This window comes from Amblyraja radiata, chromosome 7, assembly GCF_010909765.2.
Source record: "Amblyraja radiata isolate CabotCenter1 chromosome 7, sAmbRad1.1.pri, whole genome shotgun sequence".
Lineage (NCBI taxonomy): Eukaryota > Metazoa > Chordata > Chondrichthyes > Rajiformes > Rajidae > Amblyraja > Amblyraja radiata.
This window is the reverse complement of record NC_045962.1, coordinates 52,811,595-52,883,683: the sequence shown is the minus strand read 5'-3', so window position 1 is coordinate 52,883,683 and position 72,089 is coordinate 52,811,595.

The window sequence follows — 72,089 nt, the reverse complement described above, 5'->3', positions numbered from 1 at the left end:
TCCTCCCGGGATTTCGGCCCATGAATGATGCCAGAACAAAGTAGGGAAATACAGAAGCTCCCCAGATCCCTGACCCTCCAGGAGAATATGCCTTGAGGATACCAAAGCAAAATAATGCAGATACTGATAATAAAAATTAAAAAAGAGAATCTTGGAAATACTCAGCACGTCAGGAATCATCTATAAGAAGAAAAGGAGAGCATTTCAGGGTGACAATATTACATTAGAATTGGAAAATGGTTGATGTGAAATGAGGTTTAATTGCAGAGGAAAGTGTGGAGGAGTAGAGCAACTTTTTTTTTTAAGTCTGTGATGGCGGAGAGTGGGAGACTCTCAATGACATGAGTGGCCGTGGTGTCAACTAATAAATGATAAACAAAATAACTTGAGAATGGATGGGTTTTGTGGCAAATTCATAACAGATGAACGTAAAGTATCCTCATGAGGCAAAGGGCAGCATTTCCTGCTAAAAAGTATATTTTGCACAGACTCAGACTGTTTTCTTTCCCCTTTGTTAGCTTGCACGCTGTTACTTGTATGACAAAGATGAAATTGTATCCATGTTATATGCTGAAATGGCCATCTGCCCAGTGATTTCTAATCAAACCCAGCCCTGCAAGGAAGCCACATCACACACATATATCTGCAGGATTAAAAGATCAATTCACTCTTTGTATTGCGGCTTCCTCCCCATTATTAAAAACGTATGGTGCAGAACCTCTATTAATAAGACTGTTAAGTAAAGAATAACGAGTGAAGAATTTAGCTAAACTTTACAATCCCGTCCTAATGAGGGTGTCCATGTTGGTTGCATTCCTCTCTATAAGTAACTTAAATACACTTGGAGTCAATGTACTCCAGCAATGTAAAGCAGTCTGACAATTCACCATGGAATTGGGTGTGGCATAAAACATGGCACTGGTTGGATTTGAACTTGGTTTATGCTATTAGTTTACTTAATTTAACTATCATTCAGTGATCTGAATAATTAAATAAAACCCTCACATATTTATTGCAAATAGAAGTTTGGGCATGCTTTAGACACTGGTCTTAAGATTGTTTGTTGTTGCTAATCATGTGGTAATGTAAATTGAATGCTGTAAAATGCCTTATGGTCTCAATGGGCTAATTAATTTGTTCTGCTGCTGCAGTGATCCAACAGCACGTTTACCTCCAATGACCCCCCCCCCCCCCCCCCCCCCCAACATGGGTTGAGAGAATACCCGTCTGCTGTTGGGCCTTGCATGGTCTTCTCTCATGTAGACAGAGGGGTTTCATGAGAAGCAGGTCAAAGAAGCCTCATCCACTGCACACAAGAAACATCTGACTTAGTTGAAACTTTCATACTCTTTAAATCTTTCATTATTCTATCATTTGCCCATTTCCCTAACTTGTCTGCATATATCTTCTTTCCTCAGCCTTCCATTATAGACACCCCTTATTGTAATTAATCTCTTATTTTTATCCTGTACTTCTTGTATTTCTGACACTGATGTTTCACATTTTATTTCTACTGCTTTTATGTCAATTCTTTTCTTTTGCATTGAAACAGACATAACTGGAGATGTAAACAGCTGATGTGGGAAAGGTGGGTTCTTTCTGGGAATACTGGTTTTATTACTGTGGCTGCAGGTTCAACCTGAACTAGTGTACCAGTGAAAGGGGTATGTATGGATGTGGCAATGATTTTAAATTAGTAAGATAATGTAAGAGATCTACGGGACTGAGCCCAAACGTAGATAAAATAGAAAAGTAGAGCGTAGAACCACACTAAATAACGGATTAAAAGGCGAGGTAAATAAAACAGTTTCAGAATAATAATGAAGTGTTATAATAAGGACAATAGACAATAGGTGCAGGAGGAGGCCATTCGGCCCTTCGAGCCAGCACCGCCATTTAATGTGATCATGGCTGATCATCCCCAATCAGTACCCCGTTCCTGCCTTCTCCCCATATCCCCTGACTTCGCTATTTTTAAGAGCCCTATCTAGCTCTCTCTTGAAAGCATCCAAAGAACCTGCCTCCACCGCCCTCTGAGGCAGAGAATTCCACAGACTCACAACTCTATGTGAGAAAAAGTGTTTCCTCGTCTCCGTTCTAAATGGCTTACTGCTTATTCTTAAACTGTGGCCCCTAGTTCTGGACTCCTCCAACATCGGGAACATGTTTCCTGCCTCTAGCGTGTCCAAACCCTTAACAATCTTATATGTTTCAATGAGATGCCCTCTCATCCTTCTAAACTCCAGAGTGTACAAGCTCAGCCGCTCCATTCTCTCAGCATATGACAGTCCCGCCATCCCGGGAATCAACCTTGTAAACCTACGCTGCACTCCCACAATAGCAAGAATGTCCTGCCTCACATTAGGGGACCAAAACTGCACACAATACGCCTGGTGTGGTCTCACTAGGGCTCTGTACAGCTGCAGAAGGACCTATTTGTTCCTATATTCAACTCCTCTTGTTATAAAGGCCAACATGCCATTCGCTATCTTCACTGCCTGCTGTACCTGCATGCTTACTTTCATAGGCTGATGAACAAGGACCCCCAGATCCCGTTGTACTTCCCCTTTTCCCAACTTGACACCATTTAGATAGTAATCTGCCTTCCCGTTTTTGTTACCAAAGTGGATAGCCTCACATTTATCCGCATTAAACTTCATCTGCCAGGCATCTGCCCACTCCCCCAACCAGTCCAAGTCACCCTGCATTCTCATAGCATCTTCCTCACAGTTCACACTGACACGCAGCTTTGTGTCATCTGCAAATTTGCTAATGTTACATTGAATCCCTTCATCTAAATCATTGATGCATATTGTAAAAAGCTGCGGTCCCAGCACCGAACCTTGCGGTACCCCACTAGTCACTGCCTACCATTCTGAAAGGGACCCGTTAATCCCTACTCTTTGTTTCCTGTCTGCCAACCAATTTTCTATCCATGTCAGCACTCTACCCCCAATACCATGTGCCCTAATTTTGCCCACTAATCTCCTATGTGGGACCTTATCAAATGCTTTCTGAAAGTCCAGGTACACTACATTCACTGGATCTCCCTTGTCCATTTTCCTAGTTACATCTTCAAAAAATTCCAGAAGATTCCAGGAGAAAGGACAACCCATTAAAAATGAGATGACAGTTTTGCAAACAGCATACAAACGAAACTAAGAAACTAGGCCAATAACAGATTCTGAGGAAGCAGATGTAATCAGGATAACTGAGATAGGATTAGAGAAAAACCAGGACTGTGATTTTTCAGGGCACAATACTTGCTTTTAGGAGAGAAATGAAATGGAAAGTGAGGTGAAATGATGGATGCGGTGTCACTGACAGTTTTCGTTTACAGATGTCCATCCCCAGTTATCCTTGATGAGATTGTGCAGTGGAGCATTCAAAATGAACTGCAGGTGCTCGTTTATACTGAAGATAGACAGATAGTGCTGGAACAACTCAGCGGGTCAGGCAGCTTCTCTGGAGAAAAGGAACAGGTGATGTTTCGGGTCGGGACCCTTCTTCAGATGATAGTTGCAGGCCTTTCTGTTAAACTGCTGCAATTATGTAGTGAAGCTATGCCCTCCGTGCTATTGAGTAAGGAGTTCCAGGTTTTTTATTCAGTTATAATGAAATGAAGCCAATTTGGTAACATGGAACTTAAAGTTTTAGTGGTCCCAAACCCTTGCGTGTTTTAATGTAGCAAGTACTGCAAATGCAGAGAATGTTTCTGATTGCACAAATCACATCCCACTGGTCAAATGACCTCTTGGAGCATAGTTATCCGATGTCAGAAGATCCCTGGCACCAAGCTGCTGACATCCAAATTAAGTCTGTTCCAGACAACAGAGAAACAAAGTGAAATTATTTATTATAAACACACTAACAAGTCTGAGAACAGGACATTCTACATGTATTTACTAAACTTTGCGATATATCAGTAAGAAACTATCAACAATCCTTAACATAATTCTGATGAGCCAATTTCACAATCTGATATTTGATACTCTGGGAGAACATTCAGTACACTGCAAATGAAGTCTGCTCCATTCGATATCTACACCCTCTTTCTGTACTTGATGAATTTTCTTTTCAAAAATTTACTCTCTTCTTTAAAAATTGAATTCTGGTTCGACCACTTAATCTGTTGTGGCGTTCCAAAATCCTACCAACTATCTGTGAGAAAAATATCCTCTTCATTCTCTATTTGCAACATTGAAGTATTTGGTCACAATGCAAACCCTCCACAACGTTTTGATCCACCACTCAGATCTGCTGTAAACAAAGCTCCCAGGATGAATTCATTCCCAGATCATTTAAAAAATCAATTTCCATCAATCTCCAGGATCAAAGATAGACACAAAATTCTAGAGTAACTCAGCAGGACAGACAGCATCTCTGGAGAGAAGGAATGGGTGACGTTTCGGGTTGAGTTCTTTCCTACACAACCTCCTGGATTAACTGATCATGCTTTTATGCAATACAGATATGTCTTCTGGAAAATATTATTTCATCGTTTTCTGCTTTTGGATTCATCAGTAATCCAGTTTCCAAATATTTATCACTTTGGAAACTTGGTTTGCTGAACCATCCTTTAAAGTCAACTGTGTCAGGTGCCCATGGTTGTTAGATATGAATTTGTGTGCCAATGCTTACTTGATGTTCTCATTAATCCTCATGTTCTTTGAGTTGACCAACATCATAGAGTCATAGAGTGATACAGTGTGGAAACAGGCCCTTTGGCCCAACTCGCCCACACCGGTCAACAATATCCCAGCTACCCTATTCCCACTTGCCTGCGCTTGGTCCATAACCCTCCAAACATGTCCTATCCATGTACCTGTCCAACTGTTACTTAAACGATGGGATAGTCCCAGCCTCAACTACCTCCTCTAGCAGCTTGTTCCATTCACACACCACCCTTTGCGTGAAAAAGTTACCCCTCGGATTCCTATTAAATCTTTTCCCCTTCACCTTAAAGCTATGTCCTCTGGTCCTCAAACCTATGTCCTCTGGTCAACATTAGTAATAGAAGTTGAAATGTTTTCTGTGTTTTGGCCACCAATTCCATGAAAATCCTTTAGATTCTGTTGTTTATAGTTCTATGGTTTCTATCAAAGATGTTGTGGGGAATCAGGAAACCTGCACAAAAATGCCATGCTAGTGTATTATAGCTTCAAGTGTACCATAGTTAGGTATGGAATACATAATGTCTAGAGTGAATCATACCCTTCTCTGTGACTCAAAATACCATATCCCAGTACATAAGGTTGATAATGTTCATATACTGCATGAGTCATTTTGTCTGATTTTTGATGGTGCATTATAGAACACAGAACATAGAACAGTACAGCATAGGAACAGGCCCGCAAACTTGAGAAGCTTGACGGAGGAGTCTGTGTAGGTGCAGTCGTTGGTGTAAAGAGAGTAAAGGAGAGGGGAGAGTACACAGCCTTGCGGTGCTCCTATGCTGAGGGTCTGCGGGTCTGAGGTGCTTTGCCAGCCTCACATGCTGCTTCCTGTCTGTCTGGAAACATAGAAATTAGGTGCAGGAGTAGGCCATTCGGCCCTTCGAGCCTGCACCGCCATTCAATATGATCATGGCTGATCATCCAACTCAGTATCCCGTACCTGCCTTCTCTCCATACCCTCTGATCCCTTTAGCCACAAGGGCCACATCTAACTCCCTCTTAAATATAGCCAATGAACTGGCCTCAACTACCCTCTGTGGCAGAGAGTTCCAGAGATTCACCACTCTCTGTGTGAAAAAAGTTTTTCTCATCTCGGTTTTAAAGGATGTCCCCCTTATCCTTAAGCTGTGACCCCTTGTCCTGGACTTCCCCAACATCGGGAACAATCTTCCTGCATCTAGCCTGTCCAACCCCTTAAGAATTTTGTAAGTTTCTATAAGATCCCCTCTCAATCTCCTAAATTCTAGAGAGTATAAACCAAGTCTATCCACTCTTTCTTCATAAGACAGTCCTGACATCCCAGGAATCAGTCTGGTGAACCTTCTCTGCACTCCCTCTATGGCAATAATGTCCTTCCTCAGATTTGGAGACCAAAACTGTACGCAATACTCCAGGTGTGGTCTCACCAAGACCCTGTACAACTGCAGTAGAACCTCCCTGCTCCTATACTCAAATCCTTTTGATATGAAAGCTAACATACCATTCGCTTTCTTCACTGCCTGCTGCACCTGCATGCCTACCTTCAATGACTGGTGTACCATGACACCCAGGTCTCGCTGCATCTCCCCTTTTCCTAATCGGCCACCATTTAGATAATAGTCTGCTTTCCTGTTTTTGCCACCAAAATGGATAACCTCACATTTATCCACATTATACTGCATCTGCCAAACATTTGCCCACTCACCCAGCCTATCCAAGTCACCTTGCAGTCTCCTAGCATCCTCCTCACAGCTAACACTGCCCCCCAGCTTAGTGTCATCCGCAAACCTGGAGATATTGCCTTCAATTCCCTCATCCAGATCATTAATATATATTGTAAATAGCTGGGGTCCCAGCACTGAGCCTTGCAGTACCCCAATAGTCACTGCCCGCCATTGTGAAAAGGACCCGTTTACTCCTACTCTTTGCTTCCTGTTTGCCAGCCAGTTCTCTATCCACATCAATACTGAACACCCAATGCCGTGTGCTTTAAGTTTGTATACTAATCTCTTATGTGGGACCTTGTCGAAAGCCTTCTGGAAGTCCAGATACACCACATCCACTGGTTCTCCCCTATCCACGCTACTAGTTACATCCTCGAAAAAGTTGTAGATAAAGTCGGAAGTTGGTGATCCACTGACAGAGGGGTTCAGGCACAGTCAACTGGGAGAGTTTGGACTGTAGTAGCTCTGGCACAATGGTGTTGAAAGCAGAGCTAAAATCCACAAACAAAATCCTTGCATAGGTCCCCTGGCGGTCTTGGTGCTGGAGGATGAAGTGTGGGCCTAGGTTGCCTGTGTCATCCACTGATCTATTGGCCTGATATGCAAAGTGCAGGGGGTCCAGCAGGGGGTTTGTGATATTTTTCAGGTGGGCCAGCAGGTCTTTCAAGGGTCTTCATGAATACAGAGGTCAGTGCAACAGGCCTGTAGTCTTTTTGGGTACGAGAACAATAGTGGAGACTTTGAAGCATGCAGGAACAGTGCAGGGTTGCAGGGACTGATTGAAAATGTCTGTATAGACTGGTGCCAGTACAAAGGGTAGAGGGCGAAACATTGTCCAGTCCTGGAGATTTCCGGCTATTCTGTCTCCTGAATAGCTTTTCCACCTCCTCAATTGCTATTGTAAGTGATGAAGAAGTGGCCAGACTGATGTTGGGCAGCAAGGAGAGGTGGGTAGTGGACAAGGGCCCAGTCTTTGCAGACTGGAGTCAGGCTGTAAGTAGGTGTGAAGTGGTGATTGGGGAGGAGGGAGGGAGGGGGTACCGGGGTTATGTAGCTGTCTATCGAACCTGCGGTAGAACTCGTTCAGGTGACGATTGTCCAAGGAGCGGGGAGTTTTCCTCTTGTAGCTGGTGAGCTCTTGCAAGCCCTTCCACACTGAAGAAGAACTTGCTCCTCAACCTCTCAGAGTACCTTTCCTTGGTAGCTCTGATTCCTCTTCTCAGCTTGTGCTTGGCCTGCCAATAGAGGTCTGCATCTCTACTCTGGTAGGCCTCATCTTTAGACTGGCAGAGCTGTCTGAGTTCTGTTGTAAACCAAAGTTTGTCGTTGTTGAACCTGATCCAGGTCCTAGTGGGAGTGCAACTGTCCTCCAAAAAGCTGACAACCTTCCTGTAATGGGGTAACCAGAACTGCACACAATATACCAAATGTGGCCTATCTAAAGTCCTGTACAGCTGTATCATTACATCCTGACTCTTATACTCAATACTTCAACCATTGAAGGGAAGCGTACCATATGCCTTCTTTACCAATCTATCTGTTGCCTCTTTTAGGGAGTTATGGTCTTGAAGGATATAAAGAACAATTTTGTATGTGAATAGTTATGATCTGGGTATAAAGCAACTGTGTGCACATTTCATTTACAACATCTACTCAAGTAGACAGGTAGTCAATATCTTCATTCTATATGTAGAAACAAGGCAGTCTAAAAAAGGGTCTTGACCCAAAACGTCACCTATCCATTTTTTCCAGAGATGCTGCCTGACATGCTGAGTTACTCCACCACTTTGTGTCCTTCATTCCAAATCCCACTTAGGTTTCAGAAAATGTAAGGTCAACCTTTTGGATTTGTGTTCAAACTTTGCTTTTAACAGCTTCACCTGATTGTGAGGGAGGTTGGCTGGTCCTATCAGATGGGCTCTTGTTAGAAGAGTAATTTTGAATCCTTTTTTCAGGATCTGGACATCTCTTTCCATCCACCTCACATCTCATGCTCACACCCCTGTTCCAACACAGCTTTGTGTCAACTGGAAACAAGGAGATATTACGTTTCGATTATCATTACACAATACACAATACAATTTATTTGTCACTTGAACCTCATAGAGGCTCAAATGAAATGTTGTTTCTGCAGTCATACACACAAGAAAAAAAGACCCAAGACACAACACAATTTACACAGACATCCATCACAGCGCATCTCCTCCTCGCTGTGATGGAAGGCAAATATTATTATATATAATATAAGACCATTATTATTGTACCTTGTGAATAGCTAGGATTCAAACCACTGCCTCACATGGAAAAACTCCCATTTATTCCTATCCTCTGTTGCCTGTTTGTTATTCAAATTCCCTATCCATGCCTGCATATCATTCCCAATCCCATATCCCTTAATGTCAGGGTGCAACAGTGGCACAGTGGTACAGTGGTGCTCCAGAGATCCAGGTTCGATCCTGACTACGGGTGCTGTCTGTACGCAGTTTGTACTTTCTCCCCTTGACCTGTGTGGGTTTTCTCCGGGTGTTCCGGTTTCCTCCCACACTCCAAAGACGTACAGGTTTGTAGGTAAATTGGCTTTGGTAAAAATTGTAAATTGTCCCTAGTGTGTAGGATATTGTGAGTGTTCATCGGTCGATGCGGACTCAGTGTGCCGATGGGCCTGTTTCCGCACTGTATCTCTACACTAAACTAAACTAAATGGATTGCACGGTGGAACAAAACTAATGGAGTTGCTGCCTCACAGCTCCAGCAAAATGAATTCAACCTGACTTCCAATGCTGCCCATATGGAGTTTATATGTTTCCCGTGACCACGTGGGCTTCCTCTGGGTGCTCTGGTTTCTACCCACATATTGGCAAATTACAGCCAATGTATAATGCACAGGTCAATGAATTTAAGAAGCACCTTAAAAGACGAAAGATATGCTGGAAGGAAATTCCAGAGTTTAGGGCCTTGACAACTGAAAGTATGATCCAAGATGCTGTAGCTAAGGGTGGCAATATGCAATATTAGAACTGGGCTTAGATTAAATTGTCTTGGGTGTACCATCTACAATTTGCTTCTGTGTATTTAGTTTCATAAAGATATTTATAAAAGCAAGAGCCTCTCTTCAAGCTAACTATTATCAGTGGACAGTAACTGGCTACACTTTATTTGGTGCAATGCTCTAGTTTTTAGTGTTACTTAGAAGGGCTCCTTGATGTGATCTCGGCATATGATAAATAGCTCCAGTCAGGTACTCAGGAGATGTGTACTGAATTAGAAAGATTAAACGAGAACTTACCGTTTGAAGTTTGATCTTTATTTTATGAGAAGTTGAAGTGAGGGAATACAGATTCAGATTCAGATTCAACTTTAATTGTCATTGTCAGTGTACATTACAGAGACAACGAAATGCAGTTAGCATCTTCCTGGAAGAGCGACATAGAATATGATTTCAATAAATAAATCTATTTACATGCATACAGTCATAGTGTTTTTCCTGTGGGAGGAGTGTCCGGGGGGGGGTGATTGGCAGTCACCAAGGTACATTGTTGAGTAGTGTGACAGCCGCAGGGAAGAAGCTGTTCCTGGACCTGCTGGTCCGGCAACGGAGAGACCTGTAGCACCTCCCGGATGGTAGGAGGGTAAACAGTCCATGGTTGGGGTGAGAGCAGTCCTTGGCGATGCTGAGCGCCCTTCGCAGACAACGCTTGCTTTGGACAGACTCAATGGAGGGGAGCGAGGAACCGGTGATGCGTTGGGCAATTTTCACCACTGCAGTGCTTTCCTGTCGGAGACAGAGCAGTTGCCATACCATACTGTGATACAGTTGGTAAGGATGCTCTCGATGGTACAGCGGTAGAAGTTCACCAGAACCTGAGGAGACAGATGGACCTTCTTCAGTCTCCTCAGGAAGAAGAGACGCTGGTGAGCCTTCTTGACCAGAGTTGAGGTATTGTGGGTCCAAGAGAGGTCATCGGAGATGTTGACCCCCAGGAACCTGAAGCTGGAAACACGTTCCACCTCCGTCCCGTTGATGTGGATGGGGGTGTGCGTGCCGCCCCTAGACTTCCTGAAGTCGACAATGAGCTCTTTGGTCTTCTTGGAGTTAAGGGCCAGGTTGTTGTCATATGTGAAGAGCCTGCCAGTCCGCATGCGCGTCAAACTTTAGAGCAGCTGTATGAAACCACAGAATATTTGCTGACCTAAGCTATAGAAAGATTAACGAGTTTAGAACTACCAAATGGTCTTTATGAGAAGTAGGGTTGGGAGTGGAGGGCACGTATTCCCTCACTTCAACTAAAATAAAGATCAAACTTCAAACGGTAAATTCTCGTTTAATCGTTCTATTTTATTTCGAAGTCACGTGAGTGACTACGTGAAGACTTCAAGCTGTGGTTTCATGCAGTAACCCAATCTGTGTGTGAAACACTTAAACAGATAAACCATTAATGGTGGAAAAAACATGGGTTATTAATACCATGATGCTAACTTGCGTACATGGCCATTGTTCTTAACCGGACCATAGTCCCAAAAGACTTTTGAGTTAGACAAAAACTCATGCAACACTGTGCAGAATTCTATCTACAAATATCCAGACATATTCAACCAAATTTTATAATTTATTAACACGCACTATGTAATCCTCTTGCTGTATGATGAAAGGGAAGATATCCATTCTATTGGCTGCAATGAGCCATCAGCAATATCTTGAGACTATTGAATAACAATAAAGAAACTATCTTTCATCTCATAGGTACTAGCAAGCTCAGTGCACTTGTATACCTAATGACCCCCCACTCTGGTGGGTATGCTGTCAACTTCAAATGTACGCAATCACACCCATTTTGCTTATGAGATCATTCCCATAACAAGCTACCCTAATGTCAGTTATGACCCAGACCGAAACAGAGATTGAGTAAAGACTGTGTTCTTTGTGCTGAGATCAGTTGCTGAAAGCATAATCATCTTAAAAATACTGCTCCCATTAGGAATATAGTAGAAGAATATTTGCATACTAATTTACTGATATACATCGCAGACTACAATGAGTGTAGGCTAAAAATCCGTCCGGCAATAATGAAACCGTGCTCCTATGGTGCTTCCATGGCGGCCTCCAGAAATCGGCCGCCTGCTCCCGTACGGAGCTCCAATGGCGGCAGCCGCAAGAGCGGCCGCCTCCATCAGCTACTCCGGGACTGCTGTCGCAGCGGCCTGCTGAAAATAAACTTTACTTACCTGCCAGAGCAGTTGCGAACTGCTCTGACCCGCCGCAATGCGTCTCGCGTATTGACGCGCATGCGGACTGGCGGGCTCTTCACGTAGTCACTCATGTGACTTCAAAATAAAATCAACCATCACTGCTAACAAAGAAAATCAGTGTCTACTTGACAAGGGAATAGATGAGAAATCTTTAACTATTGACTTAAAAGAATAGCTAACAATTATCACGGTACCATAAAAAGAAAACACCATAAATTATAAATAACCAGTCAAAAATAAATCAACTGGAAGGAAGGATTTTAAGGTGATCAAGTTTCAGTAAAGATAGATTTTTCAAGGTCTGTGACGTTTGATTTTGATAAAAGAATCCAATGCTTTTACGATAATTAATTGTCATGTTATTGCTGCTTTTATAATAATAATAATAATACATTTTATTTATGGGCGCCTTTCAAGAGTCTCAAGGACACCTTACAAAATTTTAACAGGTAGAGGAAAAACATGTAAGGGGAATGAAATAAATAGTAGAGACATGACTAGTACACAAAGTAAAGACAGAATTCAATACAAAACACAATATGAGGCAATTAATGCACAGATGAAAAGGGAGGGGGACGTGGGGCTAAGGATAGGCAGAGGTGAAGAGATGGGTCTTGAGGCCGGACTGGAAGATGGTGAGGGACACGGAATTGCGGATCAGTTGGGGGAGGGAATTCCAGAGCCTGGGAGCTGCCCTGGAGAAGGCTCTGTCCCCAAAACTGCGGAGGTTGGACTTGTGGATGGAGAGGAGACCGGCTGATGTGGATCTGAGGGACCGTGAGGGTTAGTAGGGGGAGAGGAGGTCAGTGAGATATGGGGGGGCCAGATGGTGGAGGGCTTTGTAGGTGAGGATCAGGATTTTGTAGTTGATCCGTGGGAGATGGGAAGCCAGTGAAGTTGTTTGAGGACTGGAGTGATGTGATGCCAGGATTTGGTGTGGGTGATGAATCGGGCGGCTGCGTTCTGGACCAGTTGGAGTCGGTTGATGTAGGTGGAGCTGATGCCAAGGAGAAGTGAGTTGCAGTAGTCCAGTCGGGAGGAGATGAAGGCATGGATGAGTCTTTCAGCAGCGGGAGGTATGAGAGAGGGTCTGAGTTTGGCGATGTTGCGGAGATGAAAGAAAGAGGTTTTAATGACATGGCGGATGTGAGGCTCAAGGGAGAGGGTGGAATGAAAGATCACGCCAAGGTTGCGGGCCTGGGGAGATGGGGAGACAGTGGTGCCGTCGATGGTGAGAGTGGGGTTATTGATTTTGCTGAGTGTGGCTTTGGAGCCTATGAGGAGGAATTCTGTCTTATCGCTGTTGAGTTTGAGGAAATTATGTTGCATCCAGGTTTTTATAGCTGACAAACAGGAGTTGATATGGGAGAGGGGGGTGTTGTGGGGGGATTTGGTGCCGAGGTAGATCTGGGTGTCGTCAGCGTAACAGTGGAAGTTCAGGTTGAAGTGGCGGAGTATCTGACCAAGGGGGAGGATGTAGATGATGAAGAGGAGGGGGCCGAGTACGGAGCCTTGGGGAACGCCTTGAGTGACTGTGGCTGTAGCAGAGGTGTAGTTGTGGAGAGAGATGAAGTGGGATCTGTTGGAAAGGTAGGAACGGAGCCAGCTGAGTGCAGAGCCTTCAATGCCGAGGTCTTTGAGTCTGGTGAGCAGGATGTTATGGTTCACTGTATCGAAGGCTGCGCTCAGGTCGAGGAGGATGAGGATGTTGAGGGAACCAGTGTCAGCAGAGGTGAGGAGGTCGTTGAGGACTTTGAGGAGAGCAGTTTCTGTGCTATGGAGGGGGCGAAAGCCAGATTGGAGGGGTTCAAGTAGGTTATACGCAAGGAGGTGGGAATGAAGTTGCGACGCAACGATACACTCCAGGGTTTTTGAAAGAAAGGGGAGGTTTGAGATTGGGCGGTAGTTAATGAGAGAGGAGGGATCAAGACCAGGTTTCTTTAAGATTGGTGTAACAGCAGCAGTTTTGAAAGCGGAGGGGACAATTCCTTGGGACAATGAGGAGTTGAAGAGATTAGTGAGGTAGGGGCAGAGAACGGGGAGGCAGGACTTCAGCAGGGGAGTGGGGAGAGGGTCGAGGGAGCAGGTAGTGGGTTTGGAAGAGCTGATGAGTTTGGAGATTTCAATAGGGGTGACCAGGTCAAACTGGGAGAGGAAGCAGTGTGGAGGAGGGGTAAGGAGGTCAGTGGAGATGTTGAAAGGAGGGGCCTTGGTAGGTGGTGGAGTAGATGCTGGGGAGTCGGGTACAGGGGATAAAGATTGATAGATGGTGCTGATTTTATCAGCGAAAAAGTGGAGGAATGAGTTGCAGAGATCTGAGTAGAGGTAGGGAGAGTGTTGGCTCGAGGCTTGAGGAGGTTGCCCACTGTGGAGAAGAGGGTTCTGTGGTTTAGGCAGGGATCGGTGAATATGGAGGAGAGGTAGGCAGATTTTGCAGCAATGAGGGCATCTTTGTAGTCAGTGAGGTGGAGTTTGTAAGCTTCAAGGTGGACTGTGAGAGATGATTTCTTTGTGAGTCGTTCAAGTCGGCGACCAGTCTGTTTCAGTTTACGAAGTGCAGGTGTGTGCCAGGGTGAAGATGTGTTGAAAGTTACGGTTCTTGTTTTGAGGGGGGCCATAGTGTTAAGGGAGGTAGACAAGGTGGAGTTGAGATGGCTAGTGAGATCATCAGGTGAGATGGGGGTTGAGTCCAGGGGGAGAGTGGTGGAGAGCAGGTCAGAGAGATGGTGGGGATCAATGGATTTTAGATTACGGAAGGTGATTTCTCGGAGGAAGCGGGGCGAGGTGTCGGAGAAGGGATGGTGAACCGTATAAGCTTATGATCAGAGAGGGGGAAGAGGCAAGGATGGAGGTCGAGTACCGGTTGATTTGTGGAGCAGACCAGGTCAAGGATGTGACCTTTGTCATGGGTGGGAAAAGTGACGTGCTGAGTGAGAGAGAAGTTGTCAAGTAAAAAGGCGAATTCAGATGCGAGCTTGCAGGTGGGGGAGTCCATGTGAATATTTAAGTCACCAAGTAGCAGCAGACGTGGGGAGAGGGATGAGGCAAGTGTGAGGAGTTCAGTGAAGTCAGATAGGAAGAAGGGGTTTGGTTTAGGTGGCCGGTAAATGAGGATGACTGTCATGGAGGAATGGGCTTTGAAGGCGAGGAATTCAAATTATGCTACTGGGGGGAAGGTGAGTTCAGTGATACGAAAATTCTGGTTGAAAATAACAGCGAGGCCATCTCCATGGCGGGAGGGGCGGGGTTTGGAGATGTAATTAAATCCAGGTGGGGATGTTTGATTGAGGGAGAAGAAGACATTGGGTTGTTGCCAGGTCTCAGTGAGCAGAAGGAAGTCCAGAGTGTTGTCAAGGATTAGTTCATGGAGGGCAAGGGCTTTGTTGTTGAGCGACCTGGTGTTGAGGAGGGCAAAGTTGGCATTATGAGAGGGTGGAGGGATGGGGGCAGGCTGGAGAGATCTGAGGTTGTCCCGGTTGACAGTGCGTGCGGTCAGCTGGGATGGGGGGTGACGCGGGTGAGGGGGGGGCAGAGCGTGGTAGTGAGCAGATGGATGGAATGGAATGTCCGTGGTTGAAGCAAACAAGCCTGTGCCGAGAGCCTCTGTGGATGAAACGGGGTCGACGCAGAAGTCCAAGCTGTTTAACGACCTGGATGCAGGATGGGATGTGGTTGTTGAAGAAACCAGTCATCTGCAGAGTTGAGTATTTGAGCATGATGGTGTGGGTGCAGAGAGGTGTCCAGCGGTGCAGGTGGAGAGAGTATCCAGCGGTGAGGGAGCAGAGAGGTTGTCCAGCAGAGCGGGTGCAGCGAGGTGTCGAGCAGTGAGGGAGCAAAGAGGTTGACCAGCAGTGCAGATGCAGCGAGGTGTCCAGCATTGAGGGAGCAGATAGGTTGTCCAGCAGTGCAGGTGTAGAGGTAGTCCAGTGATGAGGGTGCAGAGAGTATCCAGCAGTGCAGGTGCAGAGAGGTTGTCCAGCAGTGCAGGTGTAGAGAGGTTGTCCAGCGGTGCGAGTGCAGAGAGGATCCAGCTCCCTCACTGGTGCAGGGAGGTGTCCAGCGTCAATGGTGCACAGGCACAGGAGGTGCCCAGCGTCCAGCATCGATGGTGCACAGGCACAGGAGGTGTCCAGCGTCGGTGGTGCACAGGCACAGGTACAGGCAGGGAACAGACAGGCAGGTAGGTAACAGGTAACAGGTAGGTAACAGACAGGGGGGGGGAACAGCGGGCGGAGAAGCGGCGAACAGTCAACACCAGCGTCCTCTCCGGGCAGCGTGCAGGGATTCTAGCGGTTCTGGCGGTTAGCAGCTAGAAGCTAGCAGTATAGGCCGCAGGGGGACGATCGTTCAACGGCCGAAAACGGCCAAAAAACACCACAGACCACCGCAACCGCAGCGACCCTCCAGTGGTCCCACGTCAGGTGTTAAGTCAAGACCTCGTCCAGGATGGAAATAAACCGCAGTCGGCAATTGAAGCAGATGAAGCCGTTTCGCGGTAAGGGACCGTTGTTAATTTGAATTTCCCGCCGCCGCCATTTTTTCCCAGAAGGTGCCCCTTTTCACCCAAAGACCCAAAATAATCCATACAACGTGCAGAAAAAAATAACATTTTATTGAGAAATGCTAGCACAGGGGACTAGAAACTGTGATGATTCAGAGCACATTTACTTTGCTTCCAGATTTTGGCTTCCCATTCTGACAATAGTGGGAGAGTCTAGGAACACAAGGCCCAGCCTCACAATAAAAGGATGTACATTCAGAATGGAGAAGAGGAGGAATTTCTTTAGCCAGAGGGTGGTGAATCTGTGATATTCATTGCCACAGACGGTGGTGGAGGCCATGTAATTGGGTCATTTTAAGGCAGAAATTGATAGGTTCTTGATTAGTAAGGGTGCCAAAGGACATGGGGAGAAGGCAGGAGAATGGGGTTGCTATCCTTGCTAATTCAGGAATCTCATGACTAAGCACAGTAGGATTTTATTGTTTAGCAATTGGACAAAAAAAAAGAAAATTAACTCTTGCTTTCCACCATCTCACTCTGCACAGGTGCAAACACATGCAGAACATAACCTAACAGTTAAACCAACTCCAGAAACACTTTGGCAACTCTAATACAAGTAAAAATGTAAACTTACACTTAATGTTTCCATGTGTACATTGTCAACTGTGGCATTCTGCTCTATCCTATCAGAGATTGTCCTCTCAGCCCCTCTTCCAGCTGTTTAAAAGTGGTTCATCTATCACACTTTCCACTTCAAATGTAACAGTCACTGATGCTAGCTGAGGAATGTTTCCAAGCCGCTGAGGAATGTTTCACCCGACGCCGAAGTTCCATCTTCACGGCAAGAGGGCCCTGAAAATCATCGGACTGGCTGCAAGGCCACAAATGGGCCCCGACCTCGGGTGTTTCACAGAGGAAGAGGACTTAACTTTCTGGTGCCTTTCCCCACAGTAGAAATGTTTGATTCTGCTGTGGGGGGACGTTTGTGTTGAACTCTATAATGTGTCCATTTTATTCATTTTTTTTAACCTTTTTCTATGGTTTGTATGGAAACATATTATTTAATTTATGTAAAGCACTTTGGTGTCAATGCGAGTTGACTTAAAACGTGTTATATAAATAAAACTTACTTACTTACTTACTTACTTACTTACTAACTGGCTGAATTTTCAGATTTTTCATTTTAGATTTTGCACATCCGCGGATTCTGCTTTTGTTAAAGATTATTATGATAGCAGTTACTCATCAGTGTACATGACAATACCCAAAAATGTGTTGGAAGGAACTGCAGATGCTGGTTTAAACTGAAGATTTAAAACTCAGCGGGACAGCAGCATCTCTGGAATGGGTGACCCTTCTTCAGACCCATCAATGTTTGGATTTAAAGATTTTCAGCAGCAAACTGGCCTATGAATGAAGGAAAGTATTGGAATAGTATGGAAAAGTAAATTATAGGGTAACATGTTCCAAAATAGCATACGTATATAGAACATCTTGCACAATCTCAGGATATTCAACACACCTTACAGTCACTGTAATATTTTTGAAGTGTTGTCATGCTTGTAATGTGGGTAATGCAGCAGCCAATTTGCAACTTTCCACAAGCAGTAACATGATCATGAACATATAATCTGTCTCAGTTTTGTTGCCTGAGGAATAAATTTAGCTAGGATACCAGAGCTAATTATGCTGCTCTTTCTCAAAACTATGCCATGGGATCTATTTAAAGTCAGTTTGAAGTCTCATGAGAAGGTTGGCAGCTCTGACAATGCAGCACTGCCTCAGTACTGCACTGGAGTGAGAGAACAGATTGTATGTGCTTGGGACTATGTAATTGTACTTTAACCCCACACCATCTTACTCAGAGGCCGGAATTGTGTCATTGAGCTACCGGTGATAATTTGGTGCATATGGCATCATTAATAATGGCTCATGGGTTGAATCAGAAGTTGATGTCGTTTGCTAAATAATTTCATTCTCAATGAATGGCTCTCATCAATTTTACAACTGAGTAAAACTCATCAAAATATTCCAAATGACAGAGATGAGCACTAAGTTATCAGGATGTATCACAATATGGTTTGGGAACAGTTCCCTCCAACATTGCAAAATATTTCGGAGAATTGTGGACGCATTCCAGACCATCACACAAACCAACCTCCATTCCATTGACTCCATTGATACCTCACATTGCCTCAGCAAGTCCACCATCAATAATCAAGGACGAGTTGCACCCTGGCCACTCCCTCTTCCCCCCTCTCCCATCGGGCAAAATGTATAGAAGTATGAAAACGGACACCTCCAGATTCTGGGGCAGTTTCTTCCCAGCTGTTATCAGGCAACTGATGCATCCTACCAACAACTAGAAAGCAGTCCTAAACTACTATCTACCTCCTTGGAGAACTTTGGATTATCTCTATCTTTGATTGGACTTTACTGGCTTTATCTTGCACTAAACGATATTCACATTATTCCCTTTATCATGTATCATTTCACTGAGGATGGCTCAATTGTAATCATCTGGTGTCTTTCTGATGACTGGTTAGCATGCAACAAAAGCTTTTCACTGTACCTCAGAATATGTGACAATAAACTAAACTTAAACTCAATATCTGAAAGTCAACTGGCATTTAGTTCATATTCAGAAATGTACTCGAACCAGAAACCCGGCAGCAAACCTTAGATCAATCGATGAGAATATGCAGGAGTTCAATAAATATTAAATGATAGGGCTGTGACAAGGAAGAACAACCAACAACAATTCTTCCACCCATGTACAAGAGGGAAAATCCCTCTTGTACAATAGGCAGGATTGTGCTGTTTAGCAGGTTAGTGTCAGTTTAATTTGCATGACAGTTACAAGCTAGTACATCGGGAACTTTCTAATTCCCTTAGAAAATGGGGGAAATGAAAGTGAGCACAAAACTAAGATTGAGAAGGTCTTTGTGTACTTAGCTTCAGGTTGTACTGGCTGTCCTCATGTGGTTTATAATTCCAACTCTTCATCCATAGTACAACTTTTACTGCCTCATTTTGTGAATTTTACAAGAATTTCAGCTACAATAATCCCAATACATTGCAGGTTTATAATAATATATTATCTTGGACAATAAAGTCCAGGAATGATCTAAAATTCAACCAAGCCCATCATGCTATTCCAACTTCTTTCATGTTCTCTTTATAGAAAACATGTGTTGCTGAGAAACCAGGTTTGTTAAACCCATAATTAACTTCCAATGGTACCACACCTTCAAAAATGCAATGGTATAAGCACACTGGCCTGGAACATTCAGAACAAAAAGCAGGGTGTCAACTTGTTATTAATATAAAATGTTGTGATATGATGGTGACACAGTGGTTGAGTTCCTGAACCAAAAATCCTGAGGCCTGGACTAATAATCTACGGATTCTTTAGTTCACAGCAACTATGCAATTTAAATTCAGTTGATAATTTGGAACGACTAGCAAAAGCAATGAAGACAATCGAACAACTGGATTGTCCTAAAAGCCCAATTCACTAATGCCCTTTAGGGAAAGGAAATCTGTCTTTTACCTCGTCCAGCTTCGATATCTCCCTGCCACCGGATGTGGTTGACTCGGAAATGGTTCTGCATGCTATATCATTGCTACAGCAGAGAAACAGTGGCTGATGGTCACCTGCTCTAGAGTAATTAGAGATGGGCAAAAAGTGCTGCCCTTGCCAGTGAGACCAGATCCTGGAAAATTAATGAATAATAAAAAAAAATAAGACCATTATAGAGAGTAAGGAATAGGTTGTTGGCTGATGTTCCCTGTTCAAATATTAGGCCGGTTGTGGGAGGAGTAGTGAATTATTAAATATGTCATGACATTAATTGCAGAGGCCACTATGGGCTCAAATGTACTGAAATCCTTTGATGTATAAGTGATAGAGAGCAGTAGAGTACGGCATGTGGTTACTGGAATTGGTTGAACCCAGAGGCCATGATGAAGTAAGTAAGATCAGGATGGAGAGGGATTTCAGTATTTTGTAAAATGGCAACCAAACATTTGTTTGGGGATTATTTTCTCTTTCCTATCATATATGATCGCAGAATTTGGGATGTTAGAACAGGTAGTCCTTATATTGTGGATAGATATAAAAGACAAAAAGATATCTGTGCTTTTTTTTGTTCCGCATTATATTTTCCAGTGTCGTATTTTTTTGTTTATCAATAATCTTGCAAACTTATTGGAACTTTTACAACCTTTTTTGTAAAGTTTTGCTAGTTTACTTTAATAATCCATTTTACCCATTTGTTAATAATTTGTTGAATGTCTATTACAAATTTCTGAAACCCTTACAATCCTCAGGCTTCAGATTCTTTTGTGCATCTTTGGAAGCCTCATCTTCTGCAATCCTGCATAGAACTTTGGCAATACGAGTCAGATAATTAACACTAGTTATGGTTTTTGGCAGATTCACCCCTGACAAAAACAGTAACATATTAGGCGATTGCACAAAGGGGCTTTCTCAAGCTCAAAGGCAATAACGGAAGAAGGAAGTGCATTGCACACAGTAATGTTTTCTGAAGCAAATAATTTGAGTCTGATTAAACCCAACAAACAGCGAACAGGTCATGTAGCTTTCGCAGTCATACTTGGAATAATGTGTTTTCTATAAATGCCAACTGAACACATTATATCAAGTATTAAGAGTTTCAAAAATTTGAAGTATGAAAATCTTACTAAGGACAGTTAAATATATTTCAGCACAGCAATGTGGATGCTATCTGTACAATTTTAATTGCTTTGAAGCACTAGAGAGTTGAAATCCCTTGTTTGTGCAGTATCAGAGATTTCTGCAAAGATAACACTGTGATTTTTTTTAAAAGTGGCAAAAGAAAACAAACAGATAATTCATAAAGAGTCTACAAACAATTCAAAGATGCTTCCAATAAGCGAGTTCGGTATTCCGAAAAACGCAAGGAATCATGAGTTTTGCCAAAAGTCACTACCTATAAAGAAAAAACTAACAAAGCGCTGGCTGCATAAACTGTATGTAAATTCTTATCTTTATTCATGATTTATGTGTAAAAATATGTGTAAAATGTATTTATGTAAAAATATATTAAATCTAAGGAACGGGGGTGCCAGGTAGCGGGAGAGCAGGGCAGATGTGAGTGGGAGATAGGGGGAGAGACTGGAGCAGCGGTGGCCCACAGCCAGCGCGGAGAAGAAGCGCCGCCCTGCCGGGCCAACCGACAGCCCCGGACCGTCAGGACAGCGGATCTCTCCTGCAGACACCCGCACAATAAAAGCCCCTCTCCCGTTCCCCAGTCCCTGCCTCCTCTCTTCTGCCATCTATCCCTTTGACCGTTGCTCCTTTGCGGGACCGCTGCTCAGCGATTCCCGTCGATTCCCGGGTCTGTGGAGAATCGCACCTGGGGCCGCCACCGGACGGGGGCGAGCACGTCTGGCCGCCCTTCTGCATGGACCAGTGGAGAAGGGGGAACTCGTGTTGCTAACTCTAGTAGCAATTCCTACTCTGGGTAAGAAACTGTGCATTTATCATATCTATACCTCTCATAATCTTATACACCTCTATAAGATCACCCTGCATCCTCCTGCATTCCAATGAATAAAATCCTAGCCTGCTCAATCTCTCCCTATAGCTCAGGCCCTTGAGTCCTGGCAACATCCTCACAAATCTTCTCTGCACCCTTTCCAGCTTAACAACATCTTTCCTTTAACTGGGTGACCAAAACTGAACACAACACTTTAAATGTGGCCTCACCTATGTCGTGTACAACTGTAACATGATCTCCCAATTTCCATACTCAGTATTCTGACTGATGAAGGTCAATGTGCCGAAATCTTGATCTACCTGTGATGCCACTTTCAAGGAAGTATGTACTGCCATTGACTGTATAAGTCCTTCCCTGGTTACTTCCCAAAATGCAACACATTGCACTTCTCTGCATTAAACTCCATCAACCATTCCTTAACCCGCCTGCCCAACTGATCAAGTTCATACTGCACTATTCGATTACTGCGTTACATGGCTTACATTTCTTTCTATGATTTAGAGGTAATCTTTCTGCACATTTAATCAATAATTGATTTCAGTTTTAATTGTACAATTAATTTTCAAATGAATTATCAATTGGATATGTGTATATCCTCCCCTGGTTTATATATATATATTGAGCAATAAGGTTTTTTCTAACATTTATGACAGTACAAGACTAAACTCAGTCAATTAGAACACTTACTTACCATTCAATTAACACGAGATGTGATTGACTGCACATTATATTATCCTCCATTTCATAGCATACAATGCCAAGATGTGTATTTGTTGGAATTGTCAATATAATGATTCATATATTTTCAATATATTCTATTTGAGAGTGTGAAGGCAGCAGTAATCCAATTTAATGTGTTGCATGCAGTGCTCATGTTGTGGTATCATGTCGGGGCAAATAGGTCCTTCTGTAGTTGTACAGGGCCCTGGTGAGACAACACCTGGAGTATCGTGTGCAGTTTTGGTCTCCTAATTTGAGGAAGGACATTCTTGCTATTGAGGGAGTGCAGCGTAGGTTCACGAGGTTAATTCCCGGGATGGCAGAACTGCCATATGATGAAAGAATGGAGCGACTGGGCTTGTATTCACTGGAATTTAGAAGGATGAGAGGAAATCTTATAGAAACATATACAATTATTAAGGGATTGGACACGCTAGATGCAGGAAACATGTTCCCGATGTTGGGGAAGTCCAGAATCAGGGGCCGCAGTTTAAGAATAAGGGGTAGGCCATTTAGAATGGAGATGATGAAACACCTTTTCACACAGAGTTGTGAATTTGTGGAATTCTCTGCTGCAGAAGAATGTGGAGGCCGATTCACTGGATGCAGTCAAAAGAGAGTTAGATAGAGCTCTTAGGGCTAGTGGAATCAGGGGATATGGGGAGAAGGCAGGAACGGGTTACAGATTGTGAATGATCAGCCATGATCAGATTGAAAGGTGGTGCTGGCTCAAATGGCTGAATGGCCTACTCCTGCATCTGTTGTCTATGTATCTATGTACAGTATCGATGTATCCTCGAGAGTGGAGCAAATGAACAGTGGCAGAAGTGCTTTGCAGAGCACTTCTGCCAGGTCTACCAGAGTGAATCCGAGCTTCCAGTCAGCCGGTACTGCAGTTTACTTTCCCACTCACACTCTGACCTTTGTAAGTTTGACCCTTGAACTCTTCCAATAAAGCCCATTGTAACCTTGAGACATGGCATTTTATCTACTATGTGGGCATTTTGGAGCAATTGAAACTAAATACTGAATTTAACTATTTCAGGTATCCACCCATTTTTCTTTCAGCAGATGCGGCTGTACCTTCTGTACCTTTTAGTTTCAATTTGTATTGTTTTTTCCTCTCTTGTCTCTAGCTGCTGGTTTTTCAAAAGAGTCACAGCGTTTAATCATCATGTGCACTGCGACCACAATTCTTTCTTGCTGCACCTCTACGAGCACATTAAACACAAGAACACGATAAATAAGTATACAGTAATTAGCAATTATTCTTGGCGAACCAGACCATGATAGTGTAAGCCAAAGTACACAGTGCAATCTTAGTAGTGCAAAGTCTATAGTATTTTGGTGCTGAGTGGGTCAAGCAGCAATTGGGGAGAGAGAAACAGTTAACATTTATGGTTGAAGATAGGAAATGGAAGAGACAGATGTTATGAAATGTAGGCTGGCAGTTCTGTTAACAGAGAAGAAATGGGGTTGAAGGTGAACCAGGACGTTGGTTTCCAGAGTTTCTATGTCTGAAGGATTTTGTTGCAATTGTTAGGTTTAGCTAAGTATAAAACCCCAAAGTTACAGATTTTATTTCAGACTTTCACAATCTGCAATCTTTTGCTTTCATTTCACTGAACACTTCCCATTCTCTCAGATTCTCGACCAAAAATAAAGTAGCTGGTGTACTCCTCCTCCTCCTCCTTTCCTAACCTAATACTGAATTCATACAAAAATCTTGTTAATAAGATGGGTACTTTAGGATCATTGATGTTTTGTAAAAGAGTTCTTGAGTCATTAATAATTTCAACTATCAACACGCATATAAACCTGAAGTTTCAAAGAACTTATTTTGCTTTCCAACTTCCTGCGGAAAAAAAAAACCAACATACCGTGTAAAACAACATTCCATTCACCATTTATCTAAGAACATGCATCTTAAACGGTTTAGGGCAGGGTCTTAGGGAATAAAGTGTGAAAGTAAATTAATTATAACATCCTGGAATTTAAATCAAGACCATTAGCTAAGTTGTTTTGGACAAACCTAGCAAATGACTAAATCTCAGGAAAACTCATACAATATGCCTTGAATTAATGCATCAATTCAAAATGGCACTAGTTCAGGATTTTTAACCACAAATAAAAGCACAAGGCCAGTCAAAAATCCAGAGACCATATTCCAAGACGAAATGTTATTGATAAAAGATAGTGACTATAGCAGTTGATATTCAATTGTCCCTCTTCAACAGATAACATTATCATTGTTTGTATTTTTATAGAGAAGCAGAAAAGGACAATATCAAATATTAACATACAGCAAAGAACTTTCTCGCATATTTTGAACTCTGAGCCCATGCCATTACACATTTATTTCTGATACCACTAGGGTATATTATTCCGCAGCTGTGCTGGACTGTAGACAAAATCTAAAAACAATTTTTGTCCTAGATATTTCAGGAATGCGATCTAGCCTGATGGAATTTATGTAGGTTTCTTCATGTTGTCCCACTTTTAACAATGCAGTCTTTAAAAAAACTAATTTTAAATTAATCTTCAATCTAAAATCAATTTCAATTCACAATTATGCAGCGCAATGTTCCAGAAACAACCTGGAGGAAAGTAATTAAAGTTCTTGCTGAAGAAATAATGTCTTTGAGGGTTTGCTGCAAGATTTATTTCAGTTAATTATTTAACAGCCAGACCCTTAGTAAGTCCGCAATGAGGTTCGGAGCTGAAAACAGCTGTAAGTCTCTTATGGATCGTACAAGCAACTATAATGTTCTCCTCAGGTGTCACTGCAGGCAAATGCTTCACAAACTGATTGATCCAACTTTGTTTTGGCGTTTGGAAGCAGAAAATGGAATGAACCGGCATCCTATCATTGGAATCTGTCTAATAACATTGCCTTTCAATTAAATTAGGTAATTTCATCCAGTATCTTTTGTTGGCCGATATCAATTTCATTCATTCTTTCAGTTGAGTGTGCTCGAGTATATCTGTTTACCCTGTGCACTGACCATGACCTGGTCACTAATCTGATTCCTTATATTCTGCTCACTTTGCATGCATTCAGAGATCCCGCCTAAAGCTGATGTGCATTTGTTAATGGAATTACTTTGTTGTGTTCTGTGTCTGTTTTTCGTCTGAATTTCCTATTCTTTTCATTAATTTTTGCAGTTTTGGTCATCATGTCTTGGAAGTTATTTACCTGGGGGCACACCCTCAGTGAAGATGGGCAAGCTTTAAGAAACAGGTGATTATTTCACTATTATTTCAATATTATTTGATACTAGACCAAGGGTGACCCGCTGGGTCCCGTTCCCTCAACGAGCGGTTGATGGGGGGGGGGGGGAGGCTTGCGGCGTCACACACACAAACACACTAACCACTCCACACACACACACACTAACCTCCCCCCCCCCCCAGAGAGGGAGGGGGGCACGGAGGGGGGAGGGGGGCAGAGAGGGAGGGGGCAGAGAGGGAGGGAGGGGCAGAGAGGAAGGGGGGGGGCAGAGAGGAAGGGGGGGCAGAGAGGGAGGGGGGAAGAGAAGGAGGGCCCCCTCCCCCTCACCTCCCCCCCTGTCCTCCTCCCTCTCCCCCTCCTCTCCCCTCTCCTCCCGCCTCTCCTCCCCCTCTTTCCCCCCCTCCCCTCCCACCCTCTCCATCACCCCCCCTTCACCCCACCCTCTCCACCCCCCTCCCTCACCCCCCCTCTCCCCCTCTCTCTTTCTCTGCGAGGCCGGGTGCAATCTGAGGATGGTGAAAAGCAGCAGAGGGCTGGCCGATCACGGCTTCCGTGAGGGTAAACCCACCCACCAGCGTGACAGACGATCGAGCGGGGGTGACGAAGAGGAGGTCGTCCCCTGTGATGGCTGCCATGGCCACTTTTCCACTGCACTTGTCTGCGCCCACGCTAACAACCGCCGCGGCCATGTTGTAGAACATGAAGGAGCCCAGCGCAGCACCCTGCACGACTTGAGCACGTGTTTAGCGGTTTTAATCCAGAGCTCTGGTGGGGAGGGCAGGTGGGCCACGTAACTCGCAGCTCGTGAAAAACAGTGCCCCTGCTCGTTGAAAATTCTGCGCAGTTTGCCGCGAGGCGCAGGGGCATTGTGACATCATCCAGCTCGCTTCAGCACATTAGATTTTAAAAAGATGTCAGAATGGTGAACAAATTTAGTTAAAAAAAATCGGGAAATAATTTTCAGATGAGGGGATTTAGACAATAGACAATGGACAATAGATAATAGGTGCAGGAGTAGGCCAATCGACCCTTCGAACCAGCACCGTCATTCAATGTGATCATGGCTGATCATCCCTAATCAGTACCCCGTTCCTGCATTTCCCCATATCCCCTGACTCCGCTATCTTTAAGAGCCCTATCCAGCTCTCTCTTGAAAGCATCCAGAGAACATGCCTCCACCGCCCTCTGAGGCAGAGAATTCCACAGGCTCACAACTCTCTGTGAGAAAACGTGTTTCCTCGTCTCCGTTCTAAATGGCTTACCCCTTATTCTTAAACTGTTTTTGAAATCATGAGGTAATGCATGCCACTTAAAAGAGCGACCACAGTTCTGGAAAAAGGTCTTGTGGACAGATGAGACGAAGATTAACTTATATCAGAGTGATGGCAAGAGCAAAGTATGGAGGAGAGAAGGAACCGCCCAAGATCCAATGCATACCACCTCATCTGTGGGGGTGTTATGGCCTGGGCATGTATGGCTGCTGAAGGTACTGGCTCACTTATTTCATTGCATTGATGATACAACTGCTGATGGTAGAAGCATAATGAATTCTGAAGTGTATAGACACATTCTATCTGCTCAAGTTCAAACAAATGCCTCAAAACTCATTGGCCGGCGGTTCATTCTACAGCAAGACAATAATCCCAAACATACTGCTAAAGCAACAAAGGAGTTTTTCAAAGCTAAATTTGGCAATTCTTGAGTGGCCAAGTCAATCACCCGATCTGAACCCAATCGAGAATGCCTTTTATATGCTGAAGAGAAAACTGAAGGGGTCTAGCCCCTAAACCAAGCATAAGCTACAGATGGCTGCAATACAGGCTTGGCAGAGCATCACCAGAGAAGACATCCAGCAACTGGTGATGTCCATGAATCGCAGACTTCAACCAGTCATTGCATGCAAAGGATATGCAACAAAACACTAAACATGACTACTTTCATTTACATGACATTGCAATGAACCAAACATTATGGTGCCCTGAAATGGGGGACTATGTATAAACACTGCTGTAATTTCTACATGGTGAAACCAACATGTATTAAAATGGCCTTTATTAAAATCTGACAATGTGCACTTTAACAACATGCGATGTTTTTTCTATTACAAATTTCAAATTGTGGAGTACAGAGGCAAATAAATAAATGATGGGTCTTTGTCCCAAACATTATGGAGGGCACTGTATCTCTTCCTCCTCACCCCATTCTCCTGCCTTCTCCCTATAACCTCTGACACCTGTACTAATCAAGAATTGATCTATCTCTGCCTTAAAAGTATCCACTGACTTGGCCTCCACAGCCTTCTGTGGCAAAGAATTCCACAGATTCACCATGCTCTGACTAAATACATTTCTCCTCATCTCCTTCCTAAAAGAACGTCCTTTAATTCTGAGGCTATGACTAGTGCTAGACTCTCCGACTAGTGGACTCTCCATGTCCACTCTATCCTAGCCTTTCACTATGTTGTATGTTTCAATTAGGTCCCCCCTCATTCTTCTAAACCCCAGAAACAAAACTCCACCTGTCCTATTCCTGGGGAAGGGGTTGGAAAGGGAAGGAGTGTGTGGTTTAGCACTCATGGTTCACCAATAAGACAGAATTTCTTCTGGGCTTTTAATAAAGATAATCAATCTACACTCCACTAAACCCACTGTCCATCAGCAATAGAAATATTTTATAGTGTTTATGAATAGGAATAGTTATAAGCAAAACTGTTGAGTGGAAATAAGTCCAGGGTATCATTGTGCAAGAATCTTCAGCATTTTGGCAGACTGTAGGTGATTGTGCCACTTGCATTAAGTCTTCCCTAAAAAAATGCCACTGAAACTAGGATTTGGCACATTGATTACAGCCCTTGGACCCAGTGAGCTGCACAGTTATTTTTTTGAGAATTGAGACATCTATTCAGAGGCAAATAAAGCCAGCAATTTGTGAAATGCCTTGTTCAGCAAGCTGATAGTGCCCACCTGTCAAGAACAGCAGCCAGGATCAAGAGATATGTATTTTTACAGCAAATACATTTACTTGTTGCCAGGTATTTTCACAAGAAAACTATGAGCATACCCATACTATATCCCACTGTCCTGAAATAATTGCTCTCCCTGAGACTTCTTAATGCTTTGCACTTGTCTCTGTACCTCTCCAGCAGAGGCCTTGACACTCATCTTTGCTCTTGTGTCGAATTGGTTTGTTACTGATTCCTCCTGGACCTGGATCGTGATCCAATCTTGCAAATGGAGCTGAAACCTCTTTGGGAATCAACACATAAGTCTGTTCTCCACCCACTCAACTTCCCTTCAGCATGTTCTAATCTCATTCCAAGTTAAGATGCAGGTGGCACACTGTGTGTGTTCCACCATACAGAGCGGTACAGGCTAAATGTGCATTCTGCCCAGCTGTCACTTTTTATCTATGTAAATCATCCTTCAAGTAAGACAAACAAACAATGTTAACTAATCCTTTATCTCATTGTTTGTTGTGGAACCAGGCCCTGCATAAGTTGGCATATATATATATATATGTTTTTGCCGCAATGTGTGCACTCTAGAATGTACTTTGAAGTGTGTTGAAACACCTGTGAACTTGGCGGGTGCAATGCAAATGTAAGTTATTTGTAAATTTATCAGCCTCAACCAAGAAAAGCCAAGGTGAAAAAAAATAAAGGTCACCTCATTTAGAATTAGATAAAGGGCCTATCCCACTTTTCGATTTTTTCGGTGACTGCGAGCGTCAGTGACTGACGCCCGTAGTCATCCTAAAAACCGTCAAGTTGTAAGACATACACGCTATCGTATGTTGTCCTGCGGGTGATACCCAGTTAGGGTTAGGGTTAGGGTTAGGTTTAGGGTCAGTGTTAGGGTTAGGGTTAGGGTTAGGGTTCGGGTTAGGGTTAGGGTTAGGGTTAGGGACCACAGATGGGCTGTAAAATATTCTTCCTTCAATGCATGGATTTTAAACATTAATATATTAAAATTAATACAATAAAATCAATTGTGCAAATGAAAAGATGTCTGAGTCATTCTGTTTTATTTACAGATCTATTGGTCCGCTTCCAGATCCAATCACCGTCTCTAACTTTTCACACGGATGGATTCAGTGAGTGTAGACTCAACTCCCCTCTCCCCTCCACCCCTCTCTTCCCCCCTCCCGCCCAATCCCGCCTTCTCCACTCTCCCTCATACTCTTCTCACCACCCATCTCCCCCCTTCCCTTCCCTCCCTCTTCCCTTCTCTCCACTCCATTCTTCTCCCCCTTCTCCACTCCCCCCTCCCTTTCGCCCCCTCTACCTCCCTTCTCCCATTCTCCCATTCTCCAGCCTCCCCCCACTTTCCCCAACGCCCCCCATTTGTGGACCCAGCGTGTGACAGCTAGATCCCACACAAAGGCCACGTCATCTGTTTTAGTAACATTAACTATGGGATGAATGCAGACTTTGGGAACAACACCCCCCACCTCCCCCCCTCTGCCCCCTCGCCTTGCTTCAAAATGGGTGGTGATTATTTAGACTCAGTGGCCAGAGCAGGTGGATGGCACTGGTACATTGAAAACATTGCCTGTACCCAGTTGAAAAGCTCACTGCCTCTGGAGGTTTGGAGAGACCATTGGAAGGAGGATCTGCCTCTGGGACAACTCGTGGCCAACAGCTTAGTTCCCATAAGGTGCAGGCAGAACGTTGGGGGTTTGAGTCCAACCCCTGGGGCCCCTGTGTCAGATTTAGTTCATAGATACAGTGCCCTTTGACCCACCGAGTCCGCACCGACCAGCGAACCCCGCACACTAACACTATCCCACATACGCTAGGGACAATTTATACTTATACCATGCCTATCAACCTACAAACCTGTACGCCTCTAGAGTGCGGGAGGAAACCCTAACCCTAACCCTAGCCCTAACCCTAACCGTAACCCTAGCCCTGACCCTAACCCTAACCGGGCGTCACCCACAGGACAGCATACGTCATCGTGTGACAGGGCGAACAACATGATAAGACACCCAGAGGTCGCCTGAAGATTTTGAACATTCCAAAATCTAGGGGCGACAGGGAGACACCGCGCGTCACTACACGCATCACCCCGTATCACGCCGCATCACGCCCCGACCACGCCGCGACAACCTCTTTCCAGGCTGTCGCCGAAAATGTCGTCCAAGTGGAACAGGCCCTCAAGGCATTGTGCAAGGCATGAGAGCTCAACGCTACCTAACTGGCCTCTAATTCCTGCAAGGCAAGCCGTATGAGTGATAGAAGAAAGACAAGGGTCAACAAAAGAATGAGAAGGAAAAGACAAAAATGGTTTAGACCAATGGGTTTCATTCCAAGTGTAATGGACAACACGCAGGATTATGTATTAAGATGTCTTCCAGGTTGTTAAATTATGTTTAAGGTCAGTACACTGTTTCTATTTTGAAGAAGTTAAGGGCCTGTCCCACTGTACGAGATAATCCAAGAGTTCTCCCGAGTTTCCTCGATTCGAACTCGGAGAATTACGGTAATAGCCGCTCGTAGGTACTCGGGGCCCTCGTGGACATTTTTCAACATGTTAAAAAAACTTCACGAGCTCACCGCATTTCCAGAGTACCTGCCGTTAGCGTTACGAGCTGCTAAGAGACATCCTGAGCTCCGACGTACCCGCCACGTACATTCTACGTACTTACCACTAGTTTGATTTTTTTTTAAACTCGGGAGAGCTCTTGGGTAAACTCGTATAGTGGGACAGGCCCTTTAGCAGACAATGAGATGAATTATTTCTCACATAATGGACTGTAATTCAAATCACACTGCACTGATCTCCCTCGCTTGAGTACTTGACACTTGGAGTCAAATCTGTGCTGGAATATTGCATTTTAACTCTTTGAATACACCTTCAGAATATTCATAATTTGCCACAAAAAATAATGTTTTAATAATCTATTTATAATAGTATAGTCTAATCAAAAGAAATATTCACCAGCATTATGTTTCCAACAATATATTTTGGAAACCACAAGTGGATTCATCGGCGAAACATCACTCCCTGACGAGCTCAATGCGTTTTACGCACGCTTTGATAGGGAGAATACTGATGTGCCTTCCCGAGCCCCCATTCGCTGTGATGGTATCTCAGTCTCAGTGACAGAGGCCGACGTCAGGAAATCCTTCAGAGGGGTGAATCCCCGAAAAGCACCTGGACCTGATGGTATACCGGGTCGTGTTCTAAAAACCTGTGCGGACCAACTGGCTGGAGTTTTTACGGACATTTTCAACCTGTCACTACTGAGGTCTGAGGTTCCCACCTGCTTCAAAAGGGCATCAATTATTTCAGTGCCCAAGAAGAGTAAGGTGACGTGCCTCAATGACTACCGACCTGTGGCGCTAACGCCTGTGGTGCTGAAGTGCTTCGAGAGGTTGATCATGGCGAAAATCAACTCCTACCTCGACAAAAACCTGGACCCACTGCAGTTTGCTTACCGCCACAACAGATCAACGGTGGATGCGATCTCGCTGGCCCTCCACTCCACTCTGGACCACTTGGACAACAAAAACTCATATGTCAGGCTGTTATTCATTGATTACAGCTCGGCATTTAATACTATCTTCCCCTCCAAGCTGGTTACCAAACTCGCAGAACTGGGTCTCTGCGCATCCCTCTGCAATTGGATCCTCAACTTCCTCATCCACAGACCACAGTCTGTTCGTATTGGTGGAAATGTGTCAGACTCGATAACAATCAGCACGGGAGCACCTCAAGGCTGCGTGCTCAGCCCCCTGCTGTACTCACTCTATACTCATGACTGCGTAGCCGGTCATAGTGTGTACTCCATCATCAAGTAGCTGACGACACCACTGTCGTGGGACGTATCACTGATGGGGATGAGTCCGAGTATAGAAGAGAGATTGAGCAATTGTCCATATGGTGCCAGCACAATAACCTGGCCCTCAACACAAGCAAAACCAAGGAACTGATTGTGGACTTTGGAAGGAGTAGGATGGGGACCCACAGTCCCGTTTATATCAACGGGTCAATGGCTGAAAGGGTCAAGAGCTTCAAATTCCTGGGCGTGCACATCTCTGAAGATCTTTCCTGGTTCGAGAACACTGATGCAATTATCAAGAAAGCACATCAGCGCCTCTACTTCCTGAGAAGATTACGGAGAGTCGGTTTGTCAAGGAGGACTCTCTCTAACTTCTACAGGTGCACAGTAGAGAGCATGCTGACCGATTGCATCGTGGGTTGGTTCGGCAACTTGAGTGCCCTGGAGAGGAAGAGACTACAAAAAGTAGTAAACACTGCCCAGTCCATCATCGGCTCTGACCTTCCTTCCATCGAGGGGATTTATCGAAGTCGCTGCCTCAAAAAGGCTGGCAGTATCATCAAAGACCCACACCATCCTGGCCACACACTCATCTCCCTGCTACCTTCAGGTAGAAGGTACAGGAGCCTGAAGACTGCAACGACCAGGTTCAGGAATAGCTACTTCCCCACAGCCATCAGGCTATTAAACCTGGCTCGGACAAAACTCTGAACATTAATAACCCATTACCTGTTATTTTGCACTTTATCAGTTTATTTATTCATGTGTTTTGTAGTCAATGCCTATTATGTTCTGTGTGCTGAAGCAAAGCAAGAATTTCATTGTCCTATCAGGGACACATGACAATAAACTTGAACTTGATTCATCATAAATTGATGTGAATAGACTAAAATAGACCAGCAATAGACTAAAGGGAAAGCAAGAGGAACAAAACAATGTTTACAAAGTACTTAAAGAAAGGATAGGGAAGAAAGGTATAGAGGAGCTAGGATGCAAAGAAAGCCAAGGTCATTGGATCACAGCATTAAATAAAATTAATACAAAGAAGGAGGTCACTTGGTCCATCATATCCGTGACATTCGAGAAAAGTGATACCCAGCCTATTCCTACCTTCAAGCATTTGGTCCACAGTTGTTTTAATACACATCCATGTGCATTTGAAATGGATGTATTTTTCTCACTATCACCCTTTGATAGAATGAGTTCCGGGCTTCGCTCAACAGCCCTCTGGTAAAATAAATCTCGAATCTTTCCGCCAATTAATACTGTTTCCTCAAAACTAATAGGTCCTTCCTATTAACTTTACCCAGGCCCTTCATAATTTTATACATCACAGTTCAGCCTCCCCTCATTGATCCTTCCTGATAGCTCCTTAAAAATTTGAACTGTTTAGGCAGAAATAATTTTGCCTTAACAAATTCATACTGACTGACATGGAACATAGAAAAATACAGCAAAAAGGAACAGGCCCTTTTTCCCATATGGTCAGGATCGAACGCAGACAGCACCTGAGGACAGGAACGAGATAGCAACTCTCCCTGCAGCGCCATGGCGTTGCCCAATGTTAAATTTAATTGGAAATTGACCAATGTATATGAATGAAATCAGTTAATTGCTTGGTATTGTCTGCCTATTAATTTTCATTGAAGTAAAACCAAGTTAATCACAGGTGCAGGACTAACTTTTGATAATAAACATATTACAGCTGTATTAGTAAAAATTCATAAGTTTATCACACTTAAATGCACCAATAGCTATTTGCAAAGAACAATAATAAAAACAGCCGATCTGAGGAAAATATTACATTTGCAAAATCTAGTTTTATGCGCAATTTGCTCCCAATTTTCTGATTGTACCCAAAGCAGAAATTCTACTCCATGGTATTTTGAAACAGCTTTTATAAGAGGGAGAAAGGATTTCTAAAAAGCTTTGAAATGCTACACTGTAAAAGTAGTGAGGATAAAGGGAATCTGCCTGATTTTTCACATGGGAGAACCACATTTCCTATGGAGGGTTATAGGTCATTGCTCATTTAAACAGCCCAACAATAGGTGATTTTGGTTGCTATTTCTCTTCTGCTGCATAGTAACCATTTGTTTTGATTACATTCTATTCAAGAGAACATGCTGTCTTGGTTTACTTAGGTGATTCTCTTTTGTTCGTCTCATGTTGAGTTTGACTGTCTTCCTGTCATATATAACCACTATCAATGTCTCATTCTGAATTATAATATTGGCTGCTTAATCAGTTATATTTTTGTTCAGAAATGTAATGTTATATTTTTAACAACGTGATGAAGAGAGGAGGGAAGAACATAACAAATAGTATGAGTAGGCCATTCAGCCCTCATTCCTGTTCTACATCTTTTATCTTGCCGCCACTTTTCTGCACTGATCCAAAATTTCCTGATTCTTTTAATGTACAAGAATCTCTCAATCGTTTCCTTGAAATATTCATAGGCTGATCCTCCACAGCACTCTTGCGTAGAGATATCCAAATATTCACCACCATCTAGGTGAAAAGGATTCTTCTTATGTATGGCCTGAATGGCTGATCCTTTATTTTGATACTGCCAGTGTGAGAGACCCATCATCCCTGCATCTATCCTGTCACGCCCCTTATAAATTTTATATGATTCAATAAAATTACCTTCATTCTTTTTTACTTTGGGGAGTATGTGGAGACTGCTTTTTATGTATGATACATAAACCCACTCGGTGATTATTGGTATCCTAGTTTGATGACATTCAAAACCTGAAATAGAACATCAGAAAAGTAGAGGATCATCTCGTTTTGAAGCCAAACTGTGGTGCTCAAGGAGTTGCCATTTATTTTTGCAATATCTGAAATATATTAAACAGTTTTTTTTTGCATTTTATTATGACCAAATGTAAATATGAAGGCCTTTCAAATTCAATTGATCAGTGCTGAGATGAGTCCCACAACCCCATTTATACACTCTAGCGATTGTCACCTTTAATGGTGATACAGAATTCAACTTTTATTTGTAGCAGCACTGTGCTTGATGTTGAAAGTTATAGGAATTGCATTACTGCGGATCTGCAATCAAAATTTAAAAAGTTGGAAACACTTAGCAGGTCAGATAGCACATGTGTAAAGACTTAATACTTTTCGGTTGTAAACTCTTTGTCAGAACTGGGAAAGAGAGTAAAAACAAGGAAGTTGTAAGTTGTAGAGAAGATGGGAATGAATAGGACAAATGCAATATATCAGATCGGATGTGATTGGGTTATGGCTTAAAGTGGGCGTGTAGATGGTGATTACATTTTTTTGTCTTTATCATGCATCACTTATAGCAATACTCTGGGATTTGCTGAGCAGGTCAGGCTGTCCTAATGGTGAGAGAAAAAGTAAGGCAATATATACCAGAGGTGGATGAATTGTAGCAGAATTGGACAGTTCTGATGTAGATAGAGGAAGCAATAGAGAAAGTTGTAGAATTGAATATTGAGTCTGGAAGGCTACAATTATGCCCAGTTGAGGTGCTGTTTCTTGGTGTTGGGCTTCGATACAGACAGGTAGGTCATTGAGGAAGTGAGATGGAGATTTAAAGAGGCGAACAATAAGAAGCTCATGATCCCTTCTGTGAACAGAATGCAGGTGTTCTGCAAACCAATTACTCAATCTGCTTTTGATTTCTCCAAAGGAGAAAACATAGTGAACACCGAATACAGAACACTAGTTTGGAAGAACTGCACATGAATCGCTGCTTCACCAGGAAAATCTGCTTGGTTTCCTGGTTGGTGGGGAGAAGGCAAAATTGCCATGAGTTGAGGAATGGTTAGTATGAACTCAAGAGAGGACCAGGGAGTGGTTGTTTTGCAAGGGGATTAATGCCTGACGATGGTCCTCCTGAGAGGGTTTCTGCACTTAATAGAGGTGGCGGGGAGATTTTGCAACTGGTATTCTCTGTGGTTAGGTTGGGCTCCAAGAATAAATGCAGACTGTATTCATGGTCTTGTCAGCATGAAGTCTGGTTCAAATAACCTTGGAGTTCCAGCACAGTCATGAGGCTGAAGGCCCAAACAAATCTATCTAACGTTGCAAACTCTGGAGTATATCACTCACAGCAAGTTTATTGATCTCTGTGGATTTAAAGGAACAGAGTCCAAAAGAAAGGTTGAGTTCACTCTACAATCTTCCATATGCAAAAGGTCTGCAGAGTTCCTCACATTATCAAAAATACCAATCCTAACCCTAATCCCTTGTGAGGGATCAATTAATTGTTTTTGATTTTTTTTATATTTGGTGCTTCAAGTTCAAGTTCATGTTTACATTTATTGTCACATGCACCAATTGGAACAGTGAAGTTTGGGTTACCATACAGCCATAAGAATAAAAAAAGGACACAACACACAATAGAATTTAAGTAAGCATTTCAGATTAGTCCTAAGTTCTAAATCTTCAAAATTCTTACAGTTGCTAATAAAATTATTATGAGTGTTGTGTTCATCATTCCTTTTATCAAATTGTTCTGAGGTGAGGTGGTGGAGGGGAGCGTCAAAAACGTTAAGTTCCTGGGCATGCATTTTTCTGACAATGTGTCCTAGGCCCAGCACATTGATACAATCATAAAGACTTCCTTTGAAGATTGAGGAGATTCGGTATGTCAACGAATACTATCTTGAACTTCTACAGGTGTACAGTGGAGAACATATTCACTGGTTGTATCATGGCCTGGTTCGGCAACTCGAACACCTAAGAATCTTTCATTTCACTGCTGCTATCGGGAAGAAGGTATACTGTAATGTCCAGGTTCAGGAGCAGCTTCTTCCCTTCAACCATCAGGCTATTAAGTACTACAACCTCCAAAGAAGCTTTTAAAAAAATATATATACAGTACATACTGAACTTTTTTGTTGCTTGTTATGGTGTTCACAGAGTACTGTGTTTACATATGTGATGTGCTGCTGCAAGTAAGAATTTCATTGTTCCGTTTTGGGACATATGGCAATAAAACACTCTTGACTTAATTTTTGTGATGTTTTATTCATTTTAAATTATAACATCATTAATTTACCTTCAATTCGCGATTGGTTCCTCGAGGTGCTCTCTCAATTCTCAGACTGGGTCTACACATGGAGCAGGTTACACATGATGTTGCCACACAACAGCTGCAGTTTTATGTAGTTGTTTGTTTCCCTGGTCTTGCAGAGAAGAGACTGAGATGACATATTTGCATGCAGATATATGTCTTTATAACATTTCAGATTCCAGATAACAGGAAAGATACAGGGTTATCTTTCCTGTACATTAATTAAAAGAAAGATAAAGGAAGGCAACAATAAAACGATTATATCGATTTGACTTTCCAGAGAACATTTCAAAATTCAGTCAGCATTAGATTAGAAAGCAAATGAGAAACCACAATTAATTGCTTTTCTGCAGGGATATTGACAATTATATGGATGAAAAACACATAGAATGATTATGGGAAGTGAATTGCGCTATCATAATTCAACCTTTTCCAATTTAATTGAAGGTATAGGTAGTTTGCAATGCAAGTAGTTTCTTGCCACTTATCTTTCCCTAAAACTTGTATTGCAATTGCACTTCAATCCTGAAATCTATTTACTGCAGTCCGAAAGAAAAGTTGCCCAAGACACTTAATAGCTTAAATGGTGCCATAGTGGATTTTCAACCATAACAATTTCAGGTATAAATCATAAACTTGGCTAAAGCTCCAACTCCCCTGCACTTAAGTATCCATTAGACAACTAATCTTTGTTGCAGCTTTCCTCCTCTTGCCAGTTCTATATGTCTCTGGGCATTCGCTGATAGCCCAATTTGCTATATGGTATTGACTGTCCTGGGATATTGTGTTGAAGATACACAAAGTGCTGGAGTAACTCAGCGGGTCAGGCAGCATCTCTGGAGAAAAGGAATAGGTGACGTTTCGGTCTGAGACCCTTCTTCAGATATTACGTTGTTCTCCATCCCTTTTCCTGTTGATCTGCAAATGTAAGGAAGGGAAAATTTAGAGGCCAATTACTGTAAGGCGAGAAAAAGAGTCCCACTGTAGATAAAATATTATATTAGAATTGCGCCTAAATCCCTTCATCTTGTTTGCCTTACTCTTTCTTGGAAGAGTGCCTGATTCTCCATTGGCAAAAATGAAATCTCAAGTTCACATTATGAACTGCGGATGTGTATCAGTAGATGTTACTTCATCCTGAATCAATCCTAAGGGTAGCTCTCAGGCAATTTATTGATTGTAATTGTGATCCAGGACAAAAAGTGAATTAGTATGGCTAATTGAATGTATTTTTTCTAGCTACTGATTAAAGCTCCGCTTGCCAAAAATGTGGATACGAATCATGTTTTACGTAGATACATAGACAATAGGTGCAGGAGTAGGCCAATCGGCCCTTTGAGCCACCACCGCCATTCAACGTGATCATGGCTAATCATCCACAATCAGTACCCCTTTCCTGCCTTCTCCCCCTAAGAGCTCTATCTTACTCTCTTTTGAATGCATCCAGTGAATCGACCTCCACTGCCTTCTGAGGCAGAGAATTCCACAAATGCACAACTCCCTGTGTGAAATAGGTTTTCCTCATCTCAGTTCTAAATGGCCTACCCCTTAACTGTGACCTCTGGTTCTGGACTCCCCTAACATTGGGAACATGTTTCCTGTATCTAGCATGTCCAATACTTTAAGAATGTTATATGTTTCTATAAGATATCCTCTCATCCTTCTAAATTCTTATTCAACAATCAACAATCAGTTTTATTCGTCACTTGCACATAAAGTGCAAGCAAAATGAATTTGCCACCAGTGGTACAATGAAAAAGAACACACTAAAACACAATAAAAACTTAACACAAACATCCACCACAGCATTCATCACTGTGGTGGAAGGCACAACATTTGGCCAGTCCTCCTCCATTTTCCCCCGTGGTCGGGACCTCAACCCTCCGCAGCCGTCGCTGCGGGCATCCAAATGAGTGAAAGTCCAGGTAAGTCCAGAATCGGCTCTTCCCCACCGGAGACTGCGGCTTCAGGTTGGTGTAGGCCATAGGCTGGCGGCCGAAGATTTAAAGTTCCCGCCGCACCGCAGCCAGAAGCACCGCAGACCGCAGGGCCGGCGGTCGTAGCTCCCCTCCAGGGATCCCCGGTGAGGGACCCCGCTCCGGAAGGTAAGTCCCCGCCGCACCCGTGGTAGAAGCTGGCCGCGGGCCGGCGGTGGTGGCTTCTTCTCCTCCCGAGTCCCCAACGAGGGATCCCGGGCTGTGGACGCCACGCCAGCTGGAGTTCTGCAGACTCCGGCTTCAGGTTGCCGCGGGCCAGCGAAACGGAGCGCTCCCCTCCGGCGAGCCCCGGCGAGGGCTCGCCCGCTCCATGCCGAGAGTCTGCGCTGCGCCCGCTGCTGAAGCCCCAGGCGTGTCTCCGGGAAAGGCCGCACCGATCATCGATGTTAGGCCACGAGGGAGGCGACATGGAAAAAGTCGCTTCTCCGTGGAGGAGGCGACCAAAGCGGTTTCCCCCTTACCCCCCCACACCAACCCCCACACAAGACACACAAAGAAACATTAAAAACATACATTAAAACATACTAAAGAAACAAAAAAAGTAGAAAAAAACGGACACGCTGCTGACAGGGCTGCCGGCTTGCAGCTTAAACCGACTTAAGTTTAATAAGTTTTCCTAGCCAACAGAAGAAATGTAATGATCAGCATTGAGTGACGTAGCTCATTGTAAAGGTATGAAAGTTAAAATAGTACAAAGAGCTTTACTCAATAGAAGGTGAATGATAAAACTACTGAGAAACTAGTAAAATTGAAAGGAAACAGATCCAGTTAATGCCAAGTGAAATAACTCCATTAGACAAAATCGACATTAAATTCATCATATTTGTTGTCATTTCAAGTATTTTCTCATTAGCAATTTGGGAAATGAAACGTGAGGCAGTGGATGAGCAATATATGTTCTAATATCATTATCATTGCATACCGAGGCACCTAAATGTGGCATTTCCTTCTTTCACCATCATAAATATAATTATAGACACTGGCAAACAAAAACAATTAATATGTCACCATCAAATGTGAAGCTGGTGAAAAGTAATTGCTGTTTGAACCTTCTGGATAGAACTTGACAGTAAAATGGATGAAAGTAATGCCCCTGTCCCACTTAGGAAACCTGAACGGAAACCTCTGGAGACTTTGCGCCCCCACCCAAGGTTTCCGTGTGGTTCCCGGAGGTTGCAGGTAAGTCAACATTTCACAGTTTACATGTCTTAAGGATTTGTTTTGTTCTTTTTGCACTATTTTGGGTTTTTTGCTTATTGAACTTGTTTTAATGTTTGCTTATTATATTATCTATTGAGCCCTGTGTTTACGAATGTGCTGCTGCAAGTAAGAATTCCATTGTTCCGTTTTGGTACATATGAAAATAAAAAACTCTTCACTCTTGAAGTGGACAAAAAATCTATTTTTTTTAAAGTTGGAATGTAAACCAAACAATTTCACACTTATTGATAACATTACAAGTTGTGCTCAGTAGTCCTGCTGATTAGTCTATTCGGTTTTGATCACTTTCGGGAAGTGGGAACTCTGGTAAGACTGACATTTATTTACCATTTCTTACTGACATTGTGAACACGTCTGATGAACACGTCTAAATCTGATACAGTCCTTGGTGTGAAATTGTTCCCAAAATCGTGCTGGGTTGGGAGCTCCATGCTTAAGACCCAGCGATGATCATTTTCCAAGTGAGGTTTGTGTGCGACTTGGTTGGGAACAGAAACATTAGCATTCCAATGTTCTGTAGTGTCCACAGTTTAAGTGATAGAGATCACAAGTCTGTGACATGTTATCGAAAAGGCTTAGTGAGCGTCTGACCACAACCAATGTGTACCAGTAGTGAAGGGAATTCAGGGTAATGGATTACTGAGTAATGCATATTATGAATTCTCGGGTTTGTTCTCCATTCTTTGCTGTTTTGCTGGATTGATTATTTTTCAGCCTAGCAGCTGAAACTAGTGTGTGCCTAATATGAAGAAGCAAATTGATAAAGTTTATATATTTTGTGTGTTGCAATTGAATAGCCTGCTGATAGAAGTAAATGTGATAGTTGACCAATGGGATGATATCCCAAAAAAATTCTAATCAACTAATGAGTGGATGAGTGGAAAGAATAAAAATGATGAAAGGGAAAGAAGAAGCAATGTTTCAAAATTCATCATATATTTTTCATTCCTTTACAACTGATTTGCTGCAATAATTATTTGGACAAAAATGTATCGTGTGTAGGACAGAAAGACATTAAATCATATTAGAGTTGTTATCATACCAACAGTGTAATTGTCAAGCAACATCAACACTTATATTCTGCACATTTCAAATCCTAGAGGTTGACAAGTAAAATGAGTGAGGCACACAGCACATCCAATGTAACAAACTATTAACTTGTGAATTTCTCCAAACATTTGCAGTTTAGAGTAAAACACAATGTGTTGAAGTATCCTAGCCCACCAGGCAGTATCTGTGTTGGAAGTGGCCTGCTGGATCTCCAGCTTGCTAACCAATTTAATTCCACCTACTCTCATACCAGTCTTTCTGTCCTGGGCTTCCACATTGCTAGAGTGAGGTCACATGCAAACTCTGCATATTCCATTCAGGTAGCTTACAAACCAACGGTATGAATAATTTTAGATAACATTCCCTTTTCCCCCCACTCTTTGGTCCCTCCCCCTCTACGCCACTATCCTGCCCTTTCCTGTGCCCCTTTCATCTACATCCCTCCCTCTGGCGTTACATTTCAATCCTCCTCTCTCTTTATCTTTCTTTTCATGTCCAGCTTGGTCCATCTATCTGCCAATGAAAACCTCTCCCACTTGCATAAACCTAAACTTGCCAGGCTCTGTTCCTCCCCCTCCTCTTTTCCATCTTTCTCCTCCCTACTACAATCAGTCTGAAGAAGGATCCCGACCCAAAACGTCCCTCCACAAATGCTGCCTGACCCGCTAAGTTACTCCAGCACTTCGTGCTTTACTCAATATTCCAGTATCTGCAGTTCCATGTGTCTCCATTTTCCATTTTGATTTGGTGCAGAATGATATTTCTGCCATAAAAAACTGTAAGTGTTTTATCAATTTAAAGGTTAAAACATAGAGTTAGGGATGGGGACTGGAAGAGAGAGGGGGTGGGTAGGACACAGTTCAATTCCTCTATCTGATGGGCACTAATCAGGATTATGATGCTGTGGGGAAATGGTGAATGGAGGCCATAGGCTTTCCCACAAATATCAGCGTATAGGTTTGGGGATTATTACCTTCTGCCCTGTCTCCTCCTGTACTCAGGGCGAGTTCATCCTCATTTTGTGATGATTGGAACACGGGGGATAATTCTAAGAAGAAGAATTTCCATGATAAAATAACATAGTATCCAACACCATAGTTTGACATCTAGATGAGTCGTGTGCGGACGTGGCGCCGACGGACGAGAGGCCGAAGCAAAGAAGTCGAAGCCAAAGAACCAAATGGAAACGAGGCCGAAACACCAATAAACCGAAAGATTACGAAGACGAAACGCCTACTAACCGAAAAGATGGGACGCCTAAATGCAAACTAACCGAAAGGGCGGGACGCCTAAAAGCCAATGTACCGAAAAGCTGCGTCGCCTAAACGCAAACTTACCGAATGACCGCTCTGTCGAAACGCCACCTACCCGAAAGGCTGCGTCACCTGCAGGCCAACGAACTGACTGCCGCTCAACAGAAACATCCAATGATAGACATGATGTTGCCGGGGGGGCGGGGCTTGTCAGCGATTGTTCCAGACCCCCGCGTCCATCACATCACTGTGAAGGCATGAACATTGTCCCACACCTCAGCTCCATCCGACCCGCAGCCCACGGAGGGTGGCCGTGGGAGAGTGGGGGCTGTCCCAAGCGATGCACACCTTCTTCCGCTTTCAACTTGGTGCTTGGGTTCAGATTGCCCAGTCACCTATGGCTTGTGTGGGAAAATGAAGCCCACGCTCCCGTCCCCCCTTCTCTCTCCCCTCTTCTCTCTCCCCCTCTCTCTCTCCCTTCTCTCTCCTCTGCTCTCTCCTCCTCTCTCTCCCCTCTTCTGTCTCCTCCTCTCTCTTCATTTTTCTCTCTCTCCTCCTTTCTCTTCCCCTCCTCTTCCCCCCCCCTCTCTCTCCCCCTTCTCTCCCCCCTCTCTCCCCTTCTCTCCCCCTTCTCGCTCTCCTCTGTCTCCACCCGCGGGAGCATCCCTCAGTCACTGACCGCGATGCACTGCCATCGGACCCCAACCTCCACACCAAGGTGTCTCCCCCCCCTCTGACCTCCGGACCCCGACACCCACACCGGGTGCGGGGACAGATGTTTTATTTATTACCGTCTCTGTGCTTGCGGAATGCACCCAAGCTCCCACGCACAAAACAGGCAGCATCTCTGGAGAGAAGGAATGGGTGATGTTTCGAGCCAAGACCATTTTTCAGAGTGCGTCTGAAAGGTCTCGACCCGAAACGCCACCCATTGCTTCTCTCCAGAGATGCTGCCCGGTGAGGCTGCTGTCACACAGTGACCCAGCCGGTCAGGCTGCTGTCACACAGTGACCCAGCCGGTGAGACTGCCACCACACAATGGCAGAGCTGGTGAGACCGCTGTCACACAGTGACCCGGCCATTGAGGCTGCTGTCACACAGTGACCCAGCCGGTGGGACAATATTCATGCCTTCACAGTGATGTGATGGACGCGGGGGTCTGTACCAATCGCTGCCAAGTCCCGCCCCCCGGCAACGTCACGTCCGTTATTGGACTTTCTGTTGAGTGGCAGTCGGTCCTTTGGCCTGTAGGCGACACTGCCTTTCGGGTAGGTGGCATTTCGACAGAGCGGCCATTCGGTAAGTTTGCTTTTAGGCGACGCAGCTTTTCGGTTCGTTGGATTTTAGGCGTCCCGCCCTTTCGCTTAGTTTGCATTTAGGCATCCCATCCTTTCGGTTAGTAGGCGTTTCGTCTTCGGACTCTTTCGGTTTATTAGCGTTTCGGCCTCACTTCCATTCAGTTCTTTGGCTTCGACTTCTTTGCTTCGGCTTCTTGTCTGTCGGCGCCACGTCCGGGTACCATATGAGTAGCCATAGAAAAATAGATACATAGAAAGTAGGTGCAGGAGTAGGCCATTCGGCCCTTCGAGCCAGCACCGCCATTCAATATAATTGCTGATCATCCAGAATCAGTACCCTGTTCCTGCTTTTTCCCCATATCCCTTGATTCCGTTAGCCCTAAGAGCTATACCTAACTCTCTCTTGAATACACCCAGTGAATTGACCTCCACTGACTTCTGTGACAGTTTCACAACTCTCTGGGTGAAAATATTTTTCCTCATCTTAGTCCTAAATGGCCTACCCTTTATTCTTAAACTGTGACCCCAGCATTCTGGATTCCCCCAACATCGGGAACATTTGTCCTGCATCTAGCCTATCCAATCCCATGAGAATTCAAAATGTTTTTATACGATTCCCTCTCATCCTTCTAAATTTCAGTGAATATAAGCCCAGTCAATTCATTCTTTCATCATATGTTAGTCCCACCATCCCAGGAATTATCCTTGTGAACCTATGCTGCACTCCCTCAAAAGCAAGAATGTCCTTCCTCAAATTAGGAGACCAAAACTGCACACAATACTCCAGGTGCGGTCTCACCAGGGGCCTGTACAACTGCAGTAGGACCTCCTTGCTCCTATACTCAAATCCACTCGCTATGAAGGCCAACATGCCATTTGCGTTCTTCACTGCCTGCTGTACCTGCATGCTTATTTTCAGTGACTGATGTATAAGGACACCCAGGTCTCGTTGCACCTCCCCTTTTCCTAATCTGACAGCATTCAGATAATAATCTGCCTTCTTGTTCTTTCCACCAAAGTGGATAACCTCACATTTATCCACATTATACTGCATCTGCCATGCATCTGCCCACTCACCCAACCTATCCAAATCACCCTGCAGCCTCATAGCAGCCTCCTCACAGCTTACACTGCCACCCAGCTTTGTGTCTTCCCTAAACTTGGAGAAGTTACCTTAAGTCAGTGTCTGGATCAATTACTGTAAAAATGTGTAGGTTTTGGTTCAAGTTGAATGTAAAAATGTTTAAAATAAAATAAAATAAAATAAAAATCTTGATCCGTACCTCTTCCAGCCCACTTCCTAAAGAAATCAGAACTTTCTGGAAAAAAGACTGGCAATTTAGAAAGATCTCTCTTTAATCTTTCCAATATTCCTTCTGCCTCTGTCCTTCTGATTGAGCCTCCTATTTCCCTCCACAACTCTTACTGTCTACTGCTGATGGGTGCTGTCTATCTCATCTCTCTGTCATGGCCTTAGCCTGAAATCAAAGGTTTCTCGGCCTTGCAAGCAAATCGTAGCCTGGAAACAGAGACAAAAAAAAAATTTCAGGTCCAATGCTTGAATTTCGTAGGATCTGAAGAAATCTATTTTTTTGGGCTTCTCAATACCAAAGCTATCTCCTTAATCCCATCAATTGCGACTCCACCTCCCCCATCGTAACAATTCCTCATCCATCACTAAATCAATATCCAACCCACAATTTTATAGTAATACAACAATTGTTTTTTGAGGTATCAATGTTACTTTTCATAGCCAAATTCTCTACTGTTTCCCCTTTCGAACATTACTGACTGAAAGATTTGCATTGAGTTAACAGATGTAAAGTCTGCCAAATACCATTGTAATGCTGAGCAGGTGCTGAGCTTTCAAAGGTTTCATATCTCAAGAGAAGAAACTAAAGCCCCATCTGCCCTTGTAGTTTGGCATTAAAGATCCCAAAGCAGCACTCCCAATCCCAATGTTATTCCCTCAATCAACAAAATTCTCATCTGGTTACTATCAGATTGCAAATTATGGAACTTGCTGAACACAAATTGGCTGCATCTTTCCTATATTATGTCAATAACTAATTTTCAAAAGTGCTTCACTGGCTGAAGAGCATTTTGAGATGCCCGAAAAGAGATGCTAAATATCTTATATCAAAACTAACCTTTCTTTGTTTTCTCCCTCAGCTGCACTAGCTGACTTGAGGCGCCTGTAGCCATGAAACCACAGTTAGACAACTATATGTAAGTAGATGTATTTTTGTAATATTTTTGTAATACTTTAGAAACATAGAAAATAGGTGTAGGAGGAGGCCATTCGGCCCTTTGAGACAGCACCACCACTCATTGTGATCATGGCTGATCGTCACCTATCAATAACCCGTTCCGGCCTTCTCCCCATATCCCTAGACTCCACTAGCCCCTAGAGCTCTATCTAACTCTCTCTTAAATCCATCCAGTGACTTGGCCTCCACTGCCCTCTGTGGCAGGGAATTCCATAAATTCCCAACTCTCTGGGTGAAAAAGTTTTTTCTCACCTCGGTTTTAAATGGCCTCCCCTTTATTCTAAGACTGTGGCCCCTGGTTCTGGACTCGCCCAACATTGGGAAAAATTTCCTGCATCTAGCTTGCCCAGTCCTTTTATTATTGTATATGTTTCTATAAGAACCCCCTCATCCTTCTAAACGCCAGTGAATACAAGCCTAGTCTTTTCAATCTTTCCTCATATGACAGTCCCGCCATCTCAGGGGTCAATCTCATGAACCTACGCTGCACTGCCTCAATCACAAGGATGTCCTTCCTCAAATTAGGAGACCAAAACTGTACACAATACTCCAGATGTGGTCTCACCAGAGTCCTATACAACTGCAGAAGAACATCTTTACTCCTATACTGAAATCCTCTTGTTATGAAGGCCAACATTCCATTAGCTTTCTTCACTGCCTGCTGTACCTGTAAGCCAACTTTCAGTGACCGGTATACAAGGACGCCCAGGTCTCGCTGCACCTCCCCCTTACCTAACCTAACCCCATTGAGATAATAATCTGCCCCCTTGTTTTTGCCGCCAAAGTGGATATCCTCACATTTATCTATATTATACTGCATCTGCCACGCATCTGCCCACTCACTCAACCTGTCCAGGTCACCCTGCAACCTCCAAACATCCTCTTCACAGTTCACACTGCCACCCAGCTTTGTGTCATCCGCAAACTTGCTAGTGTTGCTCTTAATTCCCTCTTCCAAATCATTAATATATATGGTAAACAGTTGCGGCCCCAACACCGAGCCTTGCGGCACTCCACTCGCCACTGCCTGCCATTCTGAAAAGGACCTGTTCACTCCTACTCTTTGCTTCCTATCTGCCAACCAATTTTCTATCCATGTCAACACCCTACCCCTAATATCATGGGCTCTAATTTTAGTCACCAGTCTCCCGAGCAGAACCTTATCAAAGGCTTTCTGAAAGTCTAGATACACTACATCCACTGGCTCCCCTTCATCCATTTTACATGTCACATCCTCAAAAAATTCCAGAAGATTAGTCAAGCATGATTTCCCTTTCATAAATCCATGTTGACTTGGACTAATCCTTTTACTGCTATCCAAATGCCCCATTATTACCTCTTTAATAATTGACCAGCATCTTTCCCACCACCGAAGTCAGGCTAACTGGCCTGTAATTCCCAGTTTTCTCTCTCGTTCCTTTCTTGAAATGTGGGATAACATTAGCTATCCTCCAATCCACAGGAACTGATCCTGAATCTATTGAACATTGGAAAATGATCACCAATGCTTCCACTATTTCTAGAGCCATCTCCCTGAGGACTCTGGGATGCAGACCATCAGGTCACCTGACTAACACTTGTAACACTTTTTCCGGTCTTTGTTACTTTTTCATTCCAACACCTGCATCAACGGGTCACCTCACTAGGCCTCCAACAGTAATTATTTCCATTTTCTCATCAACGTTTGATGGAAATTGATTCTGTTATAATTCTCAATTTGAAATGTTAATTCTGTTTTTTGTAGTACTTATTCATTACCTGGGATTGGGCATCTCTGTCTTGGATCTGTCCATTCCTTATTGCCCTTAAAGTGATGGCCAAGAGAATGGTAAAGGGAACATAAGGTATGCTTCCATGCATCAGTCAGGACATAGAGAATTACAGTCAGGAAGACATGTTGCAGCTTTATAAAATTTTGGTTAGGTCACACTTGGAATGTTGTGCGCAGTTCTTTTTGCCCCATTACAGGAAGGATGTGGAGGCTTTTACAGTTTGTAGTTATTGGGGGCAGGATTACTAAGACTAGATACAGCGTTTCAAATTTCTCTCTTCACGGATGTATTGGCTGGGTATTTCTGTTTCATTTCAGTCTTAGTCTGTAACTTCTTGCATGTTAGAAACTAAAGTAAAATTGTCTGAGACTATTCTACTTAAAATCTTAGGAACAATATTGCATTTTAGGGTAGAACCCAACCCTAGAAATTAAAAGAGCAACATGCTAACTCATGACAAAATCTTCAGATCCAACTATCAACTATCCAACTATTATACAATGCATTACCTGAATGCCTGGATCATATTTCAGCACGTTTTCTTGAGGCTTCTTGAGGTATTTTTAATGCAGGGAATGATACATTCTTGATTAGTATGGGTGTCAGGGGTTATGGGGAAAAGGCAGGAGAATGGCGTTGAGAGGGAAAGGTAGATCAGCCATGAATGAATGGCGGAGTACACTTGATGGGCTGAATGGCATAATTCTGCTCCTATAACTTTTGAACATATTTCAACATGTTATTTGTTAAGGATCATGGATACATAAAAATGTGGATACCATCCTAGAAACAGAGCCTTGATGTTTGCCAAGTCATAATATATCACAGGAGAACTGACGCCAATTGCTGTAACCGATGATCCTCACACCAGTTCACTCCTCCTGACCTTCTTTTTTTAAATATAGAGTGAAAAAGACAAAATCTTTGTTCTGCTTGCCCAATCACTAAATTCTATTCTATGGTGTTCACTTTTTGGCTGTTCCAGCACTGTTTCAGGTTCAAAATGATGTCTAGAGGGCACGGTTTTGTGGACCCTGTCCCGCCATCGAGGTAATGAGAAAGGGCATTTGCGTACATGTCATTAACTCCTGCTATAAGTATGCAGATTGGGACATAATTTCAACAATTTGTGTACAACACTGATTTGTTGCCAAGTCGGCCACTTTCAGAACTCAATGTTCAAACTAACCTTCTCAATTAATCATGAATGAATACATGATCATAAGCTATAAAGAATCACACCACCATGCCATATTCACACCACCTCTCCCACAACTACCCTCACAATCTGACCTCTTAACAACTGCCTGGCAATGCTACTTAGAGACTCAGTTAAGGTTAATTGCTGATCAATTTATCCATGCCATTGTTACATTTTGACAAATGCTTGATGCTTTAAAAGGATTACTTCAAGTTACCAAAGTCTACAGCAAGTGCTATGCCGGACCATGTTTCATCTAAACCCAAGGGTTCTCCCCAAGCCAATTGTTCTCAGACACAGAGAGCAGTGTGACTGGAAGAATTCGCAGAGGCTCACAGTAAACTTTAAAGGAAGGAATCTGATATGTCTGCCCAGGATGTTTAGGGAGCAGTCCTCTTAGTTAATCCTCAGCAGGGTTAGTGAGGCACCTGTGGTACAATCAGAACTACCATACTGAAATCTGCCAAACGCCACAGCCAGAAAGCATCTCTCTTAGTGTTAAGTGGTGTTATCCTCTCATAATGATGGCCCACGACATGAAGGTTTGTGGCCACTCGACAGCATAGTTAATGCTGGCGACACAACGCAATCCTATTGATTGACAGAGGAACTTTGGCATGGGAAAGGGGTGTAGAATAATACATTATAATCTCTGCGCCTGTCCTAAAAAATTTAGACTCAGTTCCTAATCCCCACAGCAATCCACAGGTAACTGTAACTGTCATTAAAATTGCTCAGTACGGCACCAGTGACAGTCCATCATTTACAACTTCATATAGACAGTCTCATGAATCACTCTTTCATCACTCGTCACATCGGAGCCAATGAGGTGTGGTTAAAAACTACAGTGAGTTAATATTGTGGGAATTCCAATATCCAGGGAGTCTTCTCGGTGATCTGTGCACGGGGACCTTTGGCCTTTGTGCGTGATCGTGTTGGAACTCATTTCCTTTATTTTTCTGTCTGTAATTAAGGGAAGGACTACATGCAGCTTCAAATTATTGTGAGAAGATTTCAGTTTAATAAAATACAGCCCGTGGCTTTGTAGAAGACAAACTACCCTTTGTTGACAAAATACTTTAATTCTCAGAAGGCACATATGTGAATATGCTTCCAACAAAGAAGAAATAACCTTTAAAGCTTACATTTAAAGCAGTAAGATTTTTGAGGGTTTTTTTCATATTTACACCATTAATTGAAACGGGAGGTGTCTAATGTTTATTAAATTCTGCAACTTTTTAATATTCAGTAAATGCTCTGCTTAATCCAATTACTTGCGAGTATCTTTGTACAATGCATCGAAGAATTTCTGGGCAATCCACTACAGATTACAGCATTTCAAAAACAGGACAAAATGTTACAATAAACTTCATGCAGCTGCTGAGGCAATTCAAATGTTTTATTTCTCCTATTTTTAAATTGGCAACAAATGTCATGGAGACTCAGCAAGGATATTCCTTGCAAGTTAACTGCAATGGCATTCCAGCTGTATCGTTTTAACCCCTTTTACCAAGGAGCAACTAGTCCCTTATCGTTTGGCATTATCTCCTTTCATGGACAATGAGTTAGTACCTAAATTTGCCTCTTAATTTCTGCCTTTTATTTTCTTGGATGAGTCCATAAATATAAGTAAAAGTTATGAAACCGGCAGGAGTATTTACCACAGGCACTCCAGTCATTCAAACCATGTCAATGACCCCTATGCAAATAATCCAAGTGATCCAAACTGTGTGTAAACATCCCAAAGCAATATTATCAGATGTAATTTTCCATAAATTACCACTGTCTGTAATATAATACACCAGAGTATGGTCTCGCTGAAAGGGGGTTTAATGAGAGGAAAAGAGAGGTTTTGATTACTAGTTGTGGTCAATTCAAATACTTTTAATATTTTGAATAAAGTACTACAGCAAAACACGTTAAACAAAACTAGTTGTTTTTTGCTTTTACATGTAGAGATTACACAGGAAAAACGATCTATTTTAGTTTCTAGGGCTTTCCTTAAATGAGGGCAGAAATCCTCCAGCCAATATTGTTGAGAGTTGTTCCATGCATGTGAGGCCAGTGAATGCATGCCAGAGGAAATTCTCTCCACTGATCATGATTTAGGCAACCTATTTGAAAGATTAATTACTGAGCGGGAATAAGATAAAGGTTGAGAGAGAAAAGAAAGATGTAAAGAGAACTTTCTGTCACGTCCACTCTCTAACCCACAATCATTGGGAATTTGGCCCATGGTGTCCCTTGTCTAAACTCATGCAAACAGAGCACTCTAGAAGGAGAGGCATGGATATTTCAACAGGTACTAGGCTCAAGATGTCTCTGGGTGTGGACGAAGGGGAGAATTGCGATACTGTTGGTAGAATACTCCAATCCATGAACTTCCACATTTGTCATGATCCTTGTACAGGGAAGAGAGTAGGATTGGGCCATCAGAAAATGTTAATTGCTCAATTGAATTGAATTTCAACTCACTTTCAAAATGAAGTGACATGTCAGTGGTGCAGTGGGTGGAGTTATTCTCTCACAGTGTCAGAGATCCACATTTGATCCTGACTTCAGGTGATGTCTGGGTGGAATTTGCACATTCTCCATGTAAATGCTGGATTCCCCTAGGTTATAGACATAACTATCCTGAAATTCCGTTATTTCCAGGTTGTTAGCATTGAGAAAATTCACTGATCTGCCAAGAAGTTCCCGTATACGGTATTTATATGTTTATTGGCTCGTGCAGTGTTTTCCTTCCCTCAACTCTCTCTCGCTGTTGCATCATTTTTTTCCCTACTCTTTGTTTATATTTAACTCCTCCTACTTCAATCTTCTCTAGATAGATCTTCTATTAATAACAAGCCTGCAACATCCTCTCTCAGCTGGTACTACACCACCACTGTGTCAATATGTCTCTTCTGGCCACTCTCTTACAAATACTCACTTTGTTCCCTCCCCTTCTCTACAATTCAACCATGTTTGATTTTTAACATTTTGCAGTACTGATGAAAGGTCTGTGACTTAAAATGTTACTTCTGGTTCTCCCTCACGAAAAGATGCTGAACCTTTTGAGTAGTTCAGGGTTCTTCTGATTTTAGTATTCAGAAGCTTCAGGCAGGCAGTTAGTTCCTACCGTTAGCCATCCTTACAAACACAACTCAATTTCTGGACTAGGATAGACACCATAATATCTTGATCTATGCAACAGTTGATTCGCAGCATTACAGATTGTGGACCACATTTTCCATGGGACTTTTTGGCACACGTGGACTAACACTGCTTTTCATTTGAGAGCTCTGAATATCCCTCCTGCAACTTGTTCAGAAATCAGGCGTCAGCACATCTCTTGTGCTGAGTTGTCCTTCATCCCCCAAACATTGGCCTCCTGACCCCAACATGCCCCCATGTAGCCAGTCCCAATCACCAAGAGCACTCAGGCTCCCTTTCCCCCTCCTCAAATGCCAACAGTCAGTTCTTCCTATTTTCCATCCCTATCTGTCCCCCCCAGCTCATCCATTCTCCTGATTAGTCCTTTGGGCTCCACACTTCTGAGTCCTGGCAGAGCGGACAGTCAATTTCCTGCTACAAAACTGTGCAACAGGCTTGCACCCTTGCAATAATCCAATAGCATTAACCTTGGGTAAGGCTTCAGGCTAATTGAGGTTTTAATACATGGGCCAATTATCAAAACTGTGATTGAGTAAAGCTCCAAAATCATTCAGGAGGTTTGACATTAGCCATATTAATGCACCCAACCTGATCGTTCCTCCATTCACATTGCTGCCTGCTCCACTGGTGGATTGTTGCTGCTCAATGTACTGCTGCAACCTTCCAAGGTTTCGTCGACACAACGTCCCATCTCACAACTTCTATCAGCTCTAAAAAACAAGAACAGCAGGCACAAGGAAGCATCAACCACTGCAAGATCAAGTCACTCATCCTTGTGGCTTGGAAAAGGATTATTGTTTCTTCATTCACTGGGGAAAATGGTGAAATTCTCTGCCTGACAGCATCGAGTGTAATGCTTTAACCCCATCATTTCAAAGCAATAAATACTAGCAATGCCCACCACTCATAATTGAAACAGCAATCTAAAATCAACATGGTGCGATTATCATCTGAACATCTCTGTGAGACTGTTACGTGTATTTTCAATCTTTCCCCAAGCAGATGTTTATCCATTTTTTCTAAATGACATTGCAGAGCATTTTAGTCCTTCGGTTAAGAATGTGTTTCGCATTTCCACTATTTTGCGGAAGAAAACAATCCTTTTAAAGGCTTATAACTTGAATATGAACTGCAAGTCTGCTTTATATATTTGCATAGATATTATCCATTCCTTTCAGCATCAAAGAAAGCAGGAAAATGCATCTTCTCCATTTTATTTTCTCTGTTGAAATCCAGTTTGACTATCACGTTCTGAAAAGGTTCTGTAGGATCCTTGATCTGAAGAATCAATTCTGTTTCTCCCTACACTGATGCTGCCTGGCTAGCTGATTGCCTCCAATATTTCTGGTTTCGTTTTGGATTTCCACCACTGCAGCAACTTTTTCCTTTTAGTTTTCTCAGTGGAATTAAAATCCTGCGGGTCACCATTTCAAAGAATGGGTGGGGAATTATCAATACTTATTTCTTATTCAATAGATCTGTATAGTTTATTTTAACTGGAAATCGTTCAGCTACCTGCTACCATCTTTCATCCCACATGTTTATGGGTTAGATCTGAAACCTGGTTCCACCGTTGAACCGGTGATTTAGTTTGCCAACACAAATATTGGAATTTCGTCGACGACTTTGATAATAGGACATTGTAATTTTTGTGGAAGATGCACAGACACCTCATTTACATGGTTAGCCAAAATTTCCATCTAATTTACAATGGCTGCTCTGAATGACATCCCTGAATAGTAGAGATAATAACGTTATCCGATGTCCCTGTAAACATTCTACTTTCCTTGTCAAAAGCTAGTACTTTGCCTTTTAATACAGCTTTTGATTAGTGACTTTTTGTAACTGCAAACCATATAATCCAGCAATTTCCGCTGTGATTATGTGTTTCCTCATAATGAAAACACAGATGGTAGTCCACATTGTTTTGTGTAAATGATGCATAATTGGTAGTCTGTCATGAAGTTTATTTCTAGAGACAGGAGACACCAGGACAATTAGTATAATGTTGACTATAAATTGTATTTCAATGAAGGAGTTATATTTCTCTCCTAATTTACATCTTCAATAGGTCATCAAGCCTTGACTGGGTTGAACATTTTTATAGTCATTATTAATCAAATGAATGTAGTGTTTTATTTGCTCAGTTTAATTCGAGAAAAATGTTGCTGAGCTTCCCATCCACTTAGATTTATTTTTTCCACTTCTACCACCTACCATTTCTATGCAGCAAATATGACCTGATGTTACAGCAATTTCCTGCTCTTTCACATCAGGCACAGAAGCTCCCCCTTCAACTGTTGTTGCGTCCAGTATTTCAAGAACACCAGGATAGTTTTCCTGCAGATCCTGGCCAAAAATAATCCCTCAAATAATGTCACAAATAATTATCAGGGTATCAAATTGCTTTCTGTGAAAGCTTGTGTCTGGAAACAAGTTGCCATGTTTAATATTCCAGCAGTAATTTCATTTAATTGGTTGTAAAATGTTGAATGGCCCGAGGTTATTAAGGAAGCTGCATAAATGCACATCCTCTTTCTTAATCCTTTTCACTTTTTTGGTTGTCTTTTTTGACATATCCATTTAGCGTGCCCTTAAATTATGAGACTGTGCCTGTACCTGTAAGATGAAAAAATGAGGGATTAAAAGTGAACCCCACAGGGGAGATTTGAACTAGGGCTAGTGGTCATAGCCTCAGAATTAAAGGACGTTCTTTTAGGAAGGAGATGAGGAGAAATTTATTTAGTTAAGTAGTGGTGAATCTGTGAACTTCTTTGCCACAGAAGGCTGTGGAGGCCAAGTCAGTCGATATTTTTAAGGCAGAGATGGATAGATTCTTGATTAGTACGGGTGTCAGAGGTTATGGGTAGAAGGCAGGAGAATGGAGTTAGGAGGGAGAGATAGATCAGCCATGATTGAATAGCGAGTAGACTTGATGGGCCGGATGGCCTAATTCTACTCCTATCACTTATGACCTTATGACCTTAAGATAAGACCTATGAAATTTCTGAACTATCCTCAGCTACACTTCAATGCAGCAAGTTCAAATTTTAATAGACGCAGGGCAGGGATAGGCAGGGAATTAAAATATTCTCAGGAGGTAGACTTTTGGTAAAATAATTTATGTTACACATTAACAGAATTTTTGTCGTTAACATAAAGTAATAGGTGGGGAGGAGGGTTTAATTCAGGAGGCATGTGAAGTTGCAGCATCACGTACGTGTCAATACAGCAGGACCTGATTTCTGCCCATCCCCCCCACTTCATCTGATCAAATCCCTTACCCCTGCTGACCGAAAACCCTATCCCTGCAATCGCTGTGCTCCTCATGATCTCTGGCTCTTCCCTTGAACCTCCCCTCTTTTCTTCAGAAATCTTCTGCTCATCTAGGATCTGCACCCTGGTGCTTTTCCTGATACAACTGTTCAGTAGCTGTCTATAAACCAGTCTGTGTGTCAGGTAGGAGACTGCTGAGAAAATATTAAAGATGCTCTGATGTCTGTTGGATGACAAAGAGATTGTATTCTGAATTCCCCATCCGGACATATTACATCTCATAACAACTTCCACCCACACTCCTCACACCGTTGAGTAAATACTTGGGATTTAATGCTAAAGTGTCAAATCCAAAAATGTAATTTAAAATTTACTTGTTTAGGATTTTGGTTATTTGTAATTGCAACTTTTATCGTTATTGAAGGAACCGCTTCCTTCAAATTACAGCTGCTGAAAGCTAATTGATTTAATTGTTACCAACTGCTAGTGTAACCATAATTGAACACCTGCTAGAGATAGTCAGACATTTGAAACTAAACTCAATGATCAAATGTATTTAATGTTATAATGGTATTTTCACAATCTACAATGAAAATCATTTATAAATGAAGGTGGACTGCCAGGAATAATTTTCGCAATTACCTCTGCCATACCAACTGACTCAATCATGTGAGCTCTCCTCTACAGAAACAGATGACACATGAAGTAGCGCAGAACAAAAATGGGCAAAGTATTTTTAGTTTAGTTTAGAGATACAGCGCAGAAACAGGCCCTACGGCCCACCTAGTCCATGCCGACCAGCGATTCCCGCAAACTTACACTATCCTACACACACTAGGAACAATTTTATATTCATAACAAGCCAATTTACCTACAAACCTGTATGTCATTGGAGTGTGGGAGGAAACCGAAGATCTCGGAAAAAACCCACGTAGGTCACGGGGAGAACGCACAAATTCCGCACAGACAGCACCCGTAGTCGGGATTGAACCCGGGTCTCTGGCGCTGAAAGTGCAGATAGGGAGCAACTCTACTGCTGCGCCACTGTGCCGCCCTCAATGGATTCAGGTTACTCTACACTCCATCTTTCTATGACTTTGACAATAAATGAAATATTGACACCTACTCACGATACCAATAATGTCACTGTGCGGGTTTGTCAAGCCAGCTTTGTAAACAACTGAAGGACCAACACCATCTCTCAGCATATTCATTAGGCCACAAAGTTGAATATATCATTAGATACTAACATAATTATCTAATATTTGTTTTCTAACATCTCATAAAGTTTCTTCAAAATCTTCCAGAGTGGCATGTTTTATGTTCATGTTTTCTATGTGTAGCTGTTTCACTATTATTAAAGAATAAACAACATGTAATTACCAGTAGCTGTAAAGTTTATTTAAGAGTGAAACTTAAAAAAAAGATGCTGTTCTGGATATTAATGGTGCACACTTGCCCCCAGTACTTGAGGAAGGCTTCCAGTATAGAGAAGTGATCAACAAACCCCTTGACAATTGCCCTGTATTTGCTGATGGCCATCTTGGCCAGGCTCAGGAGCAGCCCTGGGAGGAGGTATCTGATCTGCCTGCTAGCCTCTTCACTAGTACCATTTCTTGCACAGATTACAAATTGACTCACTACATTATATTTCTAGACGTAAAACAAGCGATAAAAATTGTAGGGGAAAAAAAATTCTGTCTGTTTCGATTGCCAATGGCATAGTTATAATGGTTTTCTTCATGTTTTATGAAAAATTATAAGAAAATTATAAATTGAGCCCAAAAGTGTATATATCACAGGCAATGGCAATACATTAAACTTGTAATATAGCCTAATATGACAATAATATAGGAGCACCTCAAGGCTGCGTGATCAGCCCCCTGCTGTACTCACTCTATACCCATGACTGCGTAGCCGGACATAGCGCGAACTCCATCATCAAGTTCGCCGACAACACCACTGTTGTTGGACGAATCACAGATGGGGATGAGTCAGAGTATAGAAGTGAGATCGACCGACTGACCAAATGGTGCCTGCACAACATCCTGGCTCTCAACATCAATAAGACCAAGGAACTGATTGTGGACTTTGGTAGAGGACCCACAATCCTGTTCACATCAATGGGACGATGGTGGAGAGGGTCAAAAACTTCAAATCCCTGGGCGTGCATATTTCTGAAGATCTTTCCTGGACCCAGCACACCGATGCAATTATAAAGAAGGCACATCAGCGACTCTGCTTCCTGAGAAGATTACGGAGATTCGGCCTGTCGAAGAGGATTCTCCTAAACTTCTACAGGTGCACGGTAGTGAGCATTCTGACTGGTTGCATCGTGGCCTGGTCCGGCAACTTGAACGTCCACGAGTGGAAAGGACTACAAAAAGTTATGACCACTGCCCAGTCAATCACCAGCTTTGACCTCCCCACCGTCGAAGGCATCTATCGTAGTCGCTGCTTCAAAAAGGCAGCCAAAATCATCAAAGACCCACACCATCCTGGCCACACACTCATTTCACCATTGCCATTGGGAAGAAGGTACTATGCAATGTTACAAAATTTTGAGATTTAAAAAATCAAGTCTGCAATTTATCCCATCAGATAAAGCATAAAAAGAAGTTTAATTTGACACCTAAGTCACTTTCATATCTTCAGTATTAAAAAAGTTATGGCCATTTTCATACTCGGAAATTAGCATCTTGTTCCCTATTGCTTTTCCATTGACTTAACACAAAAGCTGTGATCGAGGACAGTCAAAAGCCCATAACTTTCTTAAAAATTAAGAGAACTGAAATAAATTTACAGTTATTGTGGATTGAAGCATTCTGAAACAAATCTTACATGGATGACCTGAAATTAAAGCATATAATTAGTTAGTTACCTAATTGTAGCTAATTACAAAATTCAATTACTAGATTTAAACATCTATCCATTTCTTAAGAAAAGATTAACATTTTTAAATAGCCTAAGTGTCCAAATAACATTCACACAAGTATTCACAATATAACATGATTTTAAAATCTCATTGTCATGAATTTATAGGCCAAATGGAAGGAATTTAATGTTTAATTCCCGTAAATTAATGACCATTTAAATCATCTTGCATGTGGATTTTTGTGGAACGCAATCGATTGGAGCGTTGCGGTTGCAGTGAATTTGAACCCCATATCGCAGGAAAAACACTGCCGGTTCGTATAGGGTCAAAATCACATTTTCGCTAAGGAAATTTTGATTAGTCATCCTAAGAAGCAAGTTTATATGTAAAATAGACGACTTACCCCGTGTTTTGTCCCCTACGTGAGATCCGTCCCGTTGTCGGCGTTGACAGCATTAGAAATCGCTTTTTTAATTTTACTCCAGCGATTAAATTGTCCCGCGATTTTTTTTTTTAAGTTCCGAGAACGGAAGTCGGAACAAATGGATAGGTGACTTTTCCGTTCAGGACCCGAAACATCACCTATCCATTTTCTCCAGAGATGCTACCTAACCCGTTGATTTACTCCTGCATTTTGTGTCTATTGTTGACTGCAGATCCTCTTTTTCCCATCCAGGTTGTTTTTGATGGATTGTTGATGACAAATATCAATTTTGAAAGGATATGCTGAAAGCAAGTCTCTGTTCTGAAACTCTTTAAAATTATGGTATATTTACCTATTGAATCTGAACAAAAGGCAAGTACTACTTTGGATGAATGATACTATTCCAACACAGCAATGAATTTGCTTCTATAAACTATAATTTTACAGGCATAAGCAATCCAATAATATCCCAGCGATAGGTGAAATCCTCACTTTCAGCTTAGTATTTATGCCTTTTTAAATCATTGGTCCAGGAAAGGGAGATTAAATCCACAAAAGAATGTAATCACTGGAATTATAAGAGAATAAGGTTTAAAAAAAATCTCATAACTGCTCTCATAAACCAAAGTAATGCCATTAACCAATTTAGTGACATATAAAATGTTTCCTCTATGTTCATCTCATTTCTGGCATCAGTAAGCCAGTCATTTTCTTCCAACCAAAAACAAAAGGAATAATTTTAGCCAAGGTTCTGAACATCTTCTGCATGTTAAGGCAGAGATGAGGGTCAGATTTGAACCAGCTGTTGTGTTCTGCCAATATCCAGCTCACAACCCCCTACATGAGTAAATTAAGAACATGGCAGTAATCATGCGATCAGAGTACATACGGTACATTTGGCTCATTGTATCTATGGCAGCTCTCTTGAAGAATAATCTGGTTTAGCAATACTTCCCTGCTCTTTTCCTATATCTATGCCATCGTTTTCTCCTTCTGAGATTTACACAATAGCTTTTGAATGGCATCTACTGAACAACCTTCCACCATTATTCAGGAAGTGCAATCCAAACCAACCATATTGTGTAAAATAAATCCCTCCTGTCCCTCTTAAGTTCCTAAATCCTAAATCTGTGGCCTCAGATCATCAAGGTTCAAGGTTCAAATGTATTTGTCACATGCACCATAAAGTGCAGTGAAATTAATTTACCATACTGCGATACAATTAAAAAAGGACATAATACACAACATAATTCAACACAGACATCCACCACAGTATTGTAGACAAGTATTCTTCACTGTGGTGGAAGGCAATACAGTTCAGACAGTCCTCCTCCTCCTCCTCCTCCCTTGTTCACCCGTGGTCAGGGCCCTGACCCTCCGTAGTTGCCGCTACGGACGGCCTGATGTTCAAGCCCTCACTGTCTCCGCCTCTTTCTTTCTTCTTCCCACCCCACCCCCACATCAGTCTGAAGAAGGGTCTCGACCCGAAACGTCACCTATTCCTTCGCTCCGTAGATGCTACCTCACCGGCTGAGATTTTCCAGCACTTTTGTGTATCTCTGGTCGGGATGGTTGAAACGCTGACGTCTAGACAAGTCGAGCACACCCCGTGGCCCGGAGCTACCAAATCGGCCACCTCCTTACCGGAGACCGCGGCTTCAAGATGTTGTAGATCTTCTACCATCGGAAACCAGTTTCTGTATTTATACAGTGTGCATCATTCATGATTTCTAACACATCATACTTCCTCTGAGTCTGCTCCAAGAATTAAAACACTCCCAGCCTCTCCAGGTTGAGCAAAACTTTCTTATTTTTGCACAACTCTGCTCTATTCTCAGAGGATTTTTTGCTTATTACATTATGGGTATTACAGATATATATGAGGGAGGGGTTTAGGGCAAGGAAGAATTAAAGATGAAGAGGTTTACAGGAGGTGGGGAAGAGGAACTGAGGAAGATGATGTGTACAATAGTGTGTCTTTGTTTATGTCCATTATTTTGTGCACAAGTTCCTCTGTGTGAGCAGGCATTTGTGGCTGCATCCATTTACGTATGTGTGTTGAGTACATGTATTAGAGTCTAATTTCAGTTGTCCTAGGCCTCCCAGACATTGACCAAGACTTTACTCTATCATGCTGAATTGGTAGCTGCCATCCAACAGCTATCCCAAGTAAGAAAAAGTCATGCAAAAGCATCTTCCACTTCCCATATGAATTTATAGACCCTCATAGACAAGACCAAAGTAAACCATCTGATTACATCATTATCATAGCATAGGAACTTAGCCCCTCTGACACTGACTTGCCACTCTAAATGGGACACAATGGGCAGGAATGACCACTCAAAGAATAGGCATTTGGTATGCCATCTTCTGATAGGGAAATACACCACTTTCCGCAGTTGGTTTCACCATCAAGAATTAATTATGTTAGACAGCAAATAGGTCTGCAGTTCTGAAGGTGAGAGTGAGTAAGGGACGTGAGGGAAGTTACAGGTAGTAACGTCGAAGTATATTTTAGCTATTATTTGAACAGGGCTTAAGGGAGGCCAGAATTGGAAGGTAATAATTCTGGTTACAAGATATTTGAACTAGATAGAGAGGAAGATAATTAAAGGAGGATGGAGATAGCAATATTAGTTAAAGAGAAAGAATACAGTTTATGTTAAAAATATCATCAAATGAGGATACATGGATTGAACACAAGAATGATAAAGGACAATCACAATGTTGGGAGTGCACTATAGACCTCCACAATCTGAGAAAGTTAGAAGGCAGATCTGACCACTAAGAGTGGGAACTTCATTTTACCCTAATATTAGCAGTCAGTTCAATAGGTAGAAAAGGCACAGGATTTCTCAACTGTGAAAATGGTTTCATCAATATAGAACGTCCATCATGCTATGTGTGTTTGAGTATGGAGGACAGAGAGGGAGCGGTTTATAGGTTGCAATTCCGGGATTCTGAATTTGGCTTTAGGGAACAAAGAAGGCAATGAGTGAGGGAGCATTTTGTGATGGATATCACAATTCATTTTGATTTAGTATAGTTATGGAAAAGGATAAAGATACAGGTTCTAAATTGGGGCTAGACTGAGAAGTGATGTAGCAAAAGTGGACTGGAAACAGACAGAAAAATAACTTCGTACCTCAGCAAGGTGAAGTATTTAAGTAGGAGATTCGATGTTCAGAGTGACGGCTTGGTTTGATTGGATGGTTATCGCTTTCTTTCAAAACCACTATTATCACTTCCTCCTCCATCTATCGGTGCACTTCAGTTACCAAAAAACATCTTGTCACTTCCTGACCCAGTTCAGTATAACCCCTCTGTCTCTAATGTTACAACTGGCATCTTCGATGACTGCAACCACAGGAAGTATCACATTCTACTCAATCCCTTTGAGATATTTGTGCATTGATTGGCAGTCTTTTCCTTGCAATTCTATTCTCCCATTTTCTATTTAATTCCACTCCTATTTGACCAAATACAGTTCATCAATTGTAATCTGTTATTGCCACACAACACAGTCACCCATGGTCATTTCCTTTTCACCAACTAAATGAAGCAATTGGCAATCACTAACATCATGGATTATCTGGAATATTACATTCAGGTTTGATCACCTTACATAAGAAAGGATACATTTATGATCAAACAGGTTCATCAGTTTGACCATCTGGTTCGTCATATGAGGCAAGGTTAAGATTAGAGGAATGAGGGTTGTCAGATTGAAATATATAAATTATTATTGGGCATATAGGGCAGTTGTATGGCTGATGTTTCCCTTCACAATCAACTCAAGGGTCATTGTCTCAAAATAAAGGGTCAACCATTCAGGACAGAGATGAGTAGAAACTTCTTCACGCAGAAGGTAATAAATCTTTAGAATTCTCTATCAAAGAAGGTGTGGAGGTTCAAACTATATATTTTCCATACAGATTGATAGATTTTTAGGTATTAATGGAATCGGTTAGTGTAAATGGGTTAGTGTAGGTTAGTTGCACTTAAGTATAGATCAACAGTGATCTTATTGAACAGCAGAGCAGGCACAAAGGGTTGAATTGCTTAGTCCTGCTTCTATTTCTTATGTTTAAACACTGCTTCGCAATAACAATAAAACATGGAAATAGGGTCAAATTTGCAGGATGTAGATGGCAAAGCCAGAATTAATTTTATCCATTCTCAACTGCTCTGACAGAGAGGTAGTGAGCCACCATCTTTAAAATCTTTCTGGTGAAGTTACTTCCATAGAATTGTTGAATTGTGGCTTCTGGGGCTTATATTTCTGGGGTGCCAATTAACTACTGAAAGCCAAATCTGGCCTTTCATCCAATTCTGTCCAACTGCTGGATAGGTGAGGTTGAAGCACTGCTGCCATGGCCTGGCACTGACCATGACAGTTTACCTGTAACACACCTGCCAAGTCCCTGATGTTGGGTCCAAATCAGTGAGACCCTGCAGAGTTTTGACAACTCACTAAACAGGGCCTCCAACAAAAATCTGTCAGAACTTTGCATTCTATTTAAAAATATTTAAAGATGAATAAAAGTTAATCATGCCATTAAAAACGTCACATTAAATTTAAATCTTAAAATTAAAAATACAGATAATTACAACACTAGAAAACACTTAAAAACAATTCAATATATTTGCAAACATTTGCTAACTTAAATCATTTAAAAACTGTAAATGACCTGAAAATTGCCCCTTTTTTCTCAGCCATTTTATCCAATGAAATGAGCAAACAATCTTGGAGCAAATTCAGATTAGATTAGATTACATCAGTTTATTATTGTCATGTGTACCAAGGAACAGTGAATGTTTTTGTTGCATGCTATTTAGTAAAAAAAAAAGACTGTACATGATTATAATCAAGCCGTCCACAGTGTGCAGATAAAAGATAACGGGTACAGCATTTAGTCCAAGATGACGTCCCAATAAAGATAGTTCAAAGGTCTCCAATGAGATAGATGGGAGGTCATGACCATACTTTAGTTGTTGAGAGAACAGTTCACTTGCCTGATTACAGCTGAGCAGAAACTGCCCCTGAATCTGGAGGTATGCACTTTCAAACTTTTGTACCCTGATGGGAGAAGAGGGAAGAGGGAGTGGCAGGGATGAGACTAGTCCTTGAATATGCTGATGGTCTTGCCGAGGCAGTGTGAAGTGTAGATGGCATCAATGGAAGGGAGGTTGGTTTCCGAGATGGTCTGGGCTATGTCCACAACTCCCTGCAATTTCCTGCAGTCTTGGAAGGAGCTGTTCCCAAACCATGCTTTGATGCATTCCGATAAAATGCTTTCAACGCCACATCTGTAGAAGTGGGTGAGGGTTGTTGGGGACATACCGAACTTCCTCTTCCTTCGCCTTCTGAGGAATTAGAGTTGGCGGTGTGCTTTCTTGGACATAGCTTTGATGGGGCTGATCCAGAACAAATTGCTGGTGATATTTATTCCTAAGAACATGAAGCTTTGGACCAACTCTACTTCGGCAATATCAATGTATGTGTGTGTGCACTGCTTTGCCTTTTGTCTTGCTGACATTGAGGGAGAGGTTGTTGTCTTGGCACCAGGTTACGCAGCTCTCCATCTCCTTCCTTTACTCAGTCTCATCATTATTTGATAACCGGCCCACAATGGTGGTATTATCGGCAAACTTGAAAATTGAGTTGGATTGGTATTTGGCTGCACAGTCATGAGTGAATAAGGAGGAAAGCAGGGGGCTGAGAATGCAGCCTTGTAGGCCGCCAGTGTAGAGGATTGATCATGGAGGATGATTTGTTACCTATCCTCATTGATGGTGGTCTGTTGGTCAAGACGTCAAGGATCTAGCTGCAGAGGGGAGTGCTGACTCCAAGTTCCACGAGTTTGGAGATGAGTTTGGTTGGGATAGAGGTATTGAAAGCAGAGCAGTAGGCTACGAAAAGAAATCTGATGTGTGTGTCCTTCTTATTCAGGTGTTCCAGGAATGAGTGTTGGGCCAGGGAGATGGCTTCAAACGTGGACCTGTTGCGGCAGTAGGCGATCTGCGGTGGTTCAAGGCTGCTTGGTAGGCTGGATGTAATGTGTGCCATAATCAGAATCTCGAAGTACTTCCAGTTCCCATTTTAACACCCTGCCACTGTACTCCGTAATTGATTTGCCAACACAGCACAGTTACAAAAGATAGGACTTCCTATTTCTTTTCAGGAGAATGATCCTTAAAAATGTGTTGCATTGTCAATTTGACCCTCCCAACAAAAGTCCCACCACTGAGTCTGGCACGATTGCAATAAAGAATGGTGTGTGCTTTAGAGAGAAAACTGCAAGCATTGGTATTCTCGTTCACCAACAGCTCTTGCATGTCTTGGTGTTAATGATTGCAGATTTAGGAGATGCTGTCAGAATAGCCTAGGTGAGTAATGCAGTGCATTTTGTAAATGACATATATTACAGTGAAGATGCAGTAGCGATGGAGGAATGAATGATTCATACATATGGCTGCGGTGCCAATTGGATGGTATGAAGCTTCTTTTATGTGTTGGAACTGCACTGATGTTGTGGCCTTTACAGAGAGTTAGTTGCGAGAGGGACACGATTGCCAGCTGAATGTTCTAGTGTTTCAATGTTTCAGGTGCAATAGAGAGAGAAGCAAAAGAGGTGGATGAGTTGCTCTGCAAATCAGAGAGAGTGTCACAAGGGCACAGAGAGGACATACTGGAGTGTTCATCCGCTAATTCAATATAGGTAGAGCTCAAAAATAGGAAAGGTGTAATCAGACTAATGGGAGGGTACTATAGGCCCCCCAATAACCAGGGTGAGATAGAGAAACATATGTGAACAGATCACTGGAAGATGCAAAAGCAACATGGTTGTCCGTTGACAACATGATGACTTTAACTTCCCCAATACTGAATGGGGCCTACTTAGTGTAAAAGGTTTAGATGTGGCAGAATTTGTTTGGTGTATCCAAGAGTATTTTCTAAAACCGTATGTGGGTAGTTCAATTCAAGGAGAGTCCATGCTGGACCTTGTGTTGGCAAACAAGCCTGGCCAGGTGACCGCTGTTTTACTGGAAGTGCATTTTGGGGATAGTGATCACAACTTTGTCAGTTTTAGGGGGTTTTTGAATAGAGATAAATCCAGCATTTAGACTTTTTATATCTACATTAAAATCAAGAGGGTAACCGGGGAGGAGGTAGGATGACTCAAGGATAAAGGAGGGAATTTGTACTTGGAATCAGAGGATATAGGCAAGATACTAAGCAAGTACTTTGCATCTGTATTCGCCAAGGAGAATGACATGGAGGACAATGAGACCAGTGTCGATCCGTATGGAGAATACTAATATGAAGGGCAGTTTGAAATCAAGCAGGTAGTGTTGGGGCTCTTGAAGAGTATTATGGTGGATAAATCCCCCGGATCAGATAGGATCTGTCCCGTTATTGAGAGAAGCTAAAGTGCAGGAACCTTGACGGATAGGATTTACTCCCATTTGAAAGAGGAAGTCTAATTAGGGACACAGCATGGCTTTGAAAACGCCAAGACGTGATACTTGAAATCTTCGCGCGCCACCTGCGTGACGTATCGCGCATGCTCGCTGGCGCATTGGGTACGCACGCTGATGCAGTGGCGTCGCACACTGCGTCCCGACATCTCACGTGTATCGCGTAGTGACGCATGGTTACGTCACCGTGCGTAACCATGCGTTGCCGCACGCCGCAGGGTATTCTAATGACGTCACACGCACCAGGCGGCATGATGACGCGTGATTTGCGTGCGACGTCGCGCGTAACGACGCGTCGACCTATTTTATATATGACGCGTAAATGAGGCGCAAATGACAGCCAAGTGGGACAAGCCCTTTAGGTATTTTATAAAGTCCCCCCCTGGTGGTCTGATCCAGAAGACCAAGATGCACCAGGATTTGATTCACAGTGACTTTGTTGCATGGATTCAGAACTGCCTTACTAATACAGTCAGAGGGTTGGGGTGCAAGGGCATAAATCATGCTGGATGCCTGTGACCAGTAGAATTCCGCAGGGATCTCTGTTGTTTGTGATACAAAGAAGTGACTTGGACATTGCTCCAATGTAGATTGGTTGGTTAGTATGTTTGCAGATTACACCAACATTGCTGGAGTTGCGGACTGTGAAGAAGCCTGTCAAAGTATAGAGTGGGAAATAGACCAGCTACATAAATGGGTAGAAAAATACCGGATGGAGTTTAGACAATAGACAATAGGTGCAGAAGTAGGCCATTCGGCCCTTTGAGCCAGCACCGCCATTCAATGTGATCATGGCTGATCATCTCCAATCAGGACCCCGTATCTGACTCCGCTATCTTTAAGAGCCCTATCTAGCTGTCTCTTGAAAGTATCCAGAGAACCGGCCTCCACCGCCCTCTGAGGCAGAGAATTCCACACTCACAACTCTCAGTGAGAAAAGTGTTTCCTCGTCTCCGTTCTAAATTGCTTACCCCTTATATTTAAACTGTGGCCCCTGGTTCTGGACTCCTCCAACATCGAGAACATGTTTCCTGCCTCTATTGTGTCCAAACCCTTAACAATCTTATATGTATCAATAAGATCGCCTCTCATCCTTCTATACTCCAGAGTGTACAAGCCCAGCCCCTCCATTCTCTCAGCATATGACAGTCCCGCCATCCCGGGAATGAACCTTGTAAACCTACGCTGCACTCCCTCAATAGCAAGAATGTCCTTCCTCAAATTAGGGGACCAAAACTGCAAACAATACTTCAGGTGTGGTCTCACTAGGGCCCTGTTCAACTGCAGAAGGACCTCTTTGCTTCTATGCTCGACTCCTCTTGTTATAATGGCCATCATGCCATTCGCTTTCTTCACTGCCTGCTGTACCTGCATGCTTACTTTCATAGACTGATGAACAAGGACCCCCAGATCCCATTGTACTTACACTTTTCCCTACTTGACGCCATTTAGATAGTAATCTGCCTTCCTGCTTTTTATACCAAAGTGGATAACCTCACATTTATCCACATTAAACTTCATCTGCCATGCATCTGCCCACTCCCCCAACCTGTCCAAGTCACCCTGCATTCTCATAGCATCCCTCTCACAATTCACACTGCCACCCAGCTTTGTGTCATCTGCACTGCACTGCAAATTTGCTAATGTTACTTTGAATCCCTTCATCTAAATCATTGATGTATATTGTAAATAGCTGCGGTCCCAGCACCGAGCCTTGCGGTACCCCACTAGTCACTGCCTGCCATTCTGAAAGGGACCCGTTAATCCCTACTCTTTGTTTCCTGTCTGCCAACCAATTTTCTATCCATGTCAGCACTCTACCCCCAATATCATGTGCCCTAATTTTGCCCACTAATCTCCTATGTGGGACCTTATCAAATGCTTTCTGAATGTCCAGGTACACTACATCCACTGGCTCTCCCTTGTCCATTTTCCTAGTTACATCCTCAAAAAAATTAAAGAAGATTAGTCAAGCATGATTTCCCTTTCGTAAATCTATGCTGACTCGGACCAATCCTGTTACTGCTATCCAAATGTGCGGCTATTTCATCTTTTATAATTGACTCCAGCATCTTCCCCACCACCAATGTCAGGCTAACTGGTCTATAATTCCCTGTTTTCTTTCTCATGCCTTTCTTAAAAAGTGGGATAACATTAGCCACCCTCCAATCCACAGAAACTGATCCTGAGTATAGAACAATGGAAAATAGTAAGATTAAATGAGAACTTACCAGTTTGAAGTTTGATCTGTATTTTATGAGGAGGAACGTTGAGGGAATACGTGAAGAACCCGCTTCCAACGCATGCGTGTCATTCTTCAAAGCAGCGGTGTGAGGTCACAGAAACTATAATGACCTAACATAGTAAGATTATCAAAGAGATACCAGTTTTGATATGATCATAGGAGGGTGGGAGCGGAGGGCACGTATTCCCTCAACGTTCCTCCTCATAAAATACAGATCAAACTTCAAACTGGTAAGTTCTCGTTTAATCTTACTATTTTACTTCGGAGTCACGTGAGTGACTACGTGAAGATTTCAAAGCTCTGTGACCTCATGCCGTGGAACGAGTCCATGCTTCACAACTGCCTTGGGTATTGGGAGAGAGTATCATTAGCAATTTTAGACACACTTATACAAAGACTTGTGTGATATAACGAGAAAATAAATTTATTAATTGAAATCATAGCCCTGTAACCCTTCGGGCAAATTATAATATTGAACGTAAAATGCTTTCCGAAAATGATGATGGCTCCAAAACTGGTTTATTATAAAACCTTTGGAAAGTCCTTTCGGATGACCATCCTGCTATTCTGAGGATTTGGTCCGTGGGTACCTCCAGCATTTTTGCTGCGGATGTTGCTGCAGCCCTGGTGGAATGAGATTTAAAAACATTAGTGTCTATTCCTGCCATCTTTAGGACACATTTGAGCCACCTTGAGATAGTTTGGGTCGTGACCCTTTTGTGCGGTTTCTTGTAAGAAATTAACAGAGCCATTTCCTGCCCTCGAATGCTCTTAGTATATTCCATGTATAATTGGATATGTCTTGCTATACACAGACGTTTGTCATATGGATATGCCATAAATTCAATCACTTGACCCGATGAGCCTGGTCTGTTTTGTTTTATTAACTCATGTATGACAAACACCAGTTTGTCGGGTGAGATGATCAAGGAGTCCAGGCTCAGTTTGCTTAATGACTGGACTCGTTGTGCAGAAACTAACGCCATGAGCATAACCATCTTCATGGTCAGTTTCTGAAGTGATAATGCTGTTATGGGCGACCAGCTCCTCAGCATGTTCAAAACGACACCCACATCCCAAATTTTGGAGTACCTGGTTTTAGGGGGAATTGCATTGAATATGCCCCTCATAAGTTTTGTTACCAGGGGGTGCGTTCCCACCGTGTGCCGCTCCGTTCCTTGTGATAGGTAATTGGAGAGTGCACTTCTGGCACTATTGATGGCACTGTAGCCCAATCGTTTGTCATAATGGAGGTTTGTTAAGAATTCCAATACGGCCGGAATGTTCTTGGCTCTTTGGTCGAGGTTGTTGTCAAAGCAGTATATGCCCCATTTATTGATGTGTCCGAGGTACTGCTTCCGTGTTGACAGTCTTTGTGCGGATGTGATGAGATTCATCGTCCTGTCTGACAGCCCCATGCCGTGTAGTGGGTCTTTCAGACTCTACAAATCAACAAATCCATAGTATTATGGCATGGGTGACTGCCCCCCAGTTACTGGATGAATTAATAAATTCGGGCTATGTCCAATAATGGAACATGGTTCTAACACCATCCCCTGTATGACCGAATACCACAGTTGAGTAGGCCAATCGGGTACTATGATAATCCCAGATGCCGAATATTGTTGAATTTTCCTTAGTACCCGGTTGATGAGGCAGAATGGGGGGAAAGCATAAAAAACGCCATTTCCCCCAATGCAGTGAGAAAGCATCTGTAGCTTCTGCCCCAGGGTCTGGTTTCCAGGAGACATACCTTGGTAATTGGTGATTCAACCTGGACGCAAAGATATCAATATCTGGTCTACCATATTTTGCTGTAATTTCAGCAAATACATTTTTATTTAACATCCATTCCGTGTTTTCATTAAATTTGCGTGACCTGGTGTCTGCCACTGAATTTAGCTTACCTGGTAGGTATGTTGCCGATATCCAAATGTTTCTTTGGATACACCATTTTGTAATACCATAGACGGGTTGTCCATAATCATGGGGTTGGAGCAATACCTAATGCTATGTTCCCACCACTGTAGTTCAATTATAGCTTCCGTAGGCAGCTCCATAGGTCTATCAAAATTACCTTTGTTAAATTTGAGTGCTCTAATTTTTGCTCTTTGCAAATTTTGATAATGTAATGGCCCAAAATGTGTGGCCGGGAATGTAGCCACAATCTTCCCAATTATCCGGCCTACCCGTCTAATGGAGGGTCTGTTGGTGTTAAGAAGCTCGCTGCAATCCTCCTGTAGGGCTGCGGCTTTATCTATTGGTAAAGTTACTAATATATTGACCGTGTTAATGGTGAATCCTAGATAATCCATATTAGTTTCTGGTATCAATTTACACTTAACTACCGTCTGTGTTCCCCTCTGATGGGTACTGTATAGTATGCATCTTTTAAGTCAATGCTTGTCATATAGAAAACCAGCTGATACTAATTCTTTAGCAGTGATAAAGGTATCCATCTTAAAATGAACATATTAAACAAATGTGTTTAGGGTTGAAAGGTCAATGATAATCCTGCAACCCCCATCTTTTCCTCTACCGAGGCCTCTAGAGCCGACGGCTGCTGTCTCTGCCGTTCATCCACGTTTACAACGCGTTTCTCGGGCAGCTTTTTAGCAGACCGCTTCCTTTTCACTCTGTCCATTTTGCTGTGAATGAAAAATGCAGAGTCCTTACCTGCCTTTTGCTGGCTCTTTTGTCTTCTCCCGTTACTGGGGGATGTCCTCCCCCTTCCTGTTGACTCGTGCAATGCGTGTAGCGATATGACACGCATGCGTTGGAAGCGGGTTCTTCACGTAGTCACTCACGTGACTCCGAAGTAAAATTATCACCAATGCATCGATGATTTCTAGAGCCACTTCCTTAAGTACCCTGGGATGCAGACCATCAGGCCCTGGGGATTTATCAGCCTTCAGTCCAAGCAAGCAAGTGTATCCAAGCAAGTGTAAGGTACTTTGGGAGGTCGAGGTCGAGGAAAAGTATTCATTTTATGGAAAACTCTAAACAGTATTAACGTACAGAGGGATCTTGCCGACCAAGTCCATAGCTCCTTGAAAGTGGCAACACAGGTAGATAGAATGGTAAAGAAGGTAGACGGTATGC